Genomic DNA, 60948 nt, shown 5'->3' with positions numbered 1-60948 from the left:
GTGTACAAAATCATGTCCAAAATGAAGCCAGTTTCACAGTCACAAAGAACAAATAGTTTTAGGCCAAATCGGTGGCGCTTGGATGGGATGTACTGGCGAAAGTGTAAATTACCACGCCACAGAACCAAACTTTCATCAATAACTAAATTTTGAAATGGTTTGAATGATGACTTGAAACTATGGCAAATGTAGTCAAAGATGGGCCTTATTTTCTCATTTTGTCATCATCAGTTGGCTGAGTGTTATCTTGGAAGTGTAAGGCTTGTAGCAAAGCAATGAACCTGTTTACTGACATGATTTTACTGAAAATAGGCTGGCGAAGAAGTGGATCTGTCGACCAGTATTCCTTATAATTTTCCCTTGGAGTGAGCCCCATCAGCATAACTAAAGCCAAAAATGAGTACATTTCTTTTACATCTGTGTCCTGCCATTGCAAGAAACGAGAGTGTGGATGGAGTATTTTACCTGCTATCATAAAGCCATGAAACTTGTTGCTTTCTTTGACTATATGAGCCATTATGTCTTCCGTGAAAAACAACCTAAAATATTCACTCTCTGTGCTGCCATCATGAACGAGTCCATGTGGTATACCACGACCATGAAGATCAAACTGAAAATCAGTGGGCAAAAAGTCATGACCATCTCTCCATTCCCATTGTACATCAGCATCAGCATTTATTGTTTGGTGTTGAGCTTGGGATGTAGATGGTGTGTGCGCTTGACTAGCGAGGTCATGCAGTGGCTGAGAAGCTGATAGTGAGGAAGCACCTACTACAAGCCCAGACTCCCCACCATTACTTTTCCGCTTCTTGCTGGAATGAGCAGGAGCAGATTCACTTTCATTTTCATCATCACTCCCCCTGTCTGATTGTATGTAATCAGAGTCATCTTCATCGTCCTCCTCAGAGAGATCACTGTCCCCCAACTCTGTGACATTATCGTCATAGAGAATATTCTCTATTTGCGCCGATGTCAAGCCCCGCGGCATGGTGCACAGGACAACACGTGCTAACAGCGAGGGTGTAGCAGCGTGTCTGGCTATCATGACTCATTGCTGGGCCAACCCGCCAACCCGGCGCCTCACGCCCCAGGGCTGCCAACACAACCGACGATGACTGTACGCATGAACACAAAATATATTGAAATTGCTATTCAAGTTGGAATGATATAAAAATAGCTGATCTACTGAACAGTATTTTGAGTATATTGATAAGTAATTATGACACCACTGACATATTTTTATAAATATACCTATTTTTTCAATAAATCATTCGTGGTCATGGATACATTCTATGTAATAGACCACAGCAATACAATAAAAATGAGAGTGAGCTTTCAAAATCATATTTAGGCATAGAAAAGACATCTTGAACCATTTCTACAGGTTTAGGTGCCATGAAGTAAAAGAAAACGATGATCGTATATATACGTACTAAACACTTTCCCTCCCGAACGTATATATACGTACTAAACACTTTACGGGTTAATAGGTTTAAGGGAAGAACAGTGACCGTCTACCACAGCAGAGATAGAACGGTCGGAAAGGAAATTGGAGATAAAGGAACAGAGAGAAGGATAGAATCCGAAAGAGGGCAGTTTAGAAAGCAAAGACCTATGCCAGACTCTATCGAAGGCTTTCGATATATCTAGCGCAACTGAGAAAGTTTCACCGAAACGGGTAAGAGAAGATGACCAAGAATCAGTTGAGAGAGCAAGAAGATTGCCAGTAGAACTCCCCTTGCGGAACCCATACTGGCGATCAGATAGAAGGTTAGAAGTGGAAAGGTGCTTTTGAATCTTCCGGTTAAGGATTGATTCAAAAGCTTGAGATAGACAGGAAAGTAAAGCTATAGAGCAGTAGTTTGAGGGATTGGAACAATTCTTAGGCACAGGCTGTACGAAGGCGTACTTCCAGTAAGAAGGAAAGGTAGATGTTGATAGGCAGAGGCGAGAGAGTTTGACCAGGTAGCATAACTTTTAAGGACAATAGGAGGCACTCCATCAGGTCCATAAGCCTTCTGAGAGTTGAGGCCAGAGAGGGCATAGAACACATCATTCCTAAAAATCTTAATAACAGACATAAAGGAGTCAGAGGGGGGATAAGTAGGAGGAATGTGCCCAGAATCGTCCAGAGTGGAGTTGTTACAAAACGTTTGAGGGAAGAGTTCAGCCTTAGAGATATATGAGACGGCAGTGCTGCTGTCTGGGTTAAGAAGAGGCGAGAAAGAGGAAGAAGTGAAACTGGAGATATTTTTGGCTTTTTTTTTTTTTTTTTTTTTTTTACAGCTAAGGAGACAGTTCAAGGGCGTAAATAAAAATATATATAAAAAAGCCCACTACTTACTGCTCCTGAATAGAGGTCAAAGGAGTGTCCAAAAAGAGAGGTCAATTTCGGGAGGAGAGGTATCCTGAAACCCCCCTCTTGAAAGAGTTCAAGTCGTAGGCAGGAGGAAATACAGATGAAGGAAGATTGTTCCAGAGTTTACCAGCGTGAGGGATGAAATAGTGAAGATGCTGGTTGACTCTTGCATAAGGGATTTGGACAGTATAGGGATGAGTATGAGTAGAAAGTCGTGTGCAGCGGGGCCGCGGGAGGGGGGGAGGCATGCAGTTAGCAAGTTCAGAAGAGCAGTCAGCATGAAAATATCGATAGAAGTTAAAAAAAAAGGCAACATGGCGGCGGAATTTGAGAGGTAGAAGACTATCAGTGTGAGGAGGAGAGCTGATGAGACGAAGAAACTTTGACTCCACTCTGTCAAGGAGAGTTTTGTGAGTGGACACCCACCCACACACATGAGATGCATACTCCATACGAGGGCGGACAAGGCCCCTGTAAATGGATAGCAACTGTGCTAAGTACCGGAATTTGGAAGAATTAGAGAAAGCAAGGTGTTGACATTTGGTATGGATAAAGGCGTTTTTGTTAAGTCGAAGAATATAATTGGCACGATTCCGGGCGGAAATGTAAAGATCAAGGTTAGCGGGTGTTCGAAGGCTCTGGTACCTTTTGTGAGCTGCCTCTCTATCTTTGACAGCACAAGAACAAGCGTGATTAAACCAAGGCTTTTAAGCATGGGGAATAGAGAAAGTACGTGGAATGTATACCTCCATTCCAGAGACACTCACATCTTTGATGCGCTGGGCACACACAGAGGGGTCTCTATTGTGGAAGCAGTAATCATTCCACGGGAAATCGGAAAAGTACATCCTTAGGTCGTCCCACCGAGCTGAAGCAAAGTACCAGAAGTATCGACTCTTCGGTGGGTCCAGAGGATGTACAGGAGCAATAGGACAGGATACAGAAATAAGGATGCGATCGGAGGAGCCCAACGGAGAGAACAGTTTAACAGAGTAAGCAGAAGGGTTAGAGGTAAGGAAGATGTCTAGTATGTTGGGCCGGTCTCCAAGACGGTCGGGAATACGTGTATAGGAAGCCACCGCTGAAACGGTCGGCTACTTTCCTCCGGTGAGACAAGGAAAATGGTGTGGCAGCACAGACTCAATTAGTGAATGTTTTGATCTTCTTGTCTCTCGTCGCGCTCCTTGTTGTCCGTGTTGCGTCTTTAATGTTTGTCTCTCTTGTTACTAGTTTATCTTCCACTGTCTGTCCTCGTCCTCCTATTGTTAACTCATACATATTGTTTACTACACACACTAACATTTATATGTCATCTAAACCATACAACATTCATACACACGCATACACACACAGACACCTTTTCAATGTGTTGTGTTTGTCCTTATGACCTGTACGATTTTTATGCCAATAAACAACCCAGACAGATATGGAGTTTCTCTATCCGTGAACCAATTAGCACTCGGAACACTCGCTACCACCTACAATTGTTGACCCCAGAGTGTTGCTATGGTTCAAGGTGGCTTGTAAACCGGTGCCGTTTATAAGGGCACTCTCTCCCAGAGCGGTGGACCTGGGTCTGAAATGATCCATTCGTCTACCCTCTCCTGGGGCAATAAACTTCAAAACCGCTTGGGGGTCGTGAGGTTGAGCCTCAGGTCAGGAGAACCATTACGCCGTGGGCGTAGTTGCCACCTTCAGGGTTCTCCCCCGCCCTCCCCCAGGCACCCTCTGTGCCCTCCTCCAGGCGCCTTCCGCGCCTCCTCCAGGTACCCTCTGTGCCCCCTCCAGGCACCCTCTGTGCCCCGTCCCCAGGCACCTTCAGCGCCTCCTCCAGGCACCCTCTGTGCCCCCTCTCCAGGCCCCTTCTGCGCCCTTCAGGCACCTTCTGTGCCCCTGGGTGCTCCTCCCAGCGCTCATAAACACACCCACCCACCACCACCCCTCCTCCTCCCTGCCTTCCCTCTGGTCCGGCGACTGAGACACGCACACCGTGTGACACTACATAGACTCAGTGAACATGCAAACACAGTGCGACACATTACTGATACACACAGTGCCACACAGACTCAGAGAGACATGCAAACACAGTGTGACACCCCACTGGGATTACTGGCTGCCCCCTGGATTTATCACCGCCCTTTTGGATTACCTTACTCTCCTGTGGATCCTTCTGTACAGTGCAGTGTCTCCAACAGTTCAGTACAGCAAGTCCCCAGCAACAGTTAGTGTCACAGTGTTACCTACTAAGCGTACAGTGTTGTGTTTCAGTGCCCTTCTTGGACACTGGTTCGCTCCCCGAGCCACTGAGGCCCCTGGCACGCGCCAGCGCCTATAGTACGCAGTCTGCTCGATTCACTCACGAACTGCCGCGGCCCCTAGCATGCGCCAGCGCCTATACGTAGTACACGCAGTTCGTTCTACTCTCACGGACTGCCGCGGCCCCTGGCACATGCTAGCGCCCCTCACTCATCAACCTGCTGTGGCCCCTGGCACGCTGGCAGCTAGAGCCTTCACACGCAGTTCCCTCGACGCTCTCTCGGATTGCCGTGGCCCCTGGCGCGTTTACGGCAGTGCCTTTTGCCCATCTCCACACCGTTCGACTTCACCATGCTTGACGACGACAACTTCCTCTTCAACAACGGTGTCCTTCAGAGCACCACTCTTCTGCTCAGGACCCGTCTACGTGGTTCGCGATTTTGGAGTGCGGATCCAAGCCTTTCAGGATCTATTAAACAGCCAACCACTCAACTCACCTCATCTCGACTCACCGTAGCTGTTCTCACTGCGCTACTCACTCCAGCTCGACTCTACGTAGCTGTTCTCACTGCGCTACTCACTCCAGCTCGATTCACCGTAGCTGTCCTCACCGCGCAACTTATCTCAGCTCGACTCACCGTAGCTGTCCTCACCGCACAACTCACCGCACCAGGGAAGATTTCGTTCCTCCTTTCTCGTCACTGGGGGGGATTATCTGTAGCAAGCCCTCGCTGAAACGGTCGCGTACTCTCCTCCGGTGAGACAAGGAAAATGGTGTGGCAGCACAGACTCAATTAGTGAATGTTTTGATGTTCTTGTCTCTCGTTGCGCTCCTTGTTGTCCGTGTTACGTCTTTAATGTTTTTTTTTGTTTTTTTACAGCCAAGGAGACAGTTCAAGGGCGTAAAGAAAAAAAAAGCCCGCTACTTACTGCTCCTGAATAGAGGTCAAAGGAGTGTCCAAAAAGAGAGGTCAATTTCGGGAGGAGAGGTGTCCTGATACCCTCCTTTTGAAAGAGTTTAAGTCGTAGGCAGGAGGAAATGCAGATGAAGGAAGATGGAACTAGTTTACCAGCGTGAGGAATGAAAGTGAAGATGCTGGTTGACTCTTACATAAGGGGTTTAGACAGTACAGGAATAAGCATGAGTAGAAAGTCGTGTGCAGCGGGGCCGCGGGAGGGGGGGAGGCATGCAGTTAGCAAGTTTAGAAGAGCAGTCAGCATGAAAATATCGATAGAAGATAGAAAGAGAGGCAACATGGCGGCGGAATTTGAGAGGTAGAAAACTATCAGTATGAGGAGGAGAGCTGATGAGACGAAGAGCCTTTGACTCCACTCTGTCAAGGACAGCTGTGTAAGCGGACCCCCCCCACACACATGAAATGCATATTCCATACTAGAGCGGACAAGGCCCCAGTAAATGGATAGCAAGTGTGCGGGGGAGAAGAACTGGCGGAGACGGTACAGAACGCCCAGCCTCGAGGAAGCTGATTTAGTAAGAGATGAGATATGGTGTTTCCAGTTGAGATTTTGAGTTAAGGATAGACCGAGGATGTTTAGTGTTAAAGAAGGTGATAGCTGAGTGTTGTCAAAGAATAGGGGATAGTTGTTTGGAAGATTGTGTCGAGTGGATAGGTGGAGTAACTGTGTTTTTCAGGCGTTAAAGGACACCATGTTCCTCTTGCCCCAATCTGAAATAATAGTAAGGTTTGAGGCTAAGCGTTCTGTTGCCTCCAGCCTTGAATCATTACGTTCCTGTAGGGTGAGTCTTCTATTAAAAAAAGTTGAGTAATGCAGAGTGGAGTCATCGGCGTAAGAATGGATAGGACAGTTCGTTTTGAAAAAAAGGTCATCAGTGAACAACAAAAATAGAGTGGGAGATAGGACAGAACCCTGTGGGACACCACTGTTAATAGGTTTAGGGGAAGAACAGTGACCGTCTACCACAGCAGAAATAGAACGGTCAGAAAGGAAGCTGGAGATAAAGGTACAGAGAGAAGGATATAAACCGTAGGAGGGTAGTTTGGAAAGCAAAGAATTGTGCCAGACCCTATCAAAAGCTTTTGACATGTCCAGCGCAATAGCAAAAGTTTCACCGAAACGGCTAAGAGAGGATGACCAAGAGTCAGTTAGGAAGGCAAGGAGATCACCAGTAGAACGCCCCTTGCGAAACCCATACTGGCGATCAGATAGAAGGTCAGAAGTGAAAAGGTGCTTTTGAATCTTCCGGTTAAGGATTGATTCAAAAGCTTTAGATAGACAAGAAAGTAAAGCTATAGGACGGTAGTTTGATCGATTGGAACGGTCACCCTTCTTAGGCACAGGCTGTATGAAGGCATACTTCCAGCAGGAAGGAAAGGTAGATGTTGACAGGCAGAGGCGAAAGAGTTTGACCAGGCAGGGTGACAGCTCGGGAGGCACAGTTTTTAAGGACAATAGGAGGCACTCCATCAGGTCCATAAGCCATCTGAGGATTGAGGCCAGAAAGGGCATAGAAAACGTAATTTTAAAGAATCTTTATAACATGCATAAAAGAGTCAGAGGGGGGATGAGTAGGAGGAATATGCCCAGAATCGTCCAGAGTGGCGTTTTTAGAAAAAAGTTTGAGAGAAGAGTTCAGCCTTGGAGATAGATGAGACGGCAGTGTTGCCGTCAGGACTGAAGTGTGGAGGGAAAGATGAAGAAGTGAAATTGGAGATGTTTGTGGCTAGATGCCAGAAGTCACGGGAAGAGTTAGAGAAAGCAAGGTTTTGGCATTTTCTATTAATGAAAGAGTTTTTGGTTAGTCGGAGAATAGATTTGGCACGATTCCGGGCATAAATGGTAAAGTTCGAAGGCTCTGGTACCTTTTGTGAGCTGCCTCTCTATCAATGACAGCGCGATAACAAGCGTGATTAAACCAAGGCTTTTTAGCGTGAGGAGTAGAGAAAGTACGTGGAATGTATGCCTCCATTCCAGTGACAATCACCTCTGTGATGCGCTGAGCACACACAGAGGGGTCTCTATCCTGGAAGCAATAATCATTCCACGGGAAATCGGAAAAGTACATCCTCAGGTCGTCCCACCGAGCTGAAGCAAAATGCTTGAAGCATCGCCTCTTCGGTGCGTCCAGAGGGTGTACAAGAGCAATAAGACAGGACACAGAAATAAGATTGTGATCGGGGGAGCCCAACGGAGAGAACAGTTTGACAGAATAAGCAGAAGGGTTAGAGGTGAGGAAGAGGTCTAGAATGTTGGGCCTGTCTACAAGACGGTCGGGAATACGTGTAGGGTGCTGGACCAACTGCTCTAGATCGTTGAGGATAGCAAAGTTGTAGGCTTGTTCACCAGGCTGGTCAGTGAAAGAGAATGAAAGCCAAAGCTGGTGGTGAACATTGAAATCTCCTAGGATGGACATTTCAGCGAAGGGAGAGTGGGTCAAAATGTGCTCCACTTTAGGGTTCAAATAGTCAAATAATTTTACATAGTTAGTAGAGTTAGGTGAGAGATAAACAGCACAGTTGTATTTTATAATAGAATGACAATGAAGTCTTAGCCAGATGGTGGAAAATTCTAAAAAATCAAGGTTGTGGGCACGAGAGCAAGTGATGTCGTTGCGCACGTAGGCGCAACATCCAGATTTGGATTGAAATTAAGGATAGAGATAGTAGGAGGGAACAGAGTAGAGATTGCTGTCAGTAGCCTCAGAAACCTGTGTTTCGGTGAGGAGGAGAAGGTGAGGTTTAGAGGAAGAGAGATGGTGTTCCACAGAATGAAAATTAGAAGGAAGACCGCGAATGTTGCAGAAATTGAGAAGAAAGAGGTTTGAGGAGTTATCAAAACACCTCTCGGGTCGGCAGCCGGAAGGGGAGCCCTCCCTGGGGGAATTTGTGGTCCCCCCCATAGGCGGGGACTCCGAGGCAAGGTGGAGGTGCGCCATTTTGAAATTTTAATTTTGGGAAAAGGTGGATATGTTGTGTTAATGTAGTGTGGTGTGGATAGAGAGAGGAGATGTATTTAGAGAGCATGCTGAACTACTCTCTGGTGTTGGTGAGACAATAGAGAAACGGTTAGTGAGGACATGGGAAGGGTCTTTGGAGGGCTTCAGCTCCCTTCTCACCTCCCATATATACCTCACCGGGAGTGGCTTGCGCCCGTTCGGTAGGTGTCCTCCTACTCCAACCTGTTTCAGTTTGTCTCTCTTGTTACTCGTTTACCTTCCACTGTCTGTCCTCGTCCTCCTATTGTTAATTCATACATATTGTTTACTACACACACTAACATTTATATGTCATCTACACCATACACACGAATGCACACACAAACACCTTGTCTATGTATTTTGTTTGTTCTTATGACCTGTACGATTTTTATGTCAATAAAAAAGCCTGACGGATATTGACTTTCTCTATCCATGAACCAATTAGCACTTAGAACACTCGCTACCACTTACACGAGAAGGGTGCTGAACCAACTGCTCTAGGTCGTTGAGGATAGCAAAGCTGTAGGCTTGTTCACCAGGCTGGTCAGTGAAAGAGAATGAGAGTCAAAGCTGGTGGTGAACATTGAAATCTCCTAGGATGGACATTTCAGCGAAGGGAGAGTGGGTCAAAATGTGTTCCACTTGAGGGTTCAAGTAGTCAAATAATTTTACATAGTTAGTAGAGTTAGGTGAGAGATAAACAGCACAGATGTATTTTATAATAGAATGACAATGAAGTCTTAGCCAGATGGTGGAAAATTCTGAAGAATCAAGGTTGTGGGCACGAGAGCAAGTGAAGCGAAGTGAAGGTCGATTCTATATTTGAAGGAGTTGATAGTATTCGCATTTACTACTTCTGAAGGAAGATTGTTCCAGTGACGAATGACTCGGTTTGAAAAGAAACTCCTTCTGATGGGAAAGACTCCGATGGTTTGGACATGTGAACAGAGCAGGGGAGGATACAATGCTGGGAGGTTTAGAGAGATTGACAAGACAGGGTGCCCAGTGCAGATGTAACTAATAGATGTGGAGTAGAGGGCCTGGAAACAGTGCTCAGAAGGGAAATACTCCGATGGTTTGGACATGTGAAGGGAGCAGGGGAGGATACAGTGCTGGGAGTTGTGGAGAGATTGGCAAGACAGGGTGTCCAGTGCAGCTAGATGTAGCTAACAGATGTGGAGTAGAGAACCTGGAAACAGTGCTCAGAAAGGAGACTCCTATAGTTTGGACATGTGAAAAGCAGGGGAGGATACAGTGCTAGGAGTTTTGGAGAGATTGAAAGTAAAAGGAAGGAGACCAGTTGGTAGACCTAGGAAAACGTGGAGAAGGTGTATACAGGAAGACTTGGCAGTGATGGGATTGGATGAGCATCAGACAGAAGACAGAGCAGAATAGAGGAGATCATAAAGCGTCCAACCGCTCAGGAAGAGTGAAAACGGAAGTTAAACGAAATTATGATGATGGTGATGATCTCATAATAGAAGAAGAAAATAAAATAACTAAGAACATTAAGTGACCTGTGGAAAGGATTAAAGCACTTCTGCTACTCTCGGATACGTTCAGTTCACTCCCGACGCAGTAAAGTTACTGTCAGTGGAAATGGAGTTGATCGTTTCCGCACTGACTACTTCTGCGGGGAGGCTGTTCCAGTGGCGGACGACTCTGTTCGAGGAAGGAAGTATGGAGGAGGGAGGGATGGGAGCGAGAGTTTTTATTATTTTCATTAATCTTTGTTATCTCCTTCCATCTCATCCTTCCACATGCTCACTGCCACATATACTTCACTCCTCTGTCACTTAACTTTACTTTCAGTTTAAATAAGTTAATTTCCTCTGCATTGCGCCACATAGAGCTACAGCAGACAAATTTTGAAATTAGGAACAGCAGACGCATTATAAATTAGGAACAGCAGACGCATTATAAATTAGGAACAGCAGACGCATTTAAAATTAGGAACAGCAGACGCATTTAAAATTAGGAACAGCAGACGCATTTAAAATTAGGAAGAGTAATCACTTAAATTAACTTGAAAAACAAACAAAGATTAACATGATTCTGAGGGAAGTAAACACCCGTTATTATATATATATATATATATATATATATATATATATATATATATATATATATATATATATATATATATATATATATATATATATATATATATATATATATATATATATATATATATATATATATATATATATATATATATATATATATATATATATATATATATACATGTCTGTACATCATCAAGACCCCAAGACCCAGACCAAGCATTCCTAAACGTATACTATGGTCGCAGCACACGAGTCTGAGGTCTTCGTTATCGTGCTCTGGCAACTTGCCATTACACATGCACACACACATACAGCTACATAATCAGCGACCTTTTTTTTTTTTTTTTTACAACAGAGGAGTGGCCGAAAGATAGAGAAGAGCTGTGTGGGTGGAGCCCCCCACACGTGCGATGCATACTCCATATGAGGGCGGACATGACCCCTGTATATGGATAGCAACTGTGCGGGGGAGAAGAATTTAATGAGAGAAGAGATGGGAAGTTTCCAGTTAAGATTTTGTGTTAAGGATAGACCGAGGATATTTAGTTTTGAAGAATTATAAGGTGACGGCTGAGTGTAGTTGAAGAATAGGGGATAGGTGTTTGGAAAATTGTGTCGAGTTGATAGGTGGAGAAATTGGGTTTTTGAGGCATTGAAGGACACAAGGTTCCTTTTATCCCAATCGGAGATGATAGCAAGGTCTGAGGTTAAGCTTTCTGCAGCCTCAGCCTTATAAACTAAAACAAATTTTTACGACAATTTCAGTAATATGATTAATACTGACAAATGTGTCCTATGCATAGACTATCATATAACATCGTAGACGCCATGACGCCAGGTTGCCAGAGCACGATAATTCACACCTCTGTATCGGGTGCCGCGACGAAAGCCAAGGCTGTTACACAGAGACGGACTTGGCACAGCACAACTATAACTCCTCCTCCTCATCTCTCTCCTTTCCTTTCCCTCCTCTTCCTCCTCACTCAGGCTTAGTGATGCGGAAGACGAAGACGAGACCCTCCTTGTCACAGAAATAGTTTGGGACGGTGCCCCGCTCCACCTGAAGGAATTATGACCATCATTTCAAATACGTGACCTTCTCCCCCTGGCCAGCTCCTGACCATCTCCTTATACCAGTGTGTCGTGACAGGCGCCCATACAGTGAACAGCCCCGCCAGACAGAAACCTTGATTAGAGTAAATGATTTCTTGTACCAACGTTGCCAGATAGTTGTACTCAGCCTCTTATATTTACCAACTTCCGACCTCAAATATGTCTCCTGGGGCTCAATAACTAGATTCATTTATATCTGTCGTTAAAATAGTTAATTCCTGAATTTCCTGGCAATAGTTTGGTGTCAAAAAACGGTAAATACTATGCTCTGAGTACGATAATCTGGCAACGGTGCTCCCTACCTTCTTCCACTTCCCGTCCGCCTCCAGCTGGTCCATGTAAGGCTCCCGCTTGTACTTGTAGGAAGGCATGGTCTGTAGGAGTGCCGGAGAGGAGGAAATTAGTTAATCATTGGGGCATACGCTAGTGGGGGCGTCGTCTAGCCCACCCTAGGAAGACCACTTCAAGGTTTACTCCAGGCAAATCTGAAGTCTCTATGTAGGTTCTTTCCCATCGTAAACGGCGCCTAAGTTCGGCTGTTTGAAAAGCCTCTCGTAAAAGTTGCTGGGATTACCATGAACTGTTTTGCGATCCTATAGTGATGGTTCTACACGTCTGTCACGATCTTCAACGGGAAAACCACCCATGAAAACCCGGTGAATCTTCTCAGTGGCCTTGGGAAATAGTCGTGGCGGAAGATCGGCACGCCCAGGAACAATGCTAACCTACGGGTCCTCGCACGAGTATCTAAGCTGAGGGTCCAGCTTCCAGCGCCTTTACCCGCTCAGCGGACCTTGCAGAACACACACACACACACACACACACACACACACACACACACACACACACACACACACACACACACTGACTCATCAGAGCCTTCGCAGTCCTACTAACCATGAACTTTACATTTCAGCCCGGAATCGTGCCAAATCTATTATCCGACTTACCAAAACCTCTTTCATCAATAGAAAATGTACACACCTTGCTTTTTTTCTAATTCTTCACGTGTCTTCTGGCACTTAGCCAATAAAATCTCCACCACTTTCACTTCTTCCTCTTTCCCTCCTCTCCTTAACACGGGAGCACTGCCGTGTCATCTATCTCTAAGGCTGAAGTCTTTGCTCAAACTTTCTGTAAGAACTCCACCCTGGACGATTCTGGGCATATTCCTCCTACTCATACCCCCTCTGACTCATTTATGGCTGTTATTAAGATTCTACATAATTATGTCTTCTATGCCCTCTCTGGCCTCAACTCTCAGAAGGTTTATGGACCTGATGGAGTGCCTCCTATTGTCCTTAAAAACTATGCTTCCATGCTGACAGCCTGCCTGGTCAAACTCTTTCGTCTCTACCTATCAACATCTACTTTTCCTTCCTACTGGAAGTATGCTCGTTCCAATCCCTCAAACTATAGCCCTGTAGTTTTACTTTCCTGTCTATCTAAAGCTTTTGAATTGATCCTTAACCGGAAGATGCAAAAGCACCTTTCCACTTATAACCTTCTATCTGATCGCCAGTATGGGTTCCGCAAGGGGCGTGACACTGGCGATCTTCTTGCTCTCTTAACTGACTCTTGGTCATCCTCTCTTAGCCGTTTCGGTGAAACTTTCTCAGTTGCGCTAGGCATATCGAAAGCCTTCCATAGAGTCTGGTACAAGTCTTTGCTTTCTAAACTGCCCTCTTTTGGATTATATACCTCTCTCTGTTCCCTTATCTCCAGTTTCCTTTCCGGCCGTTCTATCTCTGCGGTGGTAGACAGTCACTGATCTTCCCCTAAACCTATCAACAGAGGTGTTCCACATGGCTCTGTCCTATCACCTACTCTCTTCTTGTTATTCATCAATGATCTTTCCATAACAAACTGTCCTGTCCACTCATACGCCGACGTCTCCACTCCGCATGATTCAACTTCTTCCATTAGAAGGCCATCCCAACAGGAAGTACACGACTCCAGACTGGAGGCTGCAGAACGCTTAACCTCAGACCTTGCTATCATTTCCGATTGGGGTAGAAGGAATCTTGTGTCCTTCAATGCCTCAAAAACTCAATTTATCCACCTATCAACTCGACACAATCTTCCAAACACCTATTCCCTATTCTTCGACAACACTTAGCTGTCACCTTCTTCAACACTAAATACTCTCGGTCTATTCTTAACTCAAAATCTCGAACTGGAAACTTCATATCTCCTCTCTCGCTAAATCAGCTTCATCGAGGTTGGGCGTTCTGTATCGTCTCCTCCAGTTCTTCTCCCCCGCACTGTTGCTATCCATGCACTGGGGCCTTGTCCGCCCTCGTATGGAGTATGCATCTCACGTGTGGGGGGGCTCCACTCACACAGCTTTTCTGGACAGAGTGGAGTCTAAGGCTCTTCGTCTCATCAGCTCTCCTCCTCCAACTGATAGTCTTCTACCTCTTAAATTCCGTCGCGATGTTGCCTCTCATTCAATTTTCTATCGCTATTTTCACGCTGACTGCTCTTCTGAACTTGCTAACTGCATGCCTCCCCCCCTCCCGAGGCCCCGCTGCACACGACTTTCTACTCATGCTCATCCCTATACTGTCCAAACCCCTTATGCAAGAGTTAACCAGCATCTTCACTCTTTCATCCCTCACGCTGGTAAACTCTGGAACAATCTTCCTTCATCTGTATTTCCTCCTGTCTACGACTTGAACTCTTTCAAGAGGAGAGTATCAGAAGAGGAGAGTATCAGGACACCTCTCCTCCCGAAATTGAACCCTCTTTCGGCCACCTCTTTTGATTTTTTTTTTTTTTTTTTTTTAGGAGCAGCAAGTAGCGGGCTTTTTTTTTTATATTAGTTTCCTTTATTTGTGCCCTTGAGCTGTCTCCTGTGTTGTAAAAACACTCACTCACTCATTCACTCACTCACTCAATCACTCACGCACCGTTCTTTGCGACGCGCACCAGGTCGTCGAGGCCACTGAGTGGGATGTGACCTTCGCCCATACCGCCCGAAATGACCACCAGGTCGTATGTGTCTGAGAGAGAGAGAGAGAGAGAGAGAGAGAGAGAGAGAGAGAGAGAGAGAGAGAGAGAGAGAGAGAGATGTAGAAGAAAAATACGTATATTAATCTTTACATATGTAACAACAAAAATAACAATAATTCCACTCACACAGCTTAGGCTCTTCGTCTCATCAGCTCTCCTTCTCTTACTGACAATCTTCTACCTCTTAAATTCCGCCGCTATGTTACCTCTTTTTCTACCTTCTATCGATATCTTCATGATGACTGGTTTTCTGAACTTGCTAACTGCATTCCTCCCTCCCTCCCGCGGCACACGACTTTCTACTCATCCTCATCCCTATACTATCCAAACCCGTTATGCAAGAGGTAAACTCTGGAACAACCTTCCTTCGTCTGTATTTCCTCCTGCCCATGACTTGACTTATTTCAAGAAGAGTGTATCAAGACACCTCTCCACTCGAAATTGACCTCTCTTTTGGCTACTCTTTACTTTTATCTTTTATGGGAGCGGCGAGTAGCAGGCTTTTTTTTTGTACTCTTTTTGTTGTCCTTGAGCCGTGTCCTTAATTGTAAAAAACAAATTACTAATACCTTTGGGCACGGTGGAGTGTCCGCTGCCGATAAACTCCAGGAAGTCATTGGTATAGATGCCAGTCTCCCGCTGCTTCATCATGCCCTCCGACGGGTCCACAGCGTCTATGTGCCTGTGGGAGTGGCTGTAGTAGTTGTAGTAGTAGCAGTAGTAGTAGACGTTATAGCAGTAGTAGTAGTTGTTGGGAATTAGTAAATTTACCCTACCCAACAGTTAGGTCACTCGCAAAGTGAATAACACACCCGTCAGACAATCCCAAAGAAACAAGTGCTTACCACTTACCACCACTTACCACCACCGAACAAATAATAATCCTACCGGATCCGTGTAGTAAAATCTATCTGTCTTAAATGACTGTTGGGGGCACATAGCTGAGAAGCGGGTTTCAAAAGATATTGTTGTCTCTGAAGTCTCGTTGCCGGGTGTAGTATCCCTCAGTCAGTTAATAGAAGGCACACTGTATCCGAGTTAATGGGTGGGCTGCAGTGCCTTGGTCTTTACTTTGTGAAGGCCGGTGGTGGAGTGAGAGAAAACCAACCACGTGGGTCTGAAGCGATATTTGAATTTCTCTCGCCAGATGGCGTGGCTTTCCTCTCTGTTTCCATCGGTTAAATTATCCTTGCTTTTTAATTATAATTTAGCAAGGACAATTAGTTATTATTTCGTGAAAGGAAACACTTCCCTATTGTTATTCCTTTCATGGTAAATATGGTTAGTCTCCAGGCAGTGAATAAGTTGATTCTGTCTCGGTTTGGGAGCCGATGACCGAAGTATTTAAGTACCATCCAAGGCTTATTTGAGCTCAGACGATACTCATAGTTGGCTTGAACTGTCGGCCCGAGACTAGTTCCATAAGGGAAATAGTTAATTTGTCTAATCCCCCGGTTAACTGGCCTAATTCCTAACATAGTATAGTCTATCGATTTTAACTTGAGCCCTTGGGCGCGACACAAGGATTCCCCACGAGGCCGCGCTGGTGCCACATCACTCCATTACTCTCCTCAGAGAGGGTGTCTCTCTCTCTCTCTCTCTCTCTCTCTCTCTCTCTCTCTCTCTCTCTTTGCATGGCTGCGCAGGGCGCGAGAGTGATATCTATTTGATTTGTTCATTGTGGCGTACGCTGAATGGTGCGGTCTGGCGCCTGTTGCCAAGGTCCGTCAGGCGGCAACGTTGCATGAGCCACGTTGCCAAGTGATATGGAAGGTTTACTGAGTCGTTGTCTTTCCCTCTAATCCCAAGTCATTCATAACACCACGCAGTCGTATTATGAATGTATATATATTCCATAAATATATAACGTACAGACTAACAGTGAGACAGAATGCCATGCGCAGGTCATCGCTAGATCTGTAAACAATGTGGGGTTCCCCGGGCCAAGTCACAGGGCTCAATTTTAAGTTAGAGTAGATGGACTATAGTAATGCCGCTCCTGCCCGCTCCCAGTTCCCACCCAGCGGCCCTGCCTCTACACAAGCTGCTGTAATTTCCAACACATCATCTTCATCTCTTGGGGTTGGACTCGTGTTGAGGCTGAGGCACTGGCAGGCAGGAGGCAGTGGACTGGAGGATATTTAAGTATGGTGACCGGACATCCCCTGTCTGCGGCCTTGCAGCACCCACCTGAAGCCTTCCCGGTGGAGTTCGCGACCCACACAGCCCGTCCCGGTGGCCACGTCCAGCACCCTGGCCTTGGTTCGCCGCTCCGGGGGTACCCAACGCAGCGCCTCCTCCAGCGTGATGGCGGGGCCACGGTACCTGCCTTTCCAGATCATCTAAGGGGACGGGGAAGCTGGTGATTACAGGTGCGTACCCCAGGGGCCGCATCACTTAACTCCCGGACCTTACGGAGTAGTCGCCGGTGTAACGCAAAATCATTCCAGCGATGCCCCATGATTCTGCGTAGGCACTTGGTACCGAAGGCATCTCTCTCTCTCTCTCTCTCTCTCTCTCTCTCTCTCTCTCTCTCTCTCTCTCTCTCTCTCTCTCTCTCTCACCATCTCCTCGTAGTTCTCGGACCAGTCGTCGTAGCCGGCCGCCATCTCCTCCGGCGTGATCCCCGGTCTGTGGACGTTCGCGTCCGCCCTCATTGACACGTCGCCCCGACTGCCGCCCTCAGACATTATCCTTCAGCAGGGAAGAGACGGGTGAATCACAGGGAGGGCATGACTACAGTGCAGTACGATTCCTTTATACATCCTTTATATATTTACGAAGGTAGGTACGGTTTTCTAGCCCCGCGCCGCACTCCTCGCTGATTTGCCGGCTGGCTCTCAAGCTCCGCCCACCTCCATGACAGGTGTGGCCCGCCTCCCTCTCTCTCTCTCTCTCTCTCTCTCTCTCTCTCTCTCTCTCTCTCTCTGGAATGTAATATACTAAGCAATCACATAGTTAGTGCAGGGGCGAAAGCTTGGTTTAAGAGTAGACTGGATAGCTACATGGACGAGGGTGACAGGTGATAGTGAGGTGTGGGTGCAGTAAGGCTCTCCGGCTTATTGCACGGCCAGCTGAAGTTGCGCTATCTCTCTCTCTCTCTCTCTCTCTCTCTCTCTCTCTCTCTCTCTCTCTCTCTCTCTCTCTCTCACACACACACACACACACACACACACACACACACACACACACACACACACACACAAAATATAAGTGACTGAAAGATTCACATTTAATATCCCTAAAAATAAGGAAATCTTATGAGCATTAAGTACAAATTATCATCCTGAAGTAGATATTTACAAACATAAGTTAAATCCTGTCCCTGCGGTAATAGGTCTTTCACTGTGGGTCAGGCAAGACAATAATGTTGAAGGGTGTTAGCGTTCACTTGGTCAGATAGTTTGTATGTAGAATAGTGTGGCATATCCTCGACCTGGGAGATCTGCCATACTGGTCGATAACCCAACCTAATCCTCGCACTCACGACATTGTGCCTACGGACCATGAGGCCATGACGACGATATTTGTGGTTTGTATCCATGAAGGCGTCGTAATGCTGGATGGATACACTGTCAGCACGCTCAGAGTTCCTGTGATTCACCATACGGGCGTTGACGTCTGGCATCAGCGTATTCCTGTAGCACCGTGAGGAGAGCGGGACACGCACTGCAGGAAGGTTAAGGCCACACGCAGCCTTAGCGAGACCGTCCACATTATCATTGGCCGCGAGTCCAACATGAGACGGCACCCACAAAAAGGACACAACCAACGATCTGTCCCGTGTGGTGGCTAACCGACGTAGGATATCTTGAACCACGTGATCGTAAGCGGGTCTCGGAGATGAAAGGGCGAGAAGGGCAGACTTGGAGTCGCAGATGATCACCCCACTCAGTCCCCTGTCAGTAAGGAGGGTAACAGCATCCAACAAGCCGTTCAGCTCACAGTAGGTGGAAGACGTCGAATTGGGTAAACGACGGCCAACCCACCCATCTCCCGGCGGCGCCACAGTGGGGGAGAACACAGCACACGCCGCACTCCCGTCCGCCTGCAGTGAGTCGTCAATGTAGAGATGGTGTGCAGCAGGAACCGAAGCAGACACACTGGCGATGGCCTCAAGGGACAACTGCTTCTGTAGGAGAGTATGGTCAGTTTTAGATGTACGAGTGAAGGAGATGCGTGGATTAGGTACTCGCCAGGGTGGCAAACCAGGAACAACCTCGACTGGAGGGACATCAATGGTGAGCCTTCGGAGATCAGCACATACCATGCGGACAAGTGTGCGTCCGCCTGGCCGAGGTGGAGGTCGGCGCGTGTTCGGGTCGAGTGCCGCTTGGATGACATGAGTGTAGTGAGGAGCAAGATGGGGAAGATGCAAACACTTGATGCTGAAGTACGTGATATTCATGTAGATACTATCAACAAGTGGAGTCAAAGTTAGCTCTGACAGCATATTGACTATTCTGGTCGAAGTTGGGCAACCCAGGATAAACCGCATGACTTTGTTGTGAAAAATTTCAAGTGGTTGCAGTGATGCCCTGGAAAGCTGGCAGAGCGCAGGGGAAGGATAGTCGACAACTGATCGAAGAAACACTATGTAGATGGTCTTGGCTACAGGGATAGAGACTCCTTTCATGTTGTTTGCAAGCCACTTGACAGGGATGAAGCGCTGCTCTAGTCTGTCCAGTAGCTCCTTAACGATGGGATGGATACGTTGTTGTGCAGGCGTAGCTGGGGTGATGCGCACGGGTGAACCTAAGTAGGTATACTGTGTGCAATGAGGGACAATACTGCGTACAGGCAGTGGTGCGTTCCCCGCTGAGACAGGAAACCATACAGTCGCGGCGAAAGCTTGTTTTGCAGGCGGAACATCAGACGGTTAAGGAAGATCCGTTCAAGCACCTTGCTGAAGCACGATGTCAGGGAGATGGGGCGGAATTTATCAGTACCGGGTTTGGGTATGGGCACTATGGTGCTAGAGGTCCACGCCCGAGGCATACAACCCTTCCGATGACACGAGTTAAAAAGCTGCAGCAGGGGATCGCCAGGAACTTTCTGGAGAAGACGTAGGACAGAGTAAGTGATCCCGTCATCACCAGGTGCTGATGACGTACCTCGAGTCAGGGCACGCTGCAGCTCATCAGACGTGATGGGAACGTCATCCTCCTCATCTGTCCGCAACAGAGCGTCCACCAGGCGGAGAGAACGAAGGCTTGCCTGGGAGGAGAGTGCAGCTTGTACAGGTGCTGGAAGGTTGCCAGGTCGTGATTGTGCAGACCAGGAATCAATAAGGGACTCGGCATATTCCGTTGGACTGTGATGGAGAGCAGTGCAAGGCTTTTTCTTTACAATCTTGTTAATCTTGTGCCACATGGAACCCACGCAGGTGAGATGATTGATTGATGCTATCAGTAAAGTTGTGCCACGAGTCAGTCTGGGCATGCTGTTGGAGAGTCATCAGCTCGTATCGAGACGTCTGGTACTGGTGAAGATGGGCAGGGGTTGGGTCTCTCTGAAAAGCAAGGCCGTGCTCCACCGCCTTCCTTTCTGCCTAAGCACACGGTCATTGAGTGGCCCGATACGAACCCCAGGTCGACGGGTGAGATGAGGCCGGGTGACATACCGGGTGTAAAAGTCATGGGTGGACTTCACCAGCGAGGAATACAACTCATCAGGGGAGCTGGTGTTAAATGTAGGAAGCATAGTAGTCATGTAGGAGCTGTATGTTGGACAGTATTTTGGAGGTATCTGGATGCGGGTGCGGGCGTGAGGGGGAGGGGGTGTTGCTGGTACGGAGTATCGGAGGCCCAGAGCAACGTACATTACAATTATACAGTGTTTCTCTGTCAAACTGTCATATGTGCTAGTTATATTGCACGTATCAAGTGTCATTTATAGTTCCTATCCATCACAGCCTCAAGGGTTAATTTGGCATGAGTGCAGATGCCACACACAGCCACTATGTATGCTCCCAACTCTGCCGTTACCTTTTACACGAGCTTCCTCTCTTGACAGGCTGTCCTGTTCCGCCACATCTCCAAACCCTGATCGCGATACGCTGCATGGCAACCGGAGACCACCAAATGACTTTAGGTGACTGCCATGATGTATCACAAACAACAGTCAGCCAGTGCCTGAAGGTGGTGTCAAGAGCAATTGCTAGCTTGAGCAGGCATTATATACAGCCACCTTCGGGCAATGATCTGCAGCGTACAATCCAGGATTTTCATGCCATTCATGGAATGCCTGGAGTTATCGGGGCAATTGACTGTACACACATTGCCATACTGAGACCCTCTGTTGAAAATTCAGAGATCCTCTGTTGAAAATTCAGAGGTGTTTCGGTGCAGGAAAGGTTTCTTTTCATTGAACGTCCAAGCTGTATGTGGACCTGACCTGCGGTTTCATAATGTTGTTGCCCGTTGGCCAGGGAGTGTCCACGACAGTAGGATTTTCTATAACAGTAGGCTCTGTGCTGATATAGAGGAAAATTTAAACCCTAGGTATCACTTGCTTGGAGATGCTGGCCATGCCTTGAAGAGGTATATCTGTTGACGCCAGTGTCAGCTCCAACTAATGAGCACGAGAGGGCTTATAACAACAGTCATACCCATACGAGGAATACAGTTGAAAGGACAGTTGAAAGGACAAATTTAGACACCACTAAAGCCATCATAGTTGCTGCAATGGTACTGCACAATATTGCAGTCCAAACTTGACTGGTTTTGCCACAAGATGGAAGGGACATGATAAACATCGATATCAATGCTCTCCATAATGAAGTGCCAATACAGAGACAGGCGAACGTACTAGGTAGACTGAAACGGCAGCAAATCATTACTGACTTTTTTTAAACAAGATGGGAACATTATTGTAGGTATAAACAGATGTCTTCTTTGTCTCCGAACTCTTTCTTTGTAAAGGTGGTCAGATGGCATCCACTTGAGCCTTACCGTGGGCATACCCTTCAGACAGTTCTTGAGAGTAAGTAGTAGTTCTATGTGAATGGTGTAGTATATATTTCTTTTTGACCAATTGTTAAATAAAGCTCAGGTGCTGCCATATAGTTTTTACCTTTGTTTTTTGATATCACACAAAAGTCAGAACATGAAAATTCTTAAATTATCTTAAACATGCAAGAAATTGGATGATGTTAGCAAGGCAAACGCTGATGTCAGTTGGCATACAATATTTTTACTAAAACATATTTACATAAACTTAAACCTATTCCTACATTCTAAGATTATATTTACAAAAACCTATTCCTACAATCTAAGATTAATATGTATATTTAATCTAGAATTATATTTACATAAACAAACTTATTCTTACATTCTAAAATGTATATCTATCTAAGCTAAACTTAAATTTACATTAAAATTATACTCATTTTTAATTTGCTTTTTCCCAATGTCCTGGCTTTTTCCCAACTCCTTGGCTTCCTTCCTGCTCCTTCCTGGCTTCTTCAACCTTGTCGTGCTTTTTCCTTTCCTTGGCTTCTTCCTTAATCTCCTTGGCTTCTTCCCGCCTCTCCTTGGCTTCTTCCCCAACTCTGTCCTTGGCTTCTTCCCAACTCTCCTTGGCTTCTTCCCGCCTCAGCTTCTTCCTCTAAACTCTCCTTGGCTTCTTCCCGCCTCCTTGGCTTCTTCCTCTCCTTGGCTTCTTCCCGCCTCTCCTTGGCTTCTTCCCAACTCTCCTTGGCTTCTTCCCCCCTCTCCTTGGCTTCTTCCCAACTCTCCTTGGCTTCTTCCCGCCTCTCCTTGGCTTCTTCCCAACTCTCCTTGGCTTCTTCCCGCCTCTCCTTGGCTTCTTCCCGCCTCTCCTTGGCTTCTTCCCGCCTCTCCTTGGCTTCTTCCCAACTCTCCTTGGCTTCTTCCCGCCTCTCCTTGGCTTCTTCCCAACTCTCCTTGGCTTCTTCCCAACTCTCCTTGGCTTCTTCCCAACTCTCCTTGGCTTCTTCCCAACTCTCCTTGGCTTCTTCCCGCCTCTCCTTGGCTTCTTCCCGCCTCTCCTTGGCTTCTTCCCAACTCTCCTTGGCTTCTTCCCAACTCTCCTTGGCTTCTTCCCAACTCTCCTTGGCTTCTTCCCAACTCTCCTTGGCTTCTTCCCAACTCTCCTTGGCTTCTTCCCGCCTCTCCTTGGCTTCTTTCCGCCTCTGCTTGGCTTCTTTCCGCCTCTGCTTGGCTTCTTCCCGCCTCTGCTTGGCTTCTTCCCGCCTCTCCTTGGCTTCTTCCCAACTCTCCTTGGCTTCTTCCCAACTCTCCTTGGCTTCTTCCCAACTCTCCTTGGCTTCTTCCCGCCTCTCCTTGGCTTCTTCCCGCCTCTCCTTGGCTTCTTCCCGCCTCTCCTTGGCTTCTTCCCAACTCTCCTTGGCTTCTTCCCAACTCTCCTTGGCTTCTTTCCGCCTCTGCTTGGCTTCTTCCCGCCTCTCCTTGGCTTCTTCCCGCCTCTCCTTGGCTTCTTCCCAACTCTCCTTGGCTTCTTCCCAACTCTCCTTGGCTTCTTCCCGCCTCTCCTTGGCTTCTTCCCGCCTCTCCTTGGCTTCTTCCCAACTCTCCTTGGCTTCTTCCCAACTCTCCTTGGCTTCTTCCCAACTCTCCTTGGCTTCTTCCCAACTCTCCTTGGCTTCTTCCCAACTCTCCTTGGCTTCTTCCCAACTCTCCTTGGCTTCTTCCCGCCTCTCCTTGGCTTCTTCCCAACTCTCCTTGGCTTCTTCCCAACTCTCCTTGGCTTCTTCCCAACTCTCCTTGGCTTCTTCCCAACTCTCCTTGGCTTCTTCCCAACTCTCCTTGGCTTCTTCCCAAATCTCCTTGGCTTCTTCCCAACTCTCCTTGGCTTCTTCCCGCCTCTCTTTGGCTTCTTCCCGCCTCTGCTTGGGTTCTTCCCAACTCTCCTTGGCTTCTTCCCAACTCTCCTTGGCTTCTTCCCAACTCTCCTTGGCTTCTTCCCGCCTCTCCTTGGCTTCTTCCCAACTCTCCTTGGCTTCTTCCCAACTCTCCTTGGCTTCTTCCCAACTCTCTTTGGCTTCTTCCCGCCTCTCCTTGGCTTCTTCCCAACTCTCCTTGGCTTCTTCCCAACTCTCCTTGGCTTCTTCCCAACTCTCCTTGGCTTCTTCCCAACTCTCCTTGGCTTCTTCCCAACTCTCCTTGGCTTCTTTCCGCCTCTCCTTGGCTTCTTCCCGCCTCTCCTTGGCTTCTTCCCAACTCTCCTTGGCTTCTTCCCAACTCTCCTTGGCTTCTTCCCGCCTCTGCTTGGCTTCTTCAAGACGAACCTGCATGTGCTGCATCTGTAGGTCCATCAGTGCGTCCCTCTTCTCCAGAACTCTCCGCTGCATTTCTTCTTTCTTATTGCTAGCACTTTCTCCTCCTGGTGTGCCATATAGTTCATGGTCCTGAAGTGCCCTCCTGGCACTACGCTGCCTCCTCTTTCCACTTGAGGATGGACAGGAGGACACTTCGGGTTCGGCCACACTGTTTCTTTCCTCGAGTGTCGGCTCTTCTGCTGGTGTAGGTAGAGGTGGCGCAGCGGGCTCTTCCAGATGAACCACTTCGTAGAGGGCGGTTGAGTAAGAATTTTCTGGCATTAGATAAAAGAAGTTAGTTTGTGAGAAAAGATTATAAAAGTATAGATATGAAGGGGATGGGCAAGTTTTGAGTCCTGAACTCAGTGTAGATTACTTTTCTCCCTTCCACAAGCAACAGTTTAGTCTCAAAGAAAAGAATCAAAGTCCCGGGTGAAGTGCATTAGTATGCTATTACCAACATCCTGCCCAGGAATGGATCTCTAATGTAAAGCTTCAGCCAAATTACATTACTACAGGGGTTCCTTCACGTATAGAAAATACCTAGTTTGCGTGTGTGTGTGTGTGTGTGTGTGTGTGTGTGTGTGTGTGTGTGTGTCAAAGCTACTGAGGAATGAAATATGCAAATTTAGAATTGTAAAGGGTAGGGTCATTTACTAGTACTTGTATATGTGGCATAGCCGCACCCCAGAATATTTAAAAGGGAGAACGGATTAGTTAATGTAATGGAAACGAGAGAGGGAGGGTTGAACCTGTGGTGCGGCAGTGCCACATATACTGGTAAAAGCTACTCGCACATTTGTCGCGTCATTTTTGCTGGAGACTTTATAAAATATTCTTTAAACTTACTTTACTCTTATTTTTTCCCAAATTTTTCTGAGCTGTCCCTCCGTCCTCATGGGACCCATGTTATGGGCATTGAAATGTTGGGTAATGCGTGCCCACGCTCGTCTCTTTTGCTCTAGTAGTTTCCCATCTGTTTTTCTTTTTTTCAAGATGGGTTCTTGGGTTATCAACCCAATCAACATCTGCTTCTCCGCAGAGGAAATGGGGCTGGTTCTCGTAAAACTGGCATCAACTGTCACCTCCATATTACTTGCCGTAAAGAATGAGGGGTGCTGAAATTACATGTTAAATTAGGGGAGTCTACAAATTACAATACTACAGTCAGTATATGTGGTAATAAATGTGGTTATGGTCAAGGTCCAGCCTGTTTTGTGCACACCATAATTACGGAGAACAAGACGCCCCATAAGCTACTTAGGTATCCACACAGGCTAGCTACGTCAATAAACAAACAAAAAACACCCTAAAGTCCGGCACATGCCCCTAAAGTGGTCAGTCAAGGCAGTGATAATTGTGGCCATGGCTAGGGCAACGTGGTCTCGTCAGTGCTCCCTCCCTAGGGCTAGCCAGACCCAAAGGAATACATTTGGTTACCCACAAGGGCTAACCCCGTCAGAAAACGCACAAAAAACATCATACAATAGGTCATATGATGAGTAAATCCAGTCATACATGTGGGGCTGACGAGAGCCCAACAGTCTGTAGGGAGCTCTCTCTCAATTAGGCTAACTAGACCCAAAGCAAGCTATTTGCCTACCCACAATGGTTAACCCCGTCAATAAACACACAAAAAACATCATACAATAGACCAAAATGTCCTCCCTTGTAAATAAACGCAAGGAAACTTGGAGGTGGTGATAACTCCTTGCCGCCAGCAGACAAACAACAGAATGAAGATAGCGATGCGCATGTAAATAAACCTTCCGACGTACCAACCCCTCCGTGTTCCACGCACTGGTAGGGGGAAGAGGAGGGACGATTTAACGCTGCCGAGGGCCATCAAAGCGCTGAGTTCTCTTCGTGGGGAGCCGCCGCGGAAGGGGGAAGGTTAGATTTGACAATCCGGGCTATAGACTCCACTCTGTCCAGAAGAGCTGTGTGAGTGGAGCCCCCCCAGATAGCAACTGAACGGGGGAGAAGAACTAGCGGAGACGATACAGAACGCCCACCTCGAGGAAGCTGATTTAGCCAGAGATGAGATGCGAAGTTTCCAGTTGAGATTTTGAGTTAAGGATAGACCGAGGATATTTAGTGTTGAAGGTGACAGCTGAGTGTTGTCGAAGAATAGGGGATAGGTGTTAGGAAGATTGTGTCGAGTTGATAGGTTGCGAAATTGAGTTTTTGAGGCATTGAAGGACACAGTGTCAAAATTACTGGAGATACAAGTGAACATTTTGAGATAAAAGTGGGCTTAAGACAAGGGTGCGTCATGTCACCATGGTTATTCAATATTTTTATGGATGGTGTTATTAGATAAATTAAGGGCAAAGTTGGAGAAGTTGGAGTAAGACTGTTCGATGAGGGAAGGAAGTGGGTACTGAATTCGATACTGTTTGCTGATGACACGGTGCTCATTGCAGAAAATGAAAGTGACCTACAAAATTTGGTCAGTGTTTTTGATAGTGTCTGTAACAGGAGAAAGTTGAAAGTAAATGTCAACAAAAGTAAAGTGATGGTTTGTGAGTGAAGTAGAAGTGAGGTTGTAGATTTGGTTTGGCCACATGGAGCGAATGGAGGAGAGTAAGATGACCAGAAGGGTGTATGTGAGTGAGACAGAGGGAGGGAATGCTAGAGGACGACCTACAGTGAAATGGAGGGATAGGGTGCAGGAGTACGTTAAGGAAAGGGGGGAAAAATCTTTGAGAAACTTTGAGCAGGCAAGGAGGGAGTGTCTGGATAGAGAAAGGTGGAAGCTCTTAAGGATGGGGGGAGGCATGCAGTTAGCAAGTTCAGAAGAGCAGTCAGCGTGAAAATAGCAATAGAAGATAGAAAGAGAGGCAACATCGTGACGGAATTTAAGAGGTAGAAAACTATCAGTAGGAGGAGGATAGCTGATGAGACGAAGAGTCCACTCTGTCCAGAAGAGCTGTGTGAGTGGAGCCCCAAACACGTAAGATGCATACTCCATACGAGGGCGGACAAGGCCCCTGTATATAGATAGCAACTGCGCGGGGGAGAAGAACTGGCGGAGACGATACAGAACGCCCAACCTCGAGGAAGCTGATTTAGCGAGAGAGGAGGTGCGAAGTTTCCAGTTGAGATTTTGAGTTAAGGATAGACCGAGGATATCTAGTGTTGAAGAAGGTGACAGCTAAGTGTTGTCGAAGAATAGGGGATAGGTGTTTGGAAGATTGTGTCGAGTGGATAGGTGGAGAAATTGAGTTTTTGAGGCATTGAAGGACACAAGGTTCGGTATTAGGTCCACTTTTGTTTATTATTTATATCAATGACTTAGACACAGGAATTAGTAGTGATGTTAGTAAATTTGCAGATGATACCAAGATCGGTAGAGTAATTGAGTCGGATCAGGACGCTAGTATTCTCCAAGGTGAACTCAACAGATTATATGACTGGGCGGATAAATGGCAGATGGAGTTCAATGTAGGGAAGTGCAGTATTCTGAGTGTAGGTAGGAACAACCCCTCACATAACTATTGCTTAAATGACACTCTCATAAGCAGGTCTGGGTGCGAGAGGGATTTAGGGGTCTTAGTGAGCTCTGATCTCCGTCCAAGGGCACAATGCATTCAAGCTAGAAATCGAGCTAATAGGGTACTGGGATTTATTTCAAGGAGCGTAAGCAACAGAAGCCCCGAAGTCTTCTTCAAACTATATTTAGCATTAGTTAGACCTCATCTTGACTATGCGGTTCAGTTCTGGTCACCCTACTATAGAATGGATATCAAAATGTTAGAATCGGTGCAGAGGAGGATGACTAAGATGATTCAGGGGTTGAGAAACCTACATGAGGAAAAAACAGTTAAACTTGCATTCTCTAGAAAGTAATGGGTTTAAACTGGATAAATTCAGATTCAACAGGATAAATTCATGGACAGCGATATTAGGTGGGGTTAGATACACGGGAACTTAGGGTCAAAGGAGCTGCCTCGTACAGGCCTACCGGCCTCTTGCAGACTCCTGCGTTCTTATGTTCTTATGTTCTACCCCAATCGGAAATGTTTGCAAGGTCTGAGGTTAAGCGTTCTGCAGCCTCCAGTCTGGAGTCGTGTACTTCCTGTTGGGATGGCCTTCTATTGAAAGAAGTTGAATAATGTAGCGTGCGACCGATGTACTTCTCCAAACGGAGCTCTTATGAAGAATTGTCTACTTTTCTTATAGAATTAGTCAAACTTTACCTGACCTAGCCTAGCTTGGAGTAGGCCAAACTACCAATAAATATTCTTACCTCCTTCAGCATGTCAATGCAAGAGCATCATCTACATTGATAGTGCTGACAGTTAAGAGATTAATGCCGCAATTTATATCCTCTGTGTCTAGTTGTTCTTGGGCTGGTTGAAGATCGCTATCCATAACTGACTCGGCCATAAGAGTCAGCTCATCTGGTTTTGGTTGAGTAGGAGGAGGCCCACCACCGGTTTTATAGCACTGCCTGATGTACGTGCTGTTAGCCTTCTTAACTCTGTGAACAATAAGAACTTGATAAGCTTAATAATGTCTTACTGAATACCTATAAGTCTACACTTTGCAACACTATCAAGCTAAAGCATCGCCTTATTAACTATTTATCATTAAAAACTCATACTACACTAATATCCTACTGTGTTTTTGTAAGTACTTCCCGTATCTTTAAAAAGTATGGACATACTGTACTGTCGGAAAGGGATAAGGGTGGGAATACGGCGGGGATTCAGGAATAATATAGGGTAAGTATACGTAAAAGAAATGCAAGTAAATAATATATAAATTAATAAATAAACAACTTCGGGAGGGTCGATAGGAATAGGAAGAGGGAGGTTGTGGGCATGTTAACCCGAGGACGTCGACGGACCATTCTCTGGGCTTTCACGAGTCGTGGCTGTGGTACGGTGGGCCCTAAAATGGGCTCTCACTCCGCGAGACGAAAGAAACGAAAGACGAAAGACAGATATGTACAGTCAGAGAAGTCTGGAAAATTCCTTGCTCTCAAGTACAACGACAAAAGACCAGTCCACCTTCTGTCCACCGTACACCGTGACGTGACTGTGACGACAGGGAAGAAAGACCATCGCACGAACAGGCCAATAAAACATTTTTTTTTTTTTACAATAAAGGAGGCAGCTCAAGGGCACAAAAAAAAGAAACTAAAAAAAAAGCCCGCTACTCGCTGCGCCTAAAAAGGAATCATAAGAGGTGGCCGAAAGAGAGGTAAAAAATCAAAGAGATGGTCGTTGACTAAACACAAAATATGAGACTAGTCGACAAATGTGACTCCCAATTGAGTGGGACGGAGTGCCTCAGAAAATCAGTCAAATGGTATAAGAAACTATTTTTTTAACATGATTGATATAACAATTCTAAATGCTTACAATATGTGGCTGGTGCTAAACAGCATTGACCCAAACAAAAGGCCAAAAGTGAGAGAATCCCAGTATAGTGTAGCCACACAGCTTTTGCAAAAATACTTCCCACTAACTGAAAGGCCACATGCCCCCCGAAACGCACCTCAGCCCCAACGAATTGACATGGGTCTTGTAAACACTCCCCACTATCCTGTTTATACAGACACTATTCGAGGGGGAAAACAGAGACTGATCTGTATGGTGTCCCGTCACACCAAAAAAAGACAACAAAAAAGGACTAGAGGCACCACCATGATGTGACTTTTTGATGGATAGGACGGCACGGATCCGGGTCGGCGGCCTAGTCGGCCCCGCCTTCCCTCTGGAGACCGGCGTCCCGCAGGGGAGTGTCCTCTCCCCAACGCTGTACTCTGTCTTCACCAAGGACTGCCCAACCTCCATCACTGGGCTAAACGTACAGTATGCGGACGACGTGTACCAAGTGGTGCCCTATAGTAGAGTCATTTTGGGGGGTTCCGTGACCAACCTCTCCGTACCTTTTTTTCTCAGTGGATTTGGCATACTAGACCAATTTGAAGGAAATTTAGCTCCTATGTACCTCCCCAAAAATGACGGCTAACTTTTTTATAGCCCAAAATCCAAAAAGGGGCGCCAAAATTACTGCCACCCCCTATATCTCAGTAACTAATTCAGCTAGGAGGATAATTTTGGTGTCTAGACATAGGTTTTGGGGGTCAAGGATTCCAATTCTGCCATCAGTTCACTTGTAAAACAATTCCATAGCAGAGAAATCCAATATGGCCACCAATATGGCCACTGCTATACAATTTTCTTTGTTTCTCAACTACTATGTCACCTAGAAAGCTGATGTTGGTTTTAAAGCAAAGGTTTTGGGGGTCATGCTATCTGTTTATATATAATAGAAAACTGTTGCACACCAACTTGCACAAAACTGTTACCACACCACAACTTTGATCTAAAGTCCAGCTTCAATAGTCTACATCACTATCTGGTCACAGTCACTACTACATGAGTCACTCTCACTGTATGAACTTCTGCTATCTGAATCACTGTCCACATTACTGCTGCTCTCTTCACTGACACTGTTGACCTCTGTGTTTGGTTCTGGCGGTTGTGGCATGGACAAGGGAAGTGGGGGCTCAGTCGACCTCACAGGTAGACACAGTCCGTTTACCAAATGCCATCCATGTCCTATCGGTGATGGGTGCCTTTGCAGCTGGTAATGCTTGAGCAAATATGCAAGATAATTTGCACGAAGCAGATGCTGATACAAACCTAAGGGGAAAGGCAGAAGAAATGGAGCGGGATGCACTGGCGTCTGTTGTTGGATTAGTTGATGGTAGTGGGACACTCAAACTTGAAGATGTCATGCAACATCGTATCACGCCTGAGAGTCTTTCTATCTTTAATGCGAATGGAACGTTCCGGAAGTCTCAGAAAAGTAAACTTTTGCGGAAATTGGCAATGGAGGTGACCCCAGAACCTGAGGTGTATACAAGCATAATTGACATGGGGCTCATTTGGCGACTTGCGGTGCCAAGCGCTGAGGACAGGGAGAAGAGGGATGGGACCCAATTTACCTGGGGCGACTATGGACAGAAAATGGTAGATTTCGTCCTGAGTAGACACCCAAATGCAGAGAGGATCATTTGCGTAAACGATTCCTACGACCAGGACTACAACATTAAGGACTGTGAGCGGATGCGTCGACAGAAACAGATGCCAATCAAGAATGTCTTTATAAAGGTAGACGATAAGTTTCCCTCCAGTAAGGATTTCCATACTCTGCTAGGTAAACCTTCGAACAAGATCCGTCTACAGGCATTTCTTCAAAGGGCATTCCAGAGAGTGGCAGAAAGAACAGGGACAGAGATAGTCTACTGTGTGGTTGGCAGCTATGCACGGAATCTCACTACGGGTAAGGATTTGCCTGAACTCCTATGTTTTCAAGCAGAAGCTGACACCGCCATGTTCACGATGTATAGTGTGCTTCGGTCAGAGGGCTAAAGCAGCAGTCATACTTGATACAGAGGACTCTGACAACTATGTCCAAGCAGCATATGTTGCTCATATGATGCCAGGGGTCTTGTGCTTGAAACGAAAACATCAATTGATTGATGCCAAACGTTTGTGTAGCGAAGACATGTCGCAATCAATTATTCAATACATGTCATTAGTGGGTGTGACCACAACTCCGGGTTCTTCGGGCAAGTAAACTGCTGATTGTAGGACGCTTGGTAAAATCTGAAGAGGCACGTAAGCTACTTGCTTCATGTGGTGCAGAGCTTCCAGCACCGCAGAATGTGATCAGCGATTTGGAACAGTTCGTCATTCGCTACGTCTATGGCAACACCAAAAGCAAGACACCAGCAGAAGCTAGAGCTGCAAAGTGGAGGGCCCAGAAGAAGGAGAGTACAATGCGACTCATGCCCGACTCGGACAGTTTGTATCAGCATCTGCTTCGTGCAAATTATCTTGCATATTTGCTCAAGCATTACCAGCTGCAAAGGCACCCATCACCGATAGGACATGGATGGCATTTGGTAAACGGACTGTGTCTACCTGTGAGGTCGACTGAGCCCCCACTTCCTTGTCCATGCCACAACCGCCAGAACCAAACACAGAGGTCAACAGTGTCAGTGAAGAGAGCAGCAGTAATGTGGACAGTGATTCAGATAGCAGAAGTTCATACAGTGAGAGTGACTCATGTAGTAGTGACTGTGACCAGATAGTGATGTAGACTATTGAAGCTGGACTTTAGATCAAAGTTGTGGTGTGGTAACAGTTTTGTGCAAGTTGGTGTGCAACAGTTTTCTATTAAATATAAACAGATAGCATGACCCCCAAAACCTTTGCTTTAAAACCAACATCAGCTTTCTAGGTGACATAGTAGTTGAGAAACAAAGAAACTTGTATAGCAGTGGCCATATTGGTGGCCATATTGGATTTCTCTGCTATGGAATTGTTTTACAAGTGAACTGATGGCAGAATTGAATCCTTGACCCCAAAACCTATGTCTAGACACCAAAATTATCCTCCTAGCTGAATTAGTTACTGAGATATAGGGGGTGGCAGTAATTTTGGCGCCCCTTTTTGGATTTTGGGCTATAAAAAAGTTAGCCGTCATTTTTGGGAGGTACATAGGAGCTAAATTTCCTTCAAATTGGTCTAGTATGCCAAATCCACTGAGAAAAAAAGGTACGGAGAGGTTGGTCACGGAACCCCCCAAAATGACTCTACTACCCAGGACGCTCTCGTGAGATTCTCAATGCTCGCACGGCAAGTGAGATCACCAGAGTCGGAGCCTTCGAGAAGGCTTGGCAGATAAGAACGAACATGGCGAAGTTTACCGTCATACCGCTGGCGTCAATAAACCCCTGCTCATCGTCGATGACGAACTCGTTGACTTTCGCGCACAGGGACGCCTTCTCGGTCTTAAGATCTCCCGGCGTGGGCTCACCCCCCATGTCACCGAGAGGGCGGCGCGGGCGAGGGCGGCGCTAACCATGTTGTATCGCTTCCGGGATCCCGAACCCAGGATAAAACTGCATCTAGTCAAGGCCATGGTGATCCCTGTTCTCACTTACCCGCCCATTCCCATACATGGGCTAAGTGCGACGGCCCTCGGTCGGCCCCAGAAGGTGCAAAACGCGGCGTTAAGATTTGCCCTCAGCGCAAGGTGGGGCGAGTTCAGGACCACGCGTTCCCTCCACGAAGAGGCTGACATACCTCCACTAAACATCCCTCTCCATCGGATGTCCGTAGCTATATGTTTTGGACCCTTCTTTTCTTGTATTAAATCAACTCTTTTATCACTCATTAATTACTCAATAAATGATCTCACCGTCTCGTATCCCTGGTAGCGTGATCCGGCTTAAGTTGTTATTGGAGACTAGTGTTCGGGGATAGACAAGGGAAAAATAGATTAAATGAAGATAATTGCCTTACGCAATATTCTATGCTCAGACGATCATAACACTGGCATATTCAGCAATGGATGCAACAAATGACAAACGACATGTCTTAAACATAATACTATAACATGTGCTCAATTGTTGCCAATAATAAAAACACCAAATCATACCACACGCAGTGGTTTGTATCTCTCTGCTTACATCACAATCATTATGTACTCTTCCCAAATCCTAGTAACACATCCTATAGTATAATCTACTGCAATTCACGGAAACACCAAATCATACCACACGCAGAGGTTTCCATCTCTGCTTAACATCGCAAACAAATAATCACTATCCTGTACCACTCACAATCCTACTACACATCTCCTACATTATAATCTCCAGGACAATACAGTCGGTTTCCCTTAGATTCTCGAATTTCTACTCACGATTAAGATCACAACAGCCATTCTCAGCTGGGTGAGCAGGAGGTCTGCTTGAGGCGAGAACCAAGCTCGGTCTGCCCATACCACTGATTTCTAGGTTACATTTTTCTTTGCTTTAGGCGGACTTACATCCCTGACACGCCTTAATTTTCTACATAACCAGTGGCCAATACTTCCTGTCACACCCATTGGCTCGCTCATTATGTTGTATTGTTTTACTTCTCCTGCTTATTCGTAATTCAGTCTTAAGACACTCCCACAGTGATTTTTCTGTTAAATTATTGGCTCATAACATGTCGCCACGACTGACGTCACGGGTCAGAGTCTTTTTCAATGGTTGTTCACACTTTCTGACCACGCCTACTGGGTATCTGTTTTCTGTATCTGAGTCTGGGTCTCTGTTTTCCTTTACCCTCGTTGTTTCCCCTCTTTTGTACTTTGAGATGTTTACACTGTTATATATGTCACTCCTCTGTTTCCTCGTCTTCTGGGTCCTGACATATGGACCCGGATGGAAGCTGAGGGCAGGAGCCATTCGTGGTTCCCACGGAGTCTCCTCACCCTGCAGGCAAACTCTGATCCTGCCCCGAGATTCAGCTGAGACTGGCGCTCACACTCCCTCTCTCCCATGCACATTATAACCACCCGCGCTCACGTCCTCACGTTACCATATGTCCGCACGCCCCCGCCCCTTTGCCAGTATGTAAAGTATCAATCATCTACTCCCTACACCACATACCACACCAAACCACCAATGTGTATATCGTCGGTTTCCCCTATCGTCGGTTTCCCCGCCGACGCCTTTCATGTCTATTCCCGTGTCCATTCTCATCGTTCTTCAGTGTATTGTTACTTGTGAACTTACTTTTATCATCACTCCCCTACATGTCCCCTGTAACCCTCTTACGTCATCATATCATATCGCATGATTTTATCCTGCTAAGCTAAGTTTACCCACTTTATGTATTTTTTATGTAAATAACTGTACCTGTATGTAAACTACGTATACATTTATACCTGTATGTAAGGCTGGTAAGCCGTTGTACTCGCATCTGCCCAATTATTTTTGCTATATGTTCCCTAATATCTTCTACTTCCAAAACTATAAAACAAAAATAACAGTGCCGATTCCGCTCGGCTGCCTTCCACCTCCTCCTTTACCTCTGTTTTTTCCCTCGCTTTTCCCCTTTGTATGTACATGGATGTGTATTGATATTGATATTTATCTTTGTATGTACGCCCACCCCCCTCTCTGTACCTTCCCCCCACTGTTCTAATAAATATTTTGAATCATGATGTGTCACGAATGCAAAGCAGGACTCTGCGCGGTCGGCTGTTTTCGTGCATACCACACGGAACAAGATTTCTGAGTGAAAGGTGTGTGTGTGTGTGTGTGTGTGTGTGTGTGTGTGTGTGTGTGACCCAGAGGAGCGCTATCATCATCCTCAGGAAGGGCTGCACCTGATGGTGGGTAGACTGAGGGAGGAACTTGCGTCAACCAAGGCATTAATTAAAAACCGTAGGGAAGTGATAGACGAACTCCCTGAAAAGAGGAGTGTGTTTGTGGAAGTGTTATCCATAATGGGCACACTGATCGCTCTCAACAATGGTGTCGTGGAGAAACTAGAGTGGAGATCTATCGAGTGCACTGCGAGCCACGAGAAAATTGACAAAGAGTGGAGTGACCATTTAGACACTAACGAGTCAGCCGGGGCTGGTGGGATTCTTTCGAGACAAGGCTGGATTTTTTTTTTTTACAACAAAGGAGGCAGCTCAAGGGCACACAAAAAAAGAAAACAATAATAAAAAAAAAGCCCGCTACTCGCTGCTTCCCCCCCCCCAAAAAAAAAAAAAAGTTCAAAGGATCGTAACTTTCCGCCACTAAGATCTTATAGCCCTTTCGTAGCCGCCATTTTTTATCGTGGGCTACGATCACCACTAAGGTGTATTTTCAAAAGACCGTCCGGATGCTCGTAGCTCACGATGATGCGATCGTAAATATCGGTCCGTTCCGTTACGCTGTCCAGGAATGGAACGCAGTTTTTTTTTTTTTTACGTCTTGGCCTATTGCGCCGGTAGGCTGCTTCCGGTGGATTCTGAATTCCTGATGGTCGGTCCAAGGCTTCTTCCCGGTGGGGCCTGATGGTCGGCCCAGCCGTTCTGGCGCAGGCGAGTGTTTATAGTGGCGCCATCTTGCATTGGCTCTTGCTGCCCTCCCGGAGCTCATCTTCAATCCTAGAATCTAGAGTCCGGGTTGATAGGTGGTCTTCTGGACAGCATGTGGGTAGTTTAAAGCCACTCGGCGGTTCGTTTGGCCAATCAGAAGTGTATCATCAGCCTTTGAGAGTGTTAGCCAATATTATTGCACCGTGTAAACGTAAACAAATACATGCATTTATATGCCCGAGGCGTTAGTGTAATAAGTAGTGCAAGAACTGCCCAGCTGAGAACAGTAAGAAGTGGTGGAAAGAAAAGTGGACATGGCAAGTGAGGAGCAGCACACCAAACGCCTTCGTTGAGCCAACTTTTCAGATTAAGACCTGCTGACAATGATACAGGTAATGTGTAAAACAATTAGTCATACCTCCACTTAATATCTGTAACTCTGAACACTGGGTGGGACGCTTTGTCACACAATGTTCTTAGGCGGAATTCCTTATTATAATTTCCAGGGTAGTACATAGACTGCATAGGTATTTATTTACCATCACATCGGCCGATAATGAATTTTCAGCCCTGTAATTAATTTATAGCTGATTTGCAGTTAACTATATTACAGGAAAACTGTGAAATCAGTTATTGGATGGATTTTTCATTTTCTTATGTTATGAGACCTAGCCTAACCTATCCTAACCTACCTTACCCTAAAGTAGCTTAACTTACCCTACTCTAAATTAACCTTACCTAACCTACCCAAACTAACCTAACCTTACTTAGCATAACATAACCTAATTAGAATAACATAACATTGAATCATTTTGTAAGTAAGGTTAGGTTAGTGTTAATTTAGGGTAGGGTAGGCTAGGTTAGGTTAGGGTAGTTTAGGGTATATTAGGTTACGTTAGGTTCATAGCAAAATGAAAAATCCATTTCACAAATTCAATAAGGATTTCATGAAATGACTGATTTCACACTTTCCCTGTACCATATACACGCCAGTTTACGGCCATTTCGCCCCCAAGTATTATCTAACTACCGTATGCACAAATCATGTAGTAGTATAAACGTTATTAAAACCCAAGAGAAACACTCCTGTACTGGCTATTATCACGATCAATATGTCACATACGAGTCATGTAATGTGGGCGAAATGACGCCACCGAGTGGGCGAAATGACTTTTTGCTATGGGCAAAATGACCGGATACCTACACGCCTCCTTTTTTTCATTTTTTAAAATTGTTGCTATCAAACCTTGACCACACCCTAAATAATCCGTTAGAAACATTTTTGAGGTAGAAACACCCTTCCTGCCCCAGCTTTCCGGACCTCTGTAGGGAACTAGCTAGAGTTTGTGGTTGGGAGCTTGGAAATAAGCAATTTGCACTTAAAATTACCTACAAACTGCTTATTTCCGAGCTCCCAACCACAAACTCTAGGGGGGGGCTGTTTTGGTCAAAATTTAGCATTTTGCAAAACTGGGTTAAAAACGTTCTTATACCATCTAGAAATAATCCCCGATCAATGTTTTCCTCGTAGTGCAAATTTTAAATGTCTGGCGCAGGTTTAAATGGACCGAGTTAAAGGTTAAATTTTGTTGATAGGGTTAAGGAGATAGGAGTATTAAAAGGAAAGAGTGACAAAAAAACACGATTTCACGCGATGTTGGACGAACATAAGAAATACCATTATGCCTTTCTATATGGGAAACTTTCAGAATATTTTCCATAGGGCTCTAGGCATACCTAAAGACTATTCACAGGAAGGATTGCATTTGCGAGTTGAGTGGCTCGTGTTTTTGTTTCATTGTAGTGTAAGGCACTGACTGTCACCACCTCATTTTTTTCTGGTAACTGCACTTAAGTCTCACAATGGTGGAGAAAACCATTTTTTTCAAGTAGATTTTCGTGTTTCGAATTAATTTGCTAGGTAACTTTGTCGGAAACCAATTTTTTTATCCTTCTCAGAATGTAATGAATAATTAAATTAATGAACTATGAAATAAAGAAAAAGATTAATACGTTAGGTACGTACTTCAATAATACACCAAAACCTACAAGAAAATAATTTAGTCCTCATATTATACGCTCATAACAGACAGTTATGTGGCGTGGTGAGAGACCTAATTAAACTAACCTAATCCAACCCAACCCATCCTAGTAACCTATGTAACCCTAAAGTTATTTTCTTGTAGTTTTTTGTGTATTAAGTTAAGAAGTACAGTCGACGATAGAGAGTAGTGTCACGGTTTTCAGAATGTTTAGTCTGGTGGCGGTATCTGGCAACTATACCACGGTGGCGCATTCACTGGTGATGTTAGTGACGCGTTTCAGTGTGTATCGTGTGTGTGTGACCGTGAAATTATAATATTGTATAATATTATATTATATTATAATGTAGTTAGAAATATACAAGATTACATGAATTCAATTTAGAAATGCGATAATGAATGTCTTCTACATGATGATGATGATGACGACGCGGTAAAAACATCACGAACAGTCTGAAACACTTTCTTATTAAACTTTGAAAATACCGTGTGCAATGTTGTCCTTCACAGGGACAGGCAGTAATTCATGCTCCTTACCATCAAACAGCAAATAGGCTTGAGGGTCTGTTTAACTCGCAGCCTTAATTCCCGTTACTATAAAGCCTCAAAGACAGTTCAGGAGATCATTAAAAATCTAAAATCATTTCTCAGTGAAGATTACGTAATATCAAAGTATAAATACGTGTGTGTGTGTGTGTGTGTGTGTGTGTGTTGATCTCGGGGCGTCGCTGACTAGCTGACCCCTTCGTTTTTCGCTGATGGACATCTGTCTCCCGTCCCCACCCAGCCTCTCTCTCTCTCTCTCTCTCTCTCTCTCTCTCTCTCTCTCTCTCTCTCTCCTATTTTTTTAGGTATTAAAAATTATACGTTTCCACAGCCACTGACGTGACAGCTCAACTGCAGTGCCTGCGGACATAAGGGCTTTAATAGAATACCGCTGCTCCAGCCAAGGCCCGCGGTCGACGACGCCATCATGTGAACGTTTATAGCCTATTATTACGTATTAAAAAAATTATAAAGAACAAGATCTCGGCTGTCAGGAATTTTTTGTTTTTAGTTAAAAGGCATAACAATCTCCCCTAATAGTGCAGCATATTTTTAAATGTATCATAGTTTGATAAACAACTTAGAGTTGCTCTTGACTAAATTTGAACGAAACTAAAACCTCGTGTCAAAATGTGGCGACAGAGCCTAAAGAAAAAATATTTATTAAGCGTTAGCGACGGGCACTTTTGATAAATATCTATCTTAAAATTATGGAGAGTGCACCTTTTTTTTTTTTTTTTTTTTTACAGCAAAGGAGACAGCTCAAGGGCACAAAAAAGTAAACATTAAAAAAAAAAAGCCCGCTACTCGCTGCTCCTAAAAAGAATCCAAAGAGGTGGCCGAAAGATAAGTCAGTTTCGGGAGGAGAGGTGTCCTGATACCCTCCTCTTGAAAGAGTTCAAGTCGTAGGCAGGAGGAAATACAGATGAAGGAAGATTGTTCCAGAGTTTACCAGCGTGAGGGATGAAAGAGTGTAGATGCTGGTTAACTCTTGCATAAGGGGTTTGGACAGTATAGGGATGAGCATGAGTAGAAAGTCGAGTGCAGCAGGGCCGCGGGAGGGGGGGAGGCATGCAGTTAGCAAGTTCAGAAGAGCAGTCAGCGTGGAAATATCGATAGAAGATAGAAAGAGAGGCAACATTGCGGCGGAATTTAAGAGGTAGAAGACTATCAGTATGAGGAGGAGAGCTGATGAGACGAAGAGCCTTTGCCTCCACTCTGTCCAGAAGAGCTGTGTGAGTGGAGCCCCCCCACACATGAGATGCATACTCCATACGAGGGCGGACAAGGCCCCTGTATATGGACAGCAACTGTGCAGGGGAGAAGAACTGGCGGAGACGGTACAGAACGCCCAGCCTCGAGGAAGCTGATTTAGTACCACCAATCACCACAACAGTACGATTTCGATAGGATATAATAATTTTCATGTCGCGTGGAGGGGTTGCCAGATGTCGCTTTCTGAACGAAACTTACTGGACAGTGTGACACTACTCTCTATAGCCGACTGTACCTATCGTATTAATCATTCACTTATCTAGTTATTCATTAATTTCTGAGGATACAAAAATTGGTTTGCAATAGTTAACCAGCAAATTAATTAAAAAAAACATTTATTTATTTATTTATTGTTGGAAATATTATAATCTTACAATCACTTTTGGTTGGCTGGACAGAAAAGCTGTCTTGCAGGAGAAGTTCAGCCGTCAAGTAACTGCTGAGAAGGAAATAACTGCATGGGATGAAATAACTTGTGCCGGCAATGCAGTTTCTCGCGTGTAGCAAGGCAGAGAGAAAGTGAAGAAAAAAAAATGTTGATTTCAATTCAGTGGTGAAAAAGAAGTACGCTACCCTAAAACGTGAACAGGAAAGAACTGGGAAGGAAAATTGTTTACTTTTGTGGGGACAGTAGTCATTTATAATAATCGTAGGCACACACACACACACACACACACACACACACACACACACACACACACAGTTGCCTTGTGGCCCACACCTGACAGAGGTCGGACGTGGGTCACGGAGCTCCGAAAGGAGCAGCCCGGGCCCAGCCTGTTGGCCTCCCCCCTTCCCCTACTTCCCCCTCTCCCATTTCATCAAAACCCCAACACCGTAAGAAACTTTTGTGACATGAAGCTTTATTATGGTGACAGACAGTGAGTGCAGTGCGTTTGTGGTGTCGTTAAGACAGTGTAGAGTTCTCCATCACTTTACAAATGCAGGATGTTAAAGAAATAGGACGATAGTTAGTTGCTTGGAGATGATCTTTCCCAGGCTTCAGAATGGGGAGAATTACAGCCACACTCCAGAGATGGAAAATCACCGGTACGCCAAGTGAAATTGTAAAGATCCAATAAAAATGTAAAACCACAGTCAGACATGTGGCGTAAGAAAGCATAAGGGATGTCGTCTGGACCTGGCGAGGAATCATGACACTGGGATAAAGCCGTCTTCAACTCGGAGAGAGAAAATGGGATATCATAAGATTCCCCTCCGGTGGAAGCGAAGTTAACGCCGAGTGATTCCAAATCCCGGCGATGACGTGCCCCTGGTGCAGTAGGATCTTTCCTAGAGACACTGGCAAAGTGCTTGGCGAATAGGTCAGGAACAGTCTTAGGGTCCGCCACCGTTTCCCCTGCATGCGATAACACTGGAGAAATTCGTTGAGCCTCCTTGAAAGTGCGTCGTGCTCGAGCACGCGCTCGCCGAAAAGCATCCAAACACTGGGGGTCCCCACGGTGACGACGATGTCGAGAGAATGCAGCACGCTTCTCTTGCACAGCAGTAGTGCAAGCGGCGTTCCACCAGGGAACAGGACGTTTAGGGAACTGGCCAGACGTCCTGGGGACGGATTGAAGGGCTGCAGAATGTAAGGCATCAGTGAAATAGGATGCAGCCTCGTCAGAAGTCCCAAAGTCAGTCAACGGATGAAGAGAGGAGCTAAGTTCCTAAAATCGCTGCCAGTCTGCTTTATCTAGACGCCAGCGAGAAAGGCGTGACTGTGGTACGGAATCAATGCGTTCCAATAAAATTGGAAAGTGGTCATTGCCATACAAGCCCGGTAAGACCCGCCAACGAAAATCAGGAAGAGAATTAGAAGTGCAAAGTGAAAGATCTATAGAGGTAAAAGTACCAGTCTGGCTATGAAAATGTGTCACCTCCCCAGAGTTTAAAATTTGTAATCCCTGATCCTCAATAAAAGAAGCAACTAAAAGTCCGCGTGGGTTGGTAGCACCATCATCCCACAACGGATGACGACCGTTAAAATCCCCTAATAAAAGTAAAGGCGAGGAAAGTTCCTGCACCAGGTCGTAAAGATCGTGTCTGTCAACGGAAACACCAGGAGGGAGATAAAGGCTACATAATGTATAAAATTTGCCCAAATAAACCTTAACAGCAACAGACTGCAACGTTGAGTGAAGCTGTAATGGGACATAAGGGATATCACAGCGAACGAATATGGCGGTGCCACCATGGTGGCCCTGTCCAGGATTAGGGGTACTGTAAACGGCACGATACCCAGGAGGACTAGAGTGAGTGTAGTCTCCGAGCACTGTCTCCTGTAAACAAAGACAAGCAGGAGAAAACCGAGATATCAATGCTGGAAGTTCCTCCCACGAGGCTCGTAGGCCTCTACAATTCCACTGGAGGAGTCGGAAGATGTCTATTTTCGAGTGCGCTCCAGGCGAGCCCCTGAAAGAGACTGCCTTTTTCCCACCTGATTCGGTACGGTAATACGGCGAGAAGAGGAGACTGGGACCCGATAGGGGCCGGGTCGAGGGACCTCGAGCTCTCTCCCAACAAAGGAACCTGCGCCCGCTCCGGACGCCGCACTACTTGAGCCAGACCGCACACCACTCCCCGAAGCTACATGCTCGCGGGGAGGATTCCCAACACTATCTCCAAGGGATTCCTCAGTTTCCATATCCCGATCAGGAAAACCACTAGAAGCAACAGGAACTGGAACAGAGGGGGTCGCAGCAGGTTCAATATGAGCCTCCGCATCTTCCTCCATAGACCTTTCATGGGAGACCCCAGAATCATGTATACCTACAGTAATCTTAGTTGGCGGCACAGATTCAACTGAATCTGAAGAACCGCGATGTCGCTTCTTTATACCTCTGGCGGACTTCGGCGAAGCAATGTGAGGTGCATGTACAGTCGCGGACAGAAGTGAAGACACAGATTTCAGAACAATTCAGTCAGCTGGCGAAAACTGGCAACTAATATGTAGGTACCGTTAGTTTGAGTACCGGTAATACCAGTCCCGAGAATTCCAGTACCAGTAGTACCGGTACCATATATGTGTCAGTAAGTATAATAGATAGGAAAAGTTGACGCCAGAACTTTGCTAATATCTGCTGTTAGTGTTATTAGATAATGAGTCTTTTCATAATACCTATATACTGATTTTTTATGCAGAAAGTAAGTACTCAGAGAGAAAGGGCCGGCACACTCCGGTACTGGTACTGGTACTAACGGTACCAACGATGGTGTCGCACGCAGCACGTCATGATTTATTAATTTTTTATTTCATATATTTATTTATTTACCTACTTATTTATATATTTATACACACACACACACACACACACACACACACACACACACACACGAACTATTAGGCTATTGATATAATCCTTGTAAGATGTGTGTAGCCTAGCACCGTAAGGTGTTCCCTACACAGTAGCATCATTTTCCATGGTGCCCGCCGCGTCATTAGTAATATATATATATATATATATATATATATATATATATATATATATATATATATATATATATATATATATATATATATATATATATATATATTAAAATATAAGGCTAACAATAACTTTTATAAGAACATGTGTGTAGCCTATTTATCCCAAGGAGTTCTCCCTACACTGAACGATAACGTTTCACAAATCTTCGTCCATTGTTCTTCCACAATCAAATAGTATCATTTTATCATAAGAGTTAAAATCATGTGCAAGTATTAACGTTGGTTATTGATTTTATGATACGGTTTGATTAAAAGAGTTGGACATTATAGTAATATAAATAGCGGAAAGATCAGCCATTGGTAGTTGCCAGAAAGCAAAGTCAAATTAATGACATGATAATTGTTTTAGCATTAAATGGATATTTTCACCCCAACAAAGTACTGTTACCTTCTTTTATTTGTAAGCAAGTGTTTTTATCAGGTGGTTTACAAACTTATTGCTTGTGAATTAAATTAAAAAGGAAAATTATTTAGTGCTTGTGAACGAAAGTTACTGAAATCTGTGTCTTCACTTCTGTCCGCGACAGTACATCAACATGGATCACCTGGGACGAGCCGGAGAAGCCCCATCAGAACCTGGAGGTGACTCGACAGAATCACAGGACAAAAGGGAGAATCTATTATGGTACGTAGTAACAGTAGCTTCAAAGGGCCGGGAGGAAACCGTAGAGGACACCTGAGCAGCGGGCTGGGCAGAAGAGCGAGTGCCTAGCGATGAGGTGTACGTCTTTGCTCCAGTGCCGGCCTTCTGGCGGTAGAGGAGTTCACGGCGCGCACTACCAAGGCTGATAAACTGACTATTTGCAAGTTGCAAAATATCCTTTTCCAGGCGATATCGTGGGCACTGTCTGGAAGACAACCGGTGAGCATCCTGGCAATAGAAGCAATAAGCATCTGACTCACATTCCGCCGTTGAGTGTGAGCCTAATGCAGAACAATTACCACACCGAGAAGGCTCAGTGCAGTATTTCTTACCATGACCATACCCGTAACATGAAAAACACTGTGGAGGGCGGTCAACAAAAGGCTTTACCCGAAGATGGTGGGGGCCAATACTGACACGGTCAGGGAGGGTAGAACCAAAAAAGGTGAGAAGTATCATGTTAGCTGAACCCTTCATCTTGGACACCTTATGAACAGAACTAGGGCACATCCCAAGTATTTCCTCCTCAGAGAACTCATAGAGGTCATGATTATATATACTGCCTTTACTATAATTGAGGGTATGGTGTGCTTTGACCGTTTCAAACATGTTGTCAGCAGGGCATGGTGGATGTTGCAGCATTTTAGCTTGAGTAATATCTTTAGCCCTGACTAACACCCCCTCCCCATACTTTTTCAGATTCCCCTCAGGGATCGTGCCAATTTCTTTGGCGAGGTACCTAGCAGCATGAATGAAGTTGCCACGCCCATTCCTAAAGTATGCAACAAACCAACGAGGGGGAGGGACCTGGCTGTCCCTGGGAGTTGGCTCTAACAAAGCGTCTTCAAAGAGATTCGGGACATAGTCCATGTCACTGTCAGAAATATTGGAAAAGCTAAGAGTTTCGCTTGAAATCCAGCACCTGCGATAGGCAGAGTGGCAACAGCATCACACGCCGACTGGGCTTCAGCGCTGGAGGCAAAGGTCACATAACATCTGTTTGACTTGAAGTCTCCATCATAAATGAGACGGATGCGAAGGACTGCCAAATGGCTTGAGTAAGGAGTGCAAGGCACGGTAGGAAAACGATGGATCGATATTCACCATCTGAAGTGCGTCCAGCTTGGAAGAGGGACGCACATCAGAGCTACCCCCGGAATGGGAGGCAGCCTTGTCAGACACACGCGGACTTCTGTGTCGCACGGACTTGTCTTGGTCAGCCCCTCTAGGAGGTAGGGACTTTCCAGCGGCACCACCAGGAACGGTGAAAGGCTCCAAGGTGGCGACGAGAGAGGACCGTGTAGGGGTAATCGGGGACAGGCGGACGTCAGGGAGAGAGGCAGGTATAACAGGAGGTGTTCCTCCCCACACCCCCACCCACCACGGAGCCCAACAAGGGGAGGCTGAATGTTGGGGCCAGACCGCACCCAACAGCCCCAGGGGTAGTGGGGAAGTTTTTTTTTTTTTTTTTTTGCAACAAAGGAGGCAGCTCAAGGGCACACAAAAAAAGAAAACAATAATAATAAAAAGCCTGCTGCTCCTAAAAAGAAACAAAAGAGGTGGCCGAAAGGAAGATCAAATACGGGAGGAGAGGTGTCCTGATACCCTCTTTGAAAGAAAGTTCAAGTCGTAGGCAGGAGGAAATACAGATGAAGGAAGATTGTTCCAGAGTTTACCAGCGTGAGGGATGAAAGAGTGAAGATGCTGGTTAACTCTTGCATAAGGGGTTTGGACAGTATAGGGATGAGCATGAGTAGAAAGTCGAGTGCAGCGGGGCCGCGGGAGGGGGGGAGGCATGCAGTTAGCAAGTTCAGAAGAGCAGTCAGCGTGGAAATATCGATAGAAGATAGAAAGAGAGACAACATTGCGGCGGAATTTAAGAGGTAGAAGACTATCAGTATGAGGAGGAGAGCTGATGAGACGAAGAGCCTTAGCCTCCACTCTGTCCAGAAGAGCTGTGTGAGTGGAGCCCCCCCACACATGAGATGCATACTCCATACGAGGGCGGACAAGGCCCCTGTATATGGACAGCAACTGTGCAGGGGAGAAGAACTGGCGAAGACGGTACAGAACGCCCAGCCTCGAGGAAGCTGATTTAATAAGAGATGAGATATGAAGTTTCCAGTTGAGATTTTGAGTTAAGGATAGACCGAGGATGTTTAGTGTTGAGGAAGGTGATAGCTGGGTGTTGTCAAAGAATAGGGGATAGTTGTTTGGAAGATTGTGTCGAGTGGATAGGTGGAGAAACTGTGTTTTTGAGGCGTTGAAGGACACCAGGATCTTCTTGCCCCAATCGGAAATAATAGTAAGGTCTGAGGCTAAGCGTTCTGCAGCCTCCAGCCTTGAGTCGTTAAGTTCCTGAAGGGTGGGTCTTCTATTAAAAGAAGTTGAATAATGCAGAGTGGAATCATCGGCGTAAGCATCCACTGCCAGGTGTTTAACGGCGGCCACGGGACCGTTGCGACCGCCCACCCGGCAATGACCACTTGACCCTAGCCATCGCATGACCAGCCGATTGATGCAGTGGGGCCACACTGAACCGCCCGTCTTACCCCAACCCTCCCACCAAAGGAGCGTGTTGCCCACCGAGGGGAACTACACCCTGCCCCGCTGTGGACTCAACCCCCAGATGAGAGGGTACGGAGAGTATACGGGACGCCACGCACGGCAAACACGTGGGGAGACAGTAGCCCTGCCCTGGGTGGTAAAAGGGCAGGGCGGGCGAAGGCAACATCACCAGTAGGCCTCCTCTACCGGTGATGAGGGGGGAGCACTTGGTCCACGAGGCCAACGGACATCGAGCCCTATAGAGGTGGGCAAGCCACCACGGTAGGTGGTGCCGCCGACCTCGCTTCAAGCCCCGTCACCACCACAAGGTGACTCCCCTTCGAGAGAGAGAGAGAGAGAGAGAGAGAGAGAGAGAGAGAGAGAGAGAGAGAGAGATTATTATTATTTAGTAAATTTATTACGCCCAAGGGAGACTGGCCTAGTGACAGTTGTACAGCCAATTAGTTACATTTTTTTGTGACTCGCAGGGCACGTTGAAAACAACTTTGGAATACATACGTACAGGGGAGGCGGTGGCTGAATCGAAAGAGTGACGGCGCCGCGTTCAGGAGGACGCGAGTTCAATCCCCGCCCGGTGCCACCAAGCTGGGATTTTTCAGCCGCCGCCGAGTGGCTTAAAACTACCCACATACTGTCCAGAAGACCACCTATCAACCCGGATTCTAGATTCTAGGATTAAAGATGAGCTCCGGGAGGGCAGCATGAGCCAATGCAAGATGGCGCCACTATAAACACTCGCCTGCACCAGAATGGGCTGGGCCGACGATCAGGCCCCACCGGGAAGAAGCCTTGGGCCGACCATCAGGCCCCACCGGGAAGAAGTCTATCGGCGCAATAGGCCGCGACGTAAAACAAAAAAAAACGTACAATACCCATCCACGCCAACACACACACACACACACACACACACAGTACGTAAATTGACGGTTTTGATCTCTGAAAAACCTATTTTTGGAAACCCGGAATGACTAGTGCACGATAGCTTTAATATGAGAGGAATACTCGCTCTCGCGATAGAGCCTAGAGAAAAACGGCAAATATCCGAACTTCTAGACTTTAACGAGTCTAGGCTGCACTAGAAAAAAACAAATAATAACGTGAAAGAGTCGAGAGAAGCAATCGAGCAGGGTGCTGGCAGCGCCACCTGGACACAGGCAGATATAGGTGCCGCACGCTCCATTCTTTCAAGGTGCCTTGACGGAGACTGGAGGAACCTTCTGTGGGGAAGGAGGGGGAAATAAGGAATATGCACTAGTCATTCCGGGTTCCCCAAAATAGTTTTTTCAGAGATCAAAACCGTCATTTTGGGAACCGTCCATGACTAGTGCACGATAGCTAACTCCCACTTGGAGCAGGGAGAAGGCGACTCCATCGAAGTGCCACAAACTTAAGTCTACTTCTGCGTCCCAAGTCGGCATGCGTAGAGACGGTCTGAGTCACCCGAACTTAGTATGGTGCAACACTTTCCATTTTAGGCTGGTGCCTGGAGGAGGGGACAAATAATATAAGTCCCAAATGTTCCATTGTTCGGTAAAACCGTCTGGACCGCCCTCCGTTCTCCGAATACCTCTGACGAGGAACTTCGGAAGCCTGGCCGATGTCTTGCAGGCAAAGAGATCGATATGCGGTGTCCCCCACCTAATGCATAGTTTCTCGAAATACTCCCATTTTAAGGTCCGTACCACTGAGGACCTCTTGAAGCGGGGAAGAGCATCTGCCCACTCGTTGTTTTCCCCTGGGACCTGTCGGGTTGACAGTGAAATGCGACGTAATGCCGCCAGGGCAGATATATGTTCCGACATTGATAGCAGGTTTTCCTGAACAGGAGGTGCCATGCTTGGCGCGGCCTTGGACCGCTGTCATGTTATAGCTGTCGAAGCAGATAGTCTTGCCTTCCAGGTTGGGGTACTCCTAAAGAAAGAAGGGAGAAACCAGGAATCGAAGAAGCCCAACAGGGATTCCCATTGTCTGCGATACATGGTGAGGAGCTGAAGCACTAGAGAGTTTGAAGCCAAGGTTTATAACCTCAGATAGCCTTACCGTGCCCAACCTCGAGTCCCAGTGGAAACCTGGTAAACTGAAAGTTACCTCTCCAACCTGGAAAGCGAGGAACAACGGAACGAGGGTGGCTGGGACTGTGCCAATAAGTGTCCTGCGGATTAATCGCTGCCAGCCAGTAATGTTGTCGGAGCCGCAACCTCACTTGTTGGAACGATGGCAGACGAAATTTGAAGGTTTAGATATATGACTTCGATTAGTTTAGGTCTTTCTTTGGCACAGTGACAACACGGGAGAGAAAACTTTCCCAACCGTTCTCTTTACGCCCCTTTGTTAGGAAAACGCTCAAGGGAACCTTCGTAAACTCAGGAGGAAACTCGCCTCGTGATCAGAGGTTCAAGGCCTGGTCAGTCCTTGTCTGACGACCCATCCTTTCCCTGGCCATGCGTCCTGCCTGGGAACGGAGAGTCACTGAGTTGTCTCCTCCATTCTGGCTTTCCCCCTGTGGAAGTGCTCTTGCATAGAATCCTGCTTCCTGCGAGAGACGCAAACGGAGGCTGTTGACCCCCTCCCCTACGATAGGCGGATTGTTAGCACGTCTTATTGTGGCTTGGCTGACCGCTGCTGGAGAGGAGCTGATGCTTGGGGTACCACTGTCTGGATTGGTGGTGTATCAGCTGCCAGGCATCTTTCCGCAGGGTCCTGAGAGTGGGGAAAAGGTTTGGAGCTGTAGCGAATCGCCTAACGTCGTAAGTTGAGGTGCTCCCCCACTCGGTCGACCAGAGCTAAGCATGTCAGCAGAAGGAGGGAGAGGCCAAATCCTTTCTCTGTAATCGCCAGAGCCTCAGAAAGGGTAGCGAACGACAAGTGTGACAAAGAGGAACATGAGAGGTAGAGGGCTCCGACACTCCCGTCGCCTTTAAAGTGGGGCTTCGATAGGTATGGACTCCTAGAGCGGCGTCGGCGGACGCTCTAAGTCCTCCTTGGTAGGATCTGAAGAAGGGCTGTAAAGGGCCGACACAGAGTTGTGTCTCCTGACGGCCGAAAAACTTTAGAAAGGACTGGAACATGTCCGCAAGTTGAAAGAATTAAGGTTGAAGGCCTCTGTTACTAGCCGCCAGCTCTGCCTTAAATCAAACGTTTAAGGTCAGACCACCCAGTCTGGACCATAGGGTCTGTGTGGTCTTAATATATATGTATATCAAAGTTCCTGGCCCAACGAATTATTTTTCGTAGACTGCCGCAAATGTAAATTGCTGGCCACAAGTATATGTTGGCCTCCGGAAATATCCGTAGACGGCCGCAAATGGACTACGCCATTGAAAAACAAAAATGATAGCAGCCGCAAATAATGGTGAGCCGCTGCAAAAATACGTAGCTGGCCGCAAAAAACACGTAGGCGTCAACAAATATACGAAGCTGTCCACACAGATGCTTAGGTGACCGCAAATATGCAAAGACGACAGAAAAATACATAACTGGTCGCCCATAACGTAGGCGACAGCAAAGATGCGTAGCTGGCCGCACATAACTTAGGCGACAGCAAAGATGCGTAGCTGGCCGCACATAACTTAGGCGACAGCAAAGATGCGTAGCCGGCCGCCCATAAACGTAGGCGACAGCAAGTATGCGTAGCTGGCCGCACAGAAACGTAAGCGACATCAAATATACGTACCTGGCCGTACATAAGCGGAGGCGATTAAACGTAGCTGGCAGCACATATACGTGTAATTATATGAGCAGCTGCAGAGATGCGTAAGCCGGAAAGATTCGTAGGCGACAGCAAATAAACGTAACTGGCCGCACCTACACTTATAAATATTGGCGGCCCCAAGACTACGTACCTATCTACCGCTGTGCCATATCCTCCAGGACGTCGGCAACCATGGACTTCCACTCTTCTCTGTTTCTTGTAGCTCTGATGAACTGCCACGTGTCATCTCTCCCCGCACCAACTCCACCAGTCCATCCATATATTTTATTCTTGGTCTTCCTCTACCTCTTCTTCCTTCCACCATTCCAGTCATAATCAAATTCTCCAGTCCTTCTCTCCTCATTACATGGCCGAAAGACTTCAGCTGTCTTCCTCTCACTGCTTCCACCAACTGTCTTCTCTCTCCCACCATTTGTAGAACGTCTGCATTTGTCCTTCTGGCTGTCCATGGTATATTCATCGTTCTCCTCCATAACCACATTTCCATCGCTTCCAGTCTCTTCACCATTGTTGTTGATATATTCCAACTCTCCCTACTCCGTATAGCAGGGTTGACCATATGTAGGTTTTAATCAGACTTTTTCTTGTTCTTATCGACAGCTTCCTGTTTGTCAACACACTCTTCATATTACCAAATGCCTCTTTTCTTAATTTCTGTGTCGCATTTCACATCCTCTGTTACCATGCTTCCCAGAGAGTTAAAACTTGCCACCCTTTCCACCAATCGGTCTCCACAGCGCAGCTCCATTTGTGGTCCAGGAAGATCCTTTGCATTTTGTTTTTCGGGCGTTAATTGTCAGTCCTCTGTTTTCGCTTTCCTCTTTTACTCTGTCAAACATAATTTGCAGCTTCTCATTTGTGTCTGCTATCAAGACTGTGTCATCTGCATATCTCAGGTTGTTAATATTCTGTTCACCAACTCTTATACCTTCACAATCCCTGATGTTCTTCATTATTATTTCTCCATATAGAGAAAACAAATCTGGGGATAATACGCATCCCTGCCTGACTCCTCTTCTTATATTTTGACATTCTGTTTCTCCTCCATTTACTCTCATACAAGCTTTTTGTCTCCAGTAAAGATTCTTTATCAGTCTGTATTCCTTTCCAGTCACTCCTATGCTCCTCAATATATCCGTTAGGTCCACATGTCTAACTCTGTCAAAAGCTTTCTCATAGTCGATAAAGCAAACATACAGATTTCTTTGCTTCTCTATTACTCTTTCAGCCAACGTTCTCAACATAAATATTGCGTCGCTTGTTCCTCTTCCTTCAACAAATCCGCACTGTTCCTCTGATACTTCTCGACGTATTTTCTCTCTTAATCGTTTCAGTATCACCTTCAATATGATTTTTGTGATTTGGCTCATAATGCTGATCGTCCGGTGTTTCTCACAATCAAGTGTTCCACTTATTTTTGGAATTGCTATGAACGCAGATTTGCACTATGTAGGCCACCGCAAATATACGTAGCTAGCTAAGTGTCTGATGGTAAGGCTTGAGTCGAGGCACGTCTCGGACACGGCAGGTAGCCACGCCCGCGGTCCGAGTACGGGTATGATACAGGGAGCGGGGTCACCAACCCCGCCACCTCCAAGGGCGAAAGTGAGTCAAGCAGCCTTGACACTCGTCACAACACAGTCGTTCAACACACCCGTAACACGGGGAGAGAGGGCACCGGTCTCCAGGGACGTAAGCGAACAAAATGGACGCTAACCACTCGTCACAAACACGGCCGTCCCTGGCACTCGTAACACGGGGAAAGAGAAGACTGGTCCGGGAAGGGATCGTAGATCCGTGCCGCCAGGGATAAGAGACGAGCCAGAAGGACGAAAGTCATTCGTCACGAAAGCAGCTGCTCCTCCCGCCAGTGACATGGGTAGGGAAGACACCAGTCCGTGAGGGGGTCGTGCACCCGCGCCTCCGGATACGAAAGCAAACCAAATGGACGCAGGTCAAGCGAACCATATGGACAAGGTCATTTGTCACAAACACGGCCACTCTTCTCGTCCGTAACACGGAGCGATAGAACGCCGGTTCGGGAGGATATCCGATATCCAAATGGACGCAGGTCAAGCGAACCAAATGGACGCAGGTCAAGCGAACCATATGGACGCAGGTCAAGCGAACCATATGGACGCAGGTCATTCGTCACAAACGAATGGAGTATGCATCTCACGTGTGGGGGGGCTCCACTCACACAGCTCTTCTGGACAGAGTGGAGTCTAAGGCTCTTCGTCTCATCAGCTCTCCTTCTCCTACTGATAGTCTTCTACCTCTTAAATTCCGCCGCCATGCTGCCTCTCTATCTTCTATCGATATTTTCACGCTGACTGCTCTTCTGAACTTGCTAACTGCATGCCTCCCCCCCTCCCGCGGCCCCGCTGCACACGACTTTCTACTCATGCTCATCCCTATACTGTCCAAACCCCTTATGCAAGAGTTAACCAGCATCTTCACTCTTTCATCCCTCACGCTGGTAAACTCTGGAACAATCTTCCTTCATCTGTATTTCCTCCTGCCTACGACTTGAACTCTTTCAAGAGGAGGGTATCAGGACACCTCTCCTCCCGAAATTGACCTCTGTTTTGGCCACCTCTTTTGATTCTTTTTTTTAGGAGCAGCGAGTAGCGGGCTTTTTTTTATTGTTACCTTTTTTTGTGCCTTGAGCTGTCTCCTTTGTATAAGAAAAAAAACACGGCCGCTCCTCTCACCGTAACAAGGAGAGAGAGAACGCCGGTCCGGGAGGGGATATATATCCGCACCTACAAGGACGAAAGCGAACCAAATGGACGCAGGTCATTCGTCACAATCACGGCCGCTCTTCTCGTCCGTAACACGGAGATAGAACGCCGGTCCGGTAGGGGATTGAGATCCGCACCTCCAGGGACACTTGAAACACTATTATGCTTACAAAATGGTTTTTTTTTATTAACATAAAGATAAAATGAATTTAGTAATTTTTAAGCAGCCCATTTAAAGCAGATCTTGCTTTTTGGGTAGCATGTTTGTATTTTTTTGTGTGTGTGTTCAGTCGCCAATACATACATATGTAAAAAAAAAAAAAAAAAAAATCATTACATAATACATATTTACCCCTCATAGAACATAATAATCTACTTATATACATTAGAAACAGGTAGCTTTATCAATATTGAGCAAGAATATACTGTTTATAATGTTTCTTAAATGTATGCAATGTTGTTAATACTTCAACGTGATTTGGCACAGAATTCCAAATTTTAGGACCAGAATAAGCTAGAGTGTTGGAAGACTGACAGGTTATGTTGTGGAGCACGGAGATATTCACAGGTGCAGGTGGGACAATTGTGTTGTGGTAGTAAGACTGAGACTGTCATAATTCTTGTTGATTTATATATATATATATATATATATATATATATATATATATATATATATATATATATATATATATATATATATATATATATATATATATACAGGGTGTTTCATAATTCGTTCACCAAATTTTGAGGGTCACTTCTATAGTAAAAACTAAACATTTTTTATTCTGTAGAGTATTCTCAGATAATGTTTCCTTCTGGTAATAGACGATTATTACGGAATGTAGCGGCTGTATTAGCAACACTGTAAGAGGGAGGGAGGAAGGGAAGACGGGCGACGGTTCTTGAGCACGGTTCGAAGCTTCAACCCACCCTCCTCCCTGGTGATGGCATCCTGGTATTTGGCTGTTGGGCTTTCATTATACACCTAGATGACTACATCGTGTTGTGAAACAACAAAAAACTTTGACATGGAATAGGGGTTTTCATACATAAGTCAAGATTAGTGACATGTAGGAATTACTGATGTATTTCATACATAGCAGTGACATATGGCCTTCGCTGTTGCGGTGCCTTACATAAATCACTCACTCATACGTAGCTCAGTGATACTACCAACCTACGTGTTATTAAACATAAGTGCGTGGATCATTAGATCGCCTCATGTAAGGAATAATAGGTATATTTCGTGTTTAAGTTTATTTTCTCCGTTATTATTTATAAGGGACCAAGGAAATGTTTCCGGAAGTTCAAAATTTAATATTTATTTAGCGTCCAGTATCCACGTAAGTAACATGTGTGTGCTTTATGTAGATAATGTTTATCTAACTAATACATGGTAACCCACAACATACATTATACATATTATAAATAATAAATGAGAATAAAAACTGTAGCTATGGCAGGAACTAAACCGATCATAACTCTTACAACAAATGCTCGAAGTGGTTGCCCCGCTGCTCCATACAGAGGTTACATCGGCGGACCATGGATTGCTGTACACGTGCAAATACACCTGGCATATTGCGAATGTCATTACATGCATCCTGGATACGAGCGAGTAAATCCTCCTCTCTATCAATTGGTGTTGCATACACTTGGGATTTCAGGTGACCCCACAGGAAGAAATCTAAGGGATTTAAATCTGGTGACCGTGCTGGCCACGCTATGGTACCGCCATGTGCAATAACCACGCTCTTCTACGTGTGGCTAATGATATATCTTCCAGGTAGCCAGGTAAAGTGTTTTGTAAAAACTCAAGATACGTTTGGCCATTCAGGCGCATGGGAAGTACATGAGGGCCCAACAGACTATCACCAAGTATGCCACACCATACATTGATTGAAAACCTCTGCTGATGTCCTCTGTTCCACGTGGTATGTGGATTCTCGTCATCCCAGTAGTGCATATTATGAGTATTGAACATGCCTGTTCTGGTAAATGAGGCTTCATCTGTGAACAATACAGAATTGCAAAAGTTGTAATTATGTGCTATTTTATTTAAGAACCACTGGCTAAATTCTAATCGCCTTGGATAGTCACCAGGACACAATGCCTGTACCCTCTGAATATGGTACGGGTACAATAACTGCTCATGCAGCGTTCTCCACACCGATGATGAACTAACCCCTACGTCATGCGCAACTGCCCGAACGCTAGTTCTGTGATTGTCAGCAACAGCGTTCAACACTTCCTCTTCAGTGTCTGGTGTGCGAACCCTCCGAGGTCTACCTGCATCGGGTCTGGTTGTGCGTAGATTGCCAGTCTCTCTCAGTCGTCTGTGTATGTTGGCGAATGTCTGATGATACGGTTGACGTCGTAATGGATATTTTGCTCCATACAACCGCTCTGCTTCTCTGCCGCACCCACGTGCTTCACCATAACACATCAGCATATCAACTTGTTCTGCGAAGGTGTACGATGCCATCATTTAAACCTGTGTAGGAAAAGTATGTGAACATCATTAATAATGCATGAAGCACATACCATACTGTGGTCGTAACACTACCCCATAACAATGCCTATCGCTGGTACTTATCACATGATAAAAGGAAACTTCTTAAGCATATGTAATCTCTTTCAAAATCTGACTTGTATGCGTATTACACATGTTCCAGTAAACAACTATACGTATGTACGTATAGTTGGCATCGGTGAACCAGCAGAATTTATCAAGTGCTATTCTTACAATATTTATGCCAGTAATAATGTGGAGAATAGTAACTGTACATAACGACGATTTTCAATGGAGAAACAAACCCACAGTATGCGATGGATTCATTGTGTCCGATGCAGTGTCGGTGCTGTCTTGGTACAATAAGAAAGGACTGCTAACGAAACGTTCTATCATAAAATAATTATCACTCGTCACTTACTGTGGAATTTTTTTCTACACTGACACTGTAATGTTAATGTACATACCTGCTAGAGAGTGAGAGGGCGACCGGACCTGTGAATGAGCACTCTGACCACCACAACGGCAACTACAGCTCGGATTCGAGTGGCGTTCTAAGTGTCGAACAACGAACAAACCTTGATACCTGAAACGAGCTGATGGGTCGAACATTCTGTCGCAGGCTACGTCCTCGCAGTGTTACCAACTACATAAATATGATATCTGCTATTTCAGCGCTTAGCCGCTAGAGGCTGCTCATTTGAAAAAAAAATGAATACATTACCACTGACAAAGTATCTGTGTTATGTATCACATCAGTAATAAGTCTGGGTGTCCATGGAATCTGTCCACACGCAGCTAAAACGTCTGATATCCTTAATAATGTCGATAAAGACAATGTGTAGCAACTTTTCGCTACGGTCGTATTATCTCCTAAATAACGCAATTTTAGACAATATAGTATATGATAAAAATAGCTTAGTTTTCACCATAGAAGTGACCCTGAAAGTTTGGTGAACGAATTATGAAACACCCTGTATATATATATATATATATATATATATATATATATATATATATATATATATATATATATATATATATATATATATATATATATATATATATATATATATATATATATATATATATATATATATATATATATATATATATATATATATATATATATATATATATATATATATATATATATATATATATATATATATATATATATATATATATATATATATATATATATATATATATATATATATATATATATATATATATATATATATATATATATATATATATATATATATATATATATATATATATATATATATATATATATATATATATATATATATATATATATATATATATATATATATATATATATATATATATATATATATATAACCACCTTGCTTCTTCTAATTCTTCCTGTGACTTCTGGAATCTACCCAAAAACATATCCTCCAATTTCACTTCTTCCTCTTATCCTCCTCTCCTTTACCTTGACGGCAGCACTGCCGTCTCATCTGTCCCTAAGGCTGAACTCTTCGCTCAGACTTTCTGTAAGAACTCCACCCTGGACGATTCTGGGCATATTCCTCCTACTCATCCCCCCTCTGACTCCTTTATGGCTGTTATTAAGATTCTTTCAAATGATGTTTTCTATGCCCTCTCTGGCCTCAACTCTCAGAAGGCTTATGGACCTGATGGAGTGCCTCCTATTGTCCTTAAAAACTGTGCTTCCGTGCTGACACCCTGCCTGGTCAAACTCTTTCGTCTCTGCATATCAACATCTATCTTTCCTGCCTGCTGGAAGTATGCCTTTGTACAGCCTGTGCCTAAGAAGGGTGACCGTTTCAATCCCTCAAACTACCGCCCTATAGCTTTACTTTCATGTCTATATAAAGCTTTTGAATCAATCCTTAACCGGAAGATTCAAAAGCACCTTTCCACTTCTAACCTTCTATCTGATCGCCAGTATGGATTCCGCAAGAGGAATTCTACTGGCGATCTTCTTGCTCTCTTAACTGACTCTTCGTCATCCTCTCTTAGCTCTCACCAGTCTTTGCTTTCTAAACTGCCCTCTTTCGGATTCTATCCCTCTCTCTGTTCCTTTATCTCCAGTTTCCTTTCCTGCCGTTCTATCTCTGCGGTGGTTGACGGTCACTGCTCTTCCCTAAACCTATCAATAGTGATGTTCCACAGGGCTCTGTCCTATCACCCACTCTCTTCCTGTTATTCATCAATGATCTTCTTTCCATAACAAACTGTCCTGTCCACTCATACGCCGACGACTCCACTGTGCATTATTCAGCTACTTTCAATACTAGACCATCACAACAGGAAGTACACGACTCCAGACTGGAGGCTGCAGAACGCTTAACCTCAGACCTTGCTATCATTTCCGATTGGGGCAGAAGGAACCTTGTGTCCTTCAATGCCTCAAAAACTCAATTTCTCCACCTATCAACTAGACACAATCTTCCAAACACCTATCCCCTATTCTTCGACAACACTCAGCTGTCACCTTCTTCAACACTAAACATCCTCGGTCTATCCCTAACTCAAAATCTGAACTGGAAACTTCAAATCTCCCATCTCGCTAAATCAGCTTCCTCGAGGTTGGTCGTTCTATATCGTCTCCGCCAGTTCTTTTCCCCCGCGCAGTTGCTATCCATATACAGGGGCCTTGTCCGCCTACGTATGGAGTATACATCTCATGTGTGGGGGGCTCCACTCACACAGCTCTTCTGGACAGAGTGCATGGAGTCTAAGGCTCTTCGTCTCATCAGCTCTCCTCCTCCTACTGATAGTCTTCTACCTCTTAAATTCCGCCGCGATGTTGCCTCTCTTTCTATCTTCTATAGATATTTCCACGCTGACTGCTCTTCTGAACTTGCTAACCGCATGCCTCCCCTCCTCCCGCGGCCCCGCTGCACACGACTTTCTACTCATGCTCATCCCTATACTTTCCAAACCCCTTATGCAAGAGCTAACCAGCATCTTCAATCTTTCATCCCTCACGCTGGTAAACTCTGGAACAATCTTCCTTCATCTGTATTTCCTCCTGCCTACGACTTGAACTCTTTCAAGAGGAGGGTATCAGGACACATCTCCTCCCGAAATTGACCTTCCTTTCGGCCACCTCTTTTGACTTTTTTGGGGGAGCAGCGAGTAGCGTTTTTTTAATTATTGTTTTTTTTGTGCCTTTGAGCTGTTTCTTTTGTATATATGTATATATATATATATATATATATATATATATATATATATATATATATATATATATATATATATATATATATATATATATATATATATATAGATATATAGATATAGATATATATATATATATTTATATATATATATATATATATATTCATGGTTTTGAATGTCCTGTCTTAATTTATTAGGCTATTATTATTATTATATTATCCCCATGCATCGTTTACTATTCCAACCAGACAAATTCAGAGACAACCACTGAAAAGCAGAAATAACTGGCTGACTGTCATCATTATTATCATCATTCTTATTATTATAATGGTAACTCTTCTTCTTCAGTTATTCTTATCATTATTGTTAACATTGTTATATAGTATATGCATGATACATCAGTCACTTGACGACGATTTTGGTGTTCTACATAAAATGAGAATAATATTTAAGATAATAATAATAATAATAATAATAATAATAATAATAATAATAATAATAATAATAATAATAATAATAATAATAATAATAATAATAATAATAATAATTATTATTATTATTATTATTATTATTATTATTATTATTATTATTATTATTATTTTTATTATTATTGTTATGATAATAATACAACAGCACGCGACGAAGATGTTTCCATGACGAGCTTGTTTTCTTTCCGTCACGCACTTAGGCGTCTCCCCTCTCACCTAGCTACGATACCGTTCAGCGAGATTCATGCTACAACAAACACTCAGGCGTCTCCCCTCTCACCTACCTACGATACCGTTCAGCGAGATTCATGCTACAACAAACACTTAGGCGTCTCCCCTCTCACCTACCTACGATACCGTTCAGCGAGATTCATGCTACAACAAACACTTAGGCGTCTCTCCTCTCACCTACCTACGATACCGTTCAGCGAGATTCATGCTACAACAAACACTTAGGCGTCTCGCCTCTCACCTACCTACGATACCGTTCAGCGAGATTCATGCTACAACAAACACTCAGGCGTCTCCCCTCTCACCTACCTACGATACTGTTCAGCGAGATTCATGCTACAACAAACACTTAGCCGAATCTCCTCTCACCTACCTACGATACCGTTCATCGAGATTCATGCTACAACAAACACTAAGGCGTCTCCCCTCTCACCTACCTACGATACCGTTCAGCGAGATTCATGCTACAACAAACACTTAGGCGTCTCGCCTCAAAACTACCTACGATACCGTTATGAGAGATTCATGCTACAACAAACACTTAGGCGTCTCCCCTCTCACCTACCTACGATACCGTTCAGCGAGATTCATGCTACAACAAACACTCAGGCGTCTCCCCTCTCACCTACCTACGATACCGTTCAGCGAGATTCATGCTACAACAAACACTCAGGCGTCTCCCCTCTCACCTACCTACGATACTGTTCAGCGAGATTCATGCTACAACAAACACTTAGGCGTCTCCCCTCTCACCTACCTACGATACCGTTCAGCGAGATTCATGCTACAACAAACACTCAGGCGTCTCTCCTCTCACCTACCTACGATACCGTTCAACGAGATTCATGCTACAACAAACATTTACATTCAAGTTTTTAACATCACATGATAAAGTACAGTTCTTTAGCTTCAACATTATGCAAAAATATGTTCTTTATAGTATGCAAATAACATCTCTGCTACAAGCAAAGCAATTCATCTTCTACAGTCATATGAAACACAAGGCGCCGTCACTCACGCGTGGCTGGAGCTCGGTAGTCAAAACTCCATCATTATTAACAGCGGCATTTTATATGCCGGCATGGCTGGAGATATGGGGGGCGGGGGCCCGGGGGTCTTGTCTCCTTGTTGGGTTCCCCCCACACACTAGCAAATGAGTATGGCAACAAATGGGGGCTCCCAAATGGACCATTTTGGGGGGCTGCGGGTCCCTTTGTTGGGGGCCTGGGGAGGACACTCCTTTAACCTCTGTTCGGGAGCAGTGAGTAGCGGGCCTTTTTTTTTTTCCTTACGCCCTTGAGCTGTCTCCTAAGCTGTAAAAAAAAAAAAAAATGGGGTTCCCATTTTGGGGGCGGCGGGCCCCTTTGTTGGGGCCTGGGGAGGGCGTCTTCTTATATGACCCCAACACCCCTTCCCTTAGCTACGTCACTGAATTTAGCCATTAGACTTGAGCCTGTATCATGGCACCCCCCCCAAGCTGTCACCCGGGGCGGACCACCCCTCCCGCCCCCCCTTACTATGCCACTGGGTGTCCCACAGGGTTTT

At 45.5% G+C, this 60948-nt stretch overlaps 1 long non-coding RNA gene across 1 annotated transcript; it reads right to left on the bottom strand.

The window, feature by feature from the left end:
* Positions 1-14576: 14576 nt before the first annotated feature.
* Positions 14577-17056, bottom strand: LOC127002460 (uncharacterized). Its single transcript, XR_007756290.1, has 3 exons — positions 16958-17056; positions 15337-15449; positions 14577-14757 (listed from the first exon to the last, which is right to left on the bottom strand). It is a non-coding gene; the product is annotated as an uncharacterized LOC127002460 (long non-coding RNA).
* Positions 17057-60948: the final 43892 nt, after the last annotated feature.

This window comes from Eriocheir sinensis, chromosome 23 (assembly GCF_024679095.1).
Source record: "Eriocheir sinensis breed Jianghai 21 chromosome 23, ASM2467909v1, whole genome shotgun sequence".
Taxonomy (NCBI): Eukaryota; Metazoa; Arthropoda; class Malacostraca; order Decapoda; family Varunidae; genus Eriocheir; species Eriocheir sinensis.
The sequence above is the reverse complement of the archived record's forward strand: the minus strand, read 5'-3'. Positions and strand labels throughout refer to the sequence as shown.